The sequence below is a fragment of the Eptesicus fuscus genome, chromosome 10 (genome assembly GCF_027574615.1).
Source record: "Eptesicus fuscus isolate TK198812 chromosome 10, DD_ASM_mEF_20220401, whole genome shotgun sequence".
In the NCBI taxonomy this organism is placed as follows: domain Eukaryota; kingdom Metazoa; phylum Chordata; class Mammalia; order Chiroptera; family Vespertilionidae; genus Eptesicus; species Eptesicus fuscus.
The window spans coordinates 53622035-53686214 of NC_072482.1; the positions used below are offsets into that span (position 1 = coordinate 53622035).

The 64180-nt window shown below is 37.7% G+C and overlaps 1 protein-coding gene across 1 annotated transcript; it reads right to left on the reverse strand.

The window, feature by feature from the left end:
• Positions 1-731: 731 nt before the first annotated feature.
• On the reverse strand, positions 732-59949 carry USP45 (ubiquitin specific peptidase 45). The gene is made up of 18 exons (XM_008152604.3): positions 59885-59949; positions 55296-55405; positions 51286-51458; positions 50815-50918; positions 46600-46700; positions 33081-33223; positions 32593-32688; positions 30058-30188; positions 25167-25254; positions 21707-21788; positions 19509-19600; positions 18193-18249; positions 17724-17867; positions 16290-16959; positions 13254-13351; positions 8955-9041; positions 5943-6096; positions 732-4777 (listed from the first exon to the last, which is right to left on the reverse strand). The coding sequence occupies exons 2-18, from the start codon at positions 55393-55395 to the stop codon at positions 4647-4649; spliced, it is 2451 nt and encodes an 816-aa protein (XP_008150826.2). The 5' UTR covers positions 55396-55405; positions 59885-59949; the 3' UTR covers positions 732-4646.
• Between the last annotated feature and the right edge of the window lie 4231 nt (positions 59950-64180).

Genomic DNA, 64180 nt, shown 5'->3' on the forward strand with positions numbered 1-64180 from the left:
GGTGCAACTTTAAAAATGTATGAAAATACATTTTTCAGGGAATTCATGAACCTCTAAAATTACATACGAAAATCTGCTGCATATATTTTTCTGAGAATTTTCCTTCCCATCTTCTATAGGAGAGGGCTCCCAAATTAAAACCCTCCTCTTCCCCCAACACTCATAGTTTTCCTTTGGGATTAGCAGGACCTTAATTGCTATATGGCTCTATGGGTAATATTGCTTGAATTTTCTCCATGTCATTTGCTATTTGATATATCTTTTCCTTATTCTTCATTTCTTAGGATGTCTACTTCCTCCCTTATTGGGATTTCTATTTCCTGTGTTTAGTGCTGTATCCCCAATGCCTACTACACAGCAGGTATTCAATAAATACTTACAAAATTATTAAACAAATGAAAGATGGACTATAACTTTCCTCATAATCTCAAAGAGCTATATGACCCAAAAAAGGTTAAACACAGTTAAACAAAATATTACCTAATGAATTATCCTGCCTAAATAACACAAACATTTCCAGAAATATCTGAAAGGATGAAGACTCACCTTTGGTAGATAATGAAATCTGAGTAAGGGTGGCCCATTTAAGATACTTTATTCTGAAACCATGAATTTCTAAAATATGAAGAATATTTTGAATTTAGCTAAGTAAGTAAATATAATGTTGATAGATAAGATATTCTACTCAGTAATGTGCACTGCAAAAAAAACTCCAGGACCAATCTTGAAGTATAAAGTAAATAAGAATTTAATATTTATTATGCAGGTTTATACAGTAACATCAAAGTAATACTCAATAAGTTAGTTATTTTCTAAAAACACTGCAAAAAAAAAAAAAAAGTAAAGATAAAACCGTAGGAATGATATATTACCCAAGGCTACTCAAAATTAAAAATATAGTTATCCATCTTTAAATAGATTTGAATTGATGAATTTTCACATTAACCAAAACATTTTAAATATCTAAAAATAGTCTTTCTTTATACACTATATATAGATGCTCAATTTTATTGCATATAACATATTTGGTTTAGGCTTATATATCAGGTAATATGCAGATAAATAAATTATGAATATGAATTTAAGAAAAGTAGGCAGGATGTTATTTTATACTACAAAAATTAGATGAAAGTGATACATTACACAGCTTAGTCCTCAGGAAATTTTATTTAGCTATTGTATAAAATCACTGAGTAAAATCACATGCAAGCTAAGAGCTATTAAATATTATATTGCAAAATAGCTCTGTTGGCACATTTAAAATAAAACAGGTATCAGTTTACTACCCTTAGAACTGACACCAACTACCACTCCCTTTGGTCACCCAAAAGGTGGTCTTCACATCAGGTTTAAAAATTCACTGCTCTGCTACTGATTTCTTCAATGTTAATGGATTACAATTAAACAGAAATACTAATTTAAACACTGTTTAAACTACCTTTTATAAGACAAAAAGCCCAAGTTTGCAGATTAACGTATAATATAAAGATATATTTTTCCATCATTTTACTGGGTAATGACAAAATCTTAAATATAGACACATACATGGTTATGTCAAAAATATTCACGTAATTGGCACAATCGAAATTTTATTTTAAATATGGAAAAAATAGGGGAAACTGGGATTAGACATACCTTCTAAACCAGTTTCTAAATAAAGCTAGTAAAATTTCTGTTTAACTTTTTAAATTCATTTGGCCAAGCACTTATGGTTGGTATTTTGAAGATCTGTAAACATTCTCACTTATTTGTACTGTTTCCTGAGTCATCTGGAAACTATCGTTATTATAGTAGCTTCATAGTTTTGTACCCCTACAAATGTGCTTTGGAAATATTCAAAATAAAAACAAAAATGTTAATGCAGACCCATGTATAACTTAAAATACTTTCTCTTTTTACAAGAGCTATAATTAGAAAACTCTTAGGTTTCAAAATTAAATTTATTCCATTATCAATAGACCTGAAAAAGCATTCATAAATTCTAGACCATAAAAAGTAGATTTTAGAATTAGCTCATTTAACAATATGGAAATGGAAATAAAAGTATTCTATTTGTATGTTACTTACGGGATAATGTCTAAAACCTATATAGGTCTCTCCATTTTAAAACATGTTAAAATAGTGTCAGCAAGGTGCCTGACCCATAGTGGATGTTCAATAAATATATACATAATGAATAAATGTGAAGTTAAGCATAAAAACTACTGCAGTACTTCAGTACGGAAGTAATGTTCTGAAGCTACAATGTCTCACTCACTCAATGAAAAATCTGTTGTCACTGGTACTCAGAATAAAGCTTAAAATATCCATTTGATAAATACAGCACTGATGCATTTCTTGGTATCCTATCAATGAAAGGAGGAAGTAGGCACTTTCCTTGATTCTGGGCCTTAACTATCACTCACCATCTCTGACTTTAGCTGTGTAAGGGATAAGCCAAAGGGCAACAGAAAAGAATGCTCTCTCCTTCCTTCCTTTCCCTTCCCTTCCTTCTCTCCCTTCCTTCGTGCTTCCCTTTCTCTCTTTCTTCTATCAATGATACAAGAAGCATGTGATCAACCAATGAAAAGTGCATGCCTCTTAGTATCTTTTCTAGGAGCAAAATGAGGTGACAATATTTACATTTGGGGGAGTGGATGGTAATTGTCATTACTAAGTTGGCTGACATGGATAGAGATTTAACTAGTATTTCTCAAAAAAATTCACTGCTCTGCTACTGATTTCTTCAATGTTAATGGATTACAATTAAACAGAAATACTAATTTAAACACTGTTTAAACTACCTTTTATAAGACAAACAACCCAAGTTTGCAGATCAACGTATAAAGATATATTTTTCCATCATTTTACTGTTAAAAATCAAGAAAAATACTATTAAAATTGCAACAGCTTAAAAATAGAATTTGTGCCATGACAATTTTTTGAGTTCTGCATTTTGTATATTATCACAATTCCATTCATCCATGAATCAAAAGGCAGCACTGGTAACCCTGATAATGTTACATACTCACACGTTAAAAAGAACCAAAGTCTTGGTTAAATAGTTCCACAATGATCTCCAGCCACTATTCTTTTCCTTACTTCCCAAAAGGAGAACTAACTGGGAGTAGGCACTTATCCAGCACCTTCCTGTACTATCATTTGTTGGCACTAATGATTAGGATGCTTGAACCATGCAATTATGTATTTTGACTCAATCAAGTGACACCAAAATTGTGATTATTTTTTAAAATTTAAGCCCAAGCAGTAGTAATATTTTCATGCCAAGTTTTGACAGCTTAATTTGTATTCTAGGGGAAAAATTATCATTTCTTTACTATTAATTAATTATTTAAAAAGAAAATCAGAAATGCCAACTTCATGCCCCATTAAAAGCTATAATCACTTGAACTTATTAATGGTGTTTGCTGAATACAAAGTGATCACAAAACCCTAACACCATGATTTATATTTACTGATCTACAGAATTATAAATGTATCATACTACCCTGTTAAATATAATAAGAATATAATTATTTACAAATTTAATTAGGTAATTTATATTTCAAAGATATCCTATGATCTCATATGGATTAACAACTTCTATTTATCAATTCTGAATGTAACAATTATCTATAATTATACTTTGACCTTGGCTAATCACTTGCAACTCCACTAATAGGTTACAAATAATATGTTGATGAAATATTTCAATATTTTTCTAGTTCTCAAAACAGCAAAGCTATAAGCTAATCAATATATTGATTGTAAATCCATATTACTGAAGTTACAGTGAAACCTTTTTATATGTCTGAAATCATACAAAATATGACAAGATCATTATGCCAACTGTGTAAATGTATCTGATAGCAATGTTTCCCATACAGCAGCATACATATACCACTGGATAGTCCTGAGATGATTTTGAGTGAATTGCTACATGAATGAACAATTTTTATTTTATAGTTATATATTTATTTTAAGTTTATTAGAGAAAATAAAACTAGCACATAAATGGGGCTACAGTTAAAAACTAAGGTTAAAATTATAAGTAAATAATGGCACAAGAGATACATATATATCAGAAAGGTGGTATGTGATTCACATTTGGGTAATACTTTTGTTTTTTATTGATTTTAGAGAGAGAGGGAGAAAAAAAAGAAATAAACATTCATCGGCTGCCTCTGGTACCACCCCAAACGGGGATCGAACCCACAACCTAGGTATGTGCCTGACCAGGAATCGAACTCTCAGTCGTTTGGTGTATGGGATGATGCTCCAGCCCACTGAGCACCCGGCCAGGGCTGGATAACAGTTTTAAGGAAGGATCTGATTTGGCCAGCATCATTTCTGAATGTTTGTAATAATAGGCCACATCATAAAGGAGTTTCCTCTACTACTGTAAATTCTAGTTTTGTTCCAGGACAAACATTTTAAAACATGTGTTTACATTTATTTTAAAAATATAAATTTGAAAGCACTGACTAAATTTAAGTTACTTTAAAAGAATTCACCCAAATAGTAAAAATGTTCAGGAGCATTTGAGGGACATGCTATTCCTATAGAAGAGAATAAACTACAAAGGCACATTGCATATTACAACTATCATTGCAGCATTTAAATAAAAGTGATCTAAATAATCATTAACCTTAATAATTAACAACTAGTTAAAATATTCTTTCATAAAAAAGCAGGTACGCTTGTGCACTAAGTGCTCTTGATTCTGGAACCTCCTGCACATAAGTGTCACTGACATGGAACCACTGGCCTGCCGATTCACTATCCGGTTCTTTCAAACCTAACAAAACAAAAAGAAGTATAATTTTACAATAAGTGTGTTTTTTCTTTACATTATAAGCAATAACATATCACAAACTAGATTTATTTAGTGCTAGATCTTATTGCATACGTCTGTTTCTTCCTAAATGAACTCACTCTTTAAAGCATTAATAATAGTATCATTTTTCTTGAAAAAATCTAGTGAAATATTAGATAGCCTTGTAAATATTTATTGTTTCAGGAAAACCATTTTCACTAAAAGAGAAAAAAACACAAAGTTAGTTTGCTGATCCATAAGCAAAGTTAGCAAAATTTCAACTCCAACTATATCCTGAGACTTGGTGTCTTCAGAAATTTTGTTATCCTATATAATATGCAAATTGACCATCACATCCTCACAAGAATGCTGCCTACGACCAGGCTGGCAGGGGGGTTAGTGAAGGACGACCAAACGACTGAACAAGCAGGCTGCGTGGGGCGACCAGGCCGGCAGGGGGGTTAGTGAGGGATGACCAAACGACTGAACAAGTAGGCTGCGTGGGGCAACCAGGCCGGCAGGGAGGCCGTGAGGAGCAACCAGGCCAGCGGGGGAGGGGGCAGTTGGGGGTGACCAGGCCAGCAGGGGGGGGGCAGTTGGGGGTGACAAGGCCAGCAGGGGGAGCAGTTGGGGGTGAGCAGGCTGGCAGGAAGAGTGGTTAGGGGCGATCAGGCAGGTAGGCAGGTGAGTGGTTAGGAGCCAGCGGTCCCGGATTGTGAGAGGGATGTCTGACTGCCGGTTTAGGTCCAATCCTTCAGGGATCCCTGCAGGATCGGGCCTAAACCGGCAGTCAGACATCTCCTGAGGGGTCCCAGACTGGAGAGGGTGCAGGCCAGGCTGAGGGACACCCCACCCCACCATGCACAAATTTTGTGCACCGGGCCACTAGTTATTAAATAAAATGCCACCTCACTGCAGTACATGACATAACACCTTGAAAAACTGTGCCACTTTACATCACCTAGAAGGGCACAGTCTTAGGATATTTAAGATTCTTTAAGATTATCTAGTACTCTTAAATGTATTTCTCACGAAACACTAATAAAGTGAATCCACATGAGTCATCCATGAAATAACTTGTCTCTTCCAGAAAAGGAAGAATAAATTCATTTGTTTTTAAGAATAAAGTAAACTTAGGATAACATACCAGGTACACTTTTCTTTCCAGTGATCTGTTCCAATAACTTCCTAGAGGGGGTTCTCACTTTCACATACGCAGTGTAGTGGCCTCCTCGCATTGAGCCGCTGTGTTCCACTATGCCGTACAGGCCGTAGAGAACTTTCTCTCCCGCACTTACATTCTTCAGACAAAAATAAGTTAGTAATGTTTAGTGAAACGCTATTGTAAGGAAAATTAAGTCAATTGTACATCCTGCTTAACATAAGAAAATAACATATTAAAAATACACTGAGATACTTTTCTGCACATATTAGACTGACAAAACACAAATGCTTCACAACATCCTCTGCTGGGTGGGCTGTGGGAAGAGAACCACACACCCTGCTGGTGGGAATGCAGAGGGGTCCAGCCCCCATGCTGGCCTACTTAATGTTATCAAGCTAAATTACACATGTGTTACTCTTGGCTTTATCAATCCTGTTTCTAGGATTCTCTCTCACACGTACATAAGCAAAATATAAAGAGATATGCACCACATGACTAATTGCATAATTATTTATATTATCAAAAAATTGGAATAGGCCTAAATGTCCATTAAGTGGGGACAGGTTGAATAAACTATGATGCACCCATACAACAGAGTATTATGCTGCTTAAAAAGTGGAATGCAGACTATCTCTAAATACTGCTTTGAAATAATCTCCAGAATATAATGGGAAGAATAGGTAAAAAAAAAAAAAGGATATATATTATAAGTTATGATTACTTAAGAGGAGAAATCCATACATACATACCTATCTACTTACATTAAAAAAAAAACTAGAAGAATAAACTATAATTTTTAACAATGGTTATCTAGAAAGGGAGGGAAGAAACAGATGGAACAGATGGAGAAAAGCTACACTTGTTTAAATTTACTTTGTATATTTGATACATTTGACTTCAGAACTGTGTAAATATTTTATGTAATTATGAAACAAAATTTGAAAATTTTAAATTTAAAAAACAGTCACTAAAAATCAAAATAAAAAAATTAAGCAAGTGAAGAATTTATCCAGTTGGTGGCATAGTCACTCAGAGAGGAACCACTAGGGTCAGGTCAGAAAAACCCAGAAGCCAATTTGAAGTGGCTTTCAGTAGCCAACAATTAGACAAATATATTAGAGCATGAATAAAAGACAAGAATAGTAAATTAAAACTTATCTGATGTGTTTAAAACCATAAACTCATAATGATAAGTTAATTGATCACAGTTTGAGAATGCTATTGAATTCATTATTCTGAAAACTAGTTTAAAAGGGAGGCAGGAAAAGAATTGGGCATTTACCCTGTCTTTTCTATAAGAACTATACCATAAGATGACTAAATAGATAAAAGGAATACCTCTTTATATAGAGGTTATCTAGTTAATAAATGAAGAAGGAATAAGAAAATTAGAATATCACCATTCTGTAATTCTTAATGAACTCATGAATCTAACATTGAGCATCATTGGCCACTATCACAAAAAGATAATTGTCATTCTGGGACACTTGAATAAACACTCCCCATGAAATAGACTTGCCAGAAAAAAAATAAGGAATATCAAACCTGAATCTGTTCAAGCTTCTCCAGATCCAACTATCCAACTGCCTACTTGTAGTAAAAAAAGAGGATAGCCCTAGCCAGTTTGGTTCAGTGGATAGAGCATCAGCCTGCGGACTATAGGGTCTCTGGTTCGATCCCAGTCAACGGCACATGCCCGGGACGCAGGCTTGATCCCCAGTAGGCGGCATGCAGGAGGCAGGCAATCAATGCTTCTCTCTCATCATTGATGTTTCTATCTCTCTCATCCTCCCTTCCTCTCTGAAATCAATAAAAAATATATATTTTAAAAAATAAATAAAGAGGATAGAGGAATAATCATTAAAATCTAAATTATGGGAAACTACATAAAAGATGGTCTAGTTTCGCCCTAACTGTTTTGGCTCAGTGGATAGAGCATCGGCCTGCGGACTGAAAGGTCCCGGGTTCGATTTCGGTCAAGGGCATGTACCTTGGTTGTGGGCACATCCCCAGTAGGAGGTGAGCAAGAAGCAGCTGATTGATGTTTTTCTCCCATCAATGTTTCTAACTAACTCTCTATCCCTCTCCCTCACTGTAAAAAATCAATAAAATATGTTTAAAAAAAAAAAAAAAGATGGTCTAGTTTCTTCAACAAATAAATTACGAAGAGGGAAGAGAAGGGGAGAGAGATGGGAGAGAGGAACTGTATATTAAAAGAGACTGAAAGACATTATCCAATTATAATGTGTAGTCCTTAGTTGGATATGAAGTCATTTAAGATTTTTCATTTACGATATAATTAGAAATACAGACTCTAGATGATATGAAGAAATTGTTTACTTGGTTTAGTGTGAAAGTGGTATTGTGGTTATGTTAAAAAGGAGGAGTGATTCTTATCTTTTAGAAATATATAGTGAAATATATATGAATGAAATGATGCTTCAAACTAATATAGGGGTGGTAGATGAGTTTGTGGATGGGGCAGGACTGGCCATGTATCTGAGGTTTTAAAGCTAGGTGATAGGTGCGAGAGGTTCATTGTACTGTCTTGTCTGTTTCTGTATATGTTGGAAATTCTCCATAATAGGTACTTTCAAAAATATGTTTTTCATAAATTTGATACAGAGCTTGTTAAGTCTCATTTTTTGGGGGGCATTATCAAATTCTAATACTGAGTGTTAATAACTGACAGATAGTGCTGATATTCCACAGATGAACTGGATTCACCAAAAAATTGCATTTAAGATATTTTTGTTTGATTTACCTAATCATAAAATCTTGTTGTCAAAAAATGTTTTGATTGATCAATATATTAAAAATATTAAGTTTAATAAGTATTCTCTTATATACCACAAAACCTAGACTGCTAACCAGAAATCATGAACAGGAGCTTAGTTTTTAAGAAAAGAAAGAAAAGTATGGCACAACAAACAATCATAGGATACTTTAAGCATATTATTTGCAAGTCAATTAAATATTAATAATATACTGCACCTTACAAGTAGCAGAACAGAATGGTGCTAAATCAAGTATAAGCGGAAAATCTACATGTCTGTTTACTTTGCGAAGACTTGATCCAGCCTAAAAAGACCAAAAAGAAAAATTAATGTGACAAACTCAATCTAAATCACTGTTTGTTAATTAAAACTAAAAGAGGAATCCTAGAAGTTTTTTCATAGCTATAAAAACATGATTAATGAATAGTCCAAAATTGATATATGACTAAATTTTTAATTAGGTTTCATGAACTGTTATTGCAAATATATATTTTTATGCATATTTTTACTATAAACAATATTGGAATAATTACTTTCACTGTGGCTTTTCAACACTTAGAGAAAAATAAATTGTGGCTTTTCAACATTAAAATAAATTCAATGTGATAAAAACTAAGCTATTTTATAAGATATTTCAAAAGATATTCAGCCGAAACCGATTTGGCTCAGTGGATAGAGCGTCAGCCTGCAGATGAAAGGTCCCAGGTTCGATTCCGGTCAAGGGCATGTACCTTGGTTGCGGGCACATCCCCAGTAGGGGGTGTGCAGGAGGCAGCTGATCGGTGTTTCTCTCTCATCGATGTTTCTAACTCTCTATCCCTCTCCCTTCCTCTCTGTAAAAAATCAATACAATACATTTAAAAAAAAAAAAAAAAAAGATATTCAACTGAAGAGTCAGAGGCCTGGTGTCCTAGCCCTGACTTAACACCTAATTTGACTCTAGGCTACATCATCTACATCAAGGCAGAAAATGGGTATAAATGGTTTAGATTAGATCCTTTTCAGTTTTAAAATTCAGTGATATTCAATCATTAAAACAAAAAGCCCTGCCCTGACCGGTTTGGCTCAGTGGATAGAGCGTCGGCCTGCAGACTGAAGGGTCCCAGGTTCGATTCTGGTCAAGGGCATGTACCTTGGTTGCGGGCATATCCCAGTGGGGGGGGTGTGCTGGAGGCAGCTGATTGATGTTTCTCTCTCATCAATGTTTCTAACTGTCCTTCTCCCTTCCTCTCTGTGGAGAATCAATAAAATATATTTTTTTAAAAAGCCTGAATTTCAATACTTAAATCATTTTATCAATAAAAATGTTATATATTATATAAATCAAAGTGAACCTTCATGTTGTCAAATAAGCTCTACTCCTTTCTCTATTTTTAATTGCTAAAGGCAGTACTTGAAAAAATGTACACTTTGCATTATTTAATGGTAGTTAAAAACTAGCTGATAGTTTTTAGACATTGTCTAGAGGCTGCTCCCTAAAATTCCCAGTCCTGGGAATGAGAATGTGGCTTTGCTAACATTGGATAGGAAACCCACAAATAGAAACTATTGGAATCAGAAAATGCGGAAATCTGAATTGTATGAGTAGACAAAAACTAACCGATGCAACCTTTCATGCAAGGCCTTCATGACTTACTCCAAGGGCATAATTTTAAAGGAAAAAAAGCTTATTTTTTGACCAAAATATACCCACTTACTGATTTGTATCTTCAAGTGATGTTTAGAAGACTTAACCTGATATGTGATGTGAAATTATGAGGTCATGCCCCAGGAATAATTATTTAATCTGTTTTCAATTTTTTTGCCTTGTTTTTTCTCATCAGATGACCTCCATAAGCATTCAATACCAGCACTGCCAGAGACCATTTCAGGCTAATGTGTCCTCCCCAGATAGTATGTTGCTGTTGAGAAACTACCCCATAATAGGAAAGACTCTATAAAGGGCTTTAATATAAGATGAATATCTTTTTCTTCTTTAAACATATTTTTAACTTACAGTGGACATACAATATTATATTAGTTTGAGGTATACAATATAGTTATTGGAATATTTATGTGGTATCTACCCCAATAAATCTAGTAACTATCTTTAATCTTCTTTTCTAGGGGATGAGTTTTGGAAAATACCTTGGCTTATATTTGGGCATATGCAGCCTCCTGCCTTTTTAAAATTTTTCTTTTAACTGAATATGATAAGTATTTTCCATGTCATTAAGATATAAATATGATATCCTGCATATTGAACAACTGTGCCAGGCCTCACAGCTGGCATGATCTATAATGACCAAGATACAAATTTTTATATAATCTCTATTTCCTTGGAATAGGTTCTTAGAAATGGAATTACTTAGTCAAAAGTAATACTTTTGTTCAAAATGTTTTATTCAAAACATTCCTTAATATCCTTGAACTATATTATTAAATTACTTTCTAAGGTGTGTCCAACTTACACCCCCCACTGTGGGAACAAAAAAAAAAAGCCTATATCTCGCTTCATCCTTAACACGACCATATCTGGGCCAATTTGAACAGGTTAAAAAAAGAATCCTGCTGTCATTTTATTTTGCATTTGTTTTGCTGGAAAGGATGGGCCTTTTTCTTTATATTTTCTTGAAATCTTTACTTTTTCTATGAACTGTCAATTTGTGTTCTTTACCGTTTTTCTATTAGGGTCTTGATATTTTTATTATTGATTTTTAAGAGTTATTTACATATTTGCAATGCTAATCGTTTGCCATATTTATGACAAAGCTCTCTCCTTTCAGTGTGGTGGATGTTTCAGATACAGCTCTGAAGTTACTACAGAGAAATGGGCTTTCAGAGACAATAAAATACCAGAAACAGAGACATTGTCTAGAGTCTGCTCCCTAAATTCCCAGTCCTGGGAATGAGAATGTGGCTTTGCTAACATTACATTTAGCCTGAGAGCAAGAAGCGACCAAGACGTCCGTAAATATTTCCCTTTAAAGCATGAATTCTTTCTGTAAGTTGTTCCTAAGTAGGGATACAATGACCATATATTAAACAACTGGCACATCATGCAATTAGCTTCTCAGATCTGGCATGACCCTCTCTTGCTCACACAGAGTCACTGCAGACACACACCTTCCATCAGGCATTCTGATGTAGGGAGACAGGATACATCAGCTCTCCACCGCCATTTCATTTCTGTTAAGTTTCTAGAATCCTGGCTACAGAAAATCAAGAGCTTAACCTAATCTTTCTTTGGATAGGATGAAAGTGTAGAGGAAAATCTCTTCCTGCCCATCTGTGGGCCACCTGAAATGTTGCAGATATACTAGTATTATGATCAAAGCTTCCAATCTTTTCCCTTGAGATTTCTTTCCTGGGTTTTATACTTAGAAAATCTTCCCAATCAGAGGTCAGGTTGGTATTTTAGTTTTCTTTTAGTCTTTTGATAACTTGTTTCATGCAATTAAAAAAAAGTAATCTGAAAATAGTATTGATATATGGTATGGAGGGTAGCTATAAACTTTTATTTCCCTCAACAGCTACTTTTCTTTCCTAAGTCCTTTACTGAACAATACAGCCCCCTTCCCAACTGATTTCAGGTTACTTTATTATCATAACAAAAGAACTTTAAATTATACTCATGTTTTATTTGACAATTCTGACCATACTGTTTTTACTTATTATAGTTTTATTTTAAAAACTCCTTCTAACTTTTGCAAAAATGTTTTAGTATTTTCACTTATTCATTCTTCCAGAGAAATGTTAAAATCGTTTTATCAAATGCAAAAAAAAAAAAAAAAAAAGAGTCAAAGCATTGAATTAAAAATACACACACAGACTGGCCGGTGTGGTTCAGTGGATTGAGCATCATCCCATGCACCAAGAGGTCATTCCAGGTCAGGGCACATGCCTGAGCTGTGGGCTTGATTCCCAATAGGGGGCATGTAGGAGGCAGCAGATCAATGTTTCTCTCTCATGGAGGTCTCTTTCTCTTCCTCTCCCTTCCTCTTTGTCTAAAATAAATAAAAACATATTTAAAAAAATACACACACCAAAAAAGGAGAAAAATCTGCTACATTGAAAATATTTAGGTTCTCTCTCACTGTAGAGTCCTATAGTAAAGGAAACTGCATTGTACTAGCCCTTTTTGTACTCAGGCCTAGTTAGCCATGGCCAGACCTCACAGCCTTCTCACTGGGATCAAGAGAACTCAGAAAGGTATGTGCACTTTGCTATTTCTTTACTTCTAAGTGTTCCTTTTTTTTTTTTCCCCCAAGCGTTCTTAAAAATTCTTATTTTCCATCGACACACACAAACACACACATGCCATTTGGGTTCCTACCACCTAAATCTTCAAACATTGTGAATTAAAAATTTTTAATTAGTAAAGTCTGGTAAACTATTATGGCTGAAAAAGCAGTACATCCCATATGACAAATTTTTAAATTCAGTAAATTAGTGCCTAATCCTTGACAGTACTTTATAAGACTTAGGGCTCTATAAAACATCTGATGGAAATTAGTGCTACTAAAGGAACTTTTACCTGATGGAATCTTTTAAGGTGAAGTATTAGGATAACTGGAACAGCAGAAATAAGCAACTGCTTCCTGGCATTAGTATAAATCCCTCCTGCTTTCTTTTCTGTATAAAATATAATAAATTTATTTGTAAGATTCCATTTCATACTAATGGAATCTACCACATAACATAGTCAACATTTATATAGAAGCATCATATCACATTTTTTAAAATATTAAAAAAGAAAATAGAATTAACTATTAATATGTGTAGCTATATGGATGAATCTCAAAGCATTATCCTAAGTGGCAAAGAGGCCAGAGACAGAAGGCTATATATTATATGATCCCATTTTTTATGATATCTTGGAGAAGGCAAAACTATTGGGAGAAGAATCAGATTAGTGAGTGCAGGGATTAGGGAATGGGAGAGGAAATTAACTGCAAAGGAGCACAAGAAAACATTTTGGGGCAATGAAAATGTTTTAGACCTTGATGATAGTTACAGGACTGAATATGTTAGCAAAACTCATTAAACTGTACTAGTACACTTAAAAATAAATTTTATTGTGTGCAAATTATATACTATGTGCAAATTCAGTAAACCAGATTTTTAAAAAGGAAATAAGAGAAATTAGACTTCTGGTTGCAGGGTACCTCTATTCTTTCCAAAAACACTAAAATGAAAGATTTTTTTTTAAAGGCACTCCCTTATATGAACAAAGAATAGGTGAGGTGACACTTGCAACACAATTTTAGAAGCTGGAAAAAAGATGAACTAGTAGTGACTTAGGACAATGCCCTCCAGCCAAAGACCACCACAAACACACCTGCAGATGATAAAATTGGCTCAACATGTATTGCTGTGAAAGGAGAGCTCATATCATGGGAACCACTGGGGCATTTCAATAAGAGGTTATTAAAGGACTTGTGATAGGATTTGAATATGACCAATTGCATATTTAACTTAATATAAAGTTAATATAAATTGGTTAATAGAAACTGGTATTTCTTCCTTCTCCCATTTAGATGTCTTCTTAATTACTAGTGTATTAAACACATCTTTGTTCTGATGTTTTGACAACTGGGGCCTTGCTGACACTGGACGGAGGGCCTATCCCAGAACTGATTGCTAGAGATAGTAAATATTAACCTTTTGCACTCGGATGTCGAGTGTGACTCGACACGGTTAGCATCGAGATTAAAATTACTCTTTGAATGTATCAATAATTTGAAATATAAAAAAATCCAAATAAATAAGTTTGTATGAAAAGAAACTCCAGTTTTTTATTCTACTGCCGCGCTTTGTAAAATCTGGGGTATTTAAAAAATTAAATCCCGAGTAGAATAAAGGAATCGAGAAAAAAGCAAGCGAGTGCAAAGGGTTAAGTGTGCCTTTCATGTGCAAACCAACCAATCCAAAACACACACCCCAACTACCTCCTTTACCTAGCCTGCAATCCACTTGCCCTAATCATATCATGACCAAGTTCTAGACAACTAGCAACAGTCCCTATAACCCAGAGCCCACTAAATTATTCAAAACTAGTCCATCTTAAACCTGTTTATCATGCCTTGCCCATTCCTTCCCTTGGAAAGCACAATAAAGTCTCTTGCCCTAGTTTCCCCCTGGCTGTCCCTGCCTCCTACCCAACCCTGGTGCTTCCCCATGTGCCCTCTCTTCTTGGGAACTGTAAGAAACAAAGTATCCTCAGTGACAACCATTTCCTGATCTGTTGGCCTCACAATTCCTGAATAAAAATAAAATCTATATTTTGAATGAAACTAGTCACTAGGAATGAATATTCTCTCTCCATTTAGTCAAGGCTAGAGGTACACTGAAAATTTATTGACAAGTCCCCCTTTTTCCCAGTCAACTAAATATAGATATTATGTTGCTAGTTTTATAATATACAATTATTTAAAATCTTCAAATTTATATCTTACTAGAGGCCTGGTGCACAAAATTCGTGCACAGGGGTTCCCTCAGCCCGGCCTGCACCCTCTCCAATCCGGGACCCCTTGAGGGATGTCTGACTGCCGGTTTAGGCCCGATCCCTGTGGGCCTAAACCGGCAGTCTGACATCACTCTCGCAATCTGGGACCACTGGCTCCTAACTGCTCTCCTGCCTGCCTGATCACCCCTAACCCCTCTGCCTGCCTGATCGCCCCTAACTTCTCCCCTGCCGACCTGATGCCCCTAACTGCTCCCCTGCCAGCCTGGTGCCCCTAACTGCTCTCCCCTAACTGCGTCTGCCTTTGCCCCCGCTACTGTGGCTTTGTCCAGAAGATGCCCAGTCTATCTGGTCTAATTAGCATATTACCCTTTTATTAGTATAGATTATGACTTCACTAGAAGCCAGGTGCACGGATTCGTGCACCAGTGGGGTCCCTTGGCCTGGCTTGCGCCCTCTCACAATCTGGGACCGCTTGAGGGAATGTCAGACTGCTGGTTTTGGCCCGATTCCTGCAGGCCAGGCCAAGGGATCCCACCGATGCACGAATTCGTGCACCTCTAGTATGCATATAAGATCTTTGGTTAATCTGTTCCTGCCCGTCCCCCCCTTCCCTCTGAGATTCACCAGTCTGTTCCATGTTTCCATGCCTGTGCGTGGAGTGTCTGCCCCCTGGTGGTCAATGCGCATCATAGCTACTGGTCGAAGAGTCGCTTAGGCTTTTATATATATAGATATTAGATTAATGGGATTTGGGAAGCATATTAACCTCATCATAAAATTTTAAGTTTTAGGGAAATTTCTTCTGGAAAGATTTCAGATAGCTAGTCCACTAAAGTAAGATTATGTGGATTTGCATTTTCAGGGCAAAGATGGATACTTCCTGTTCTTTAATTTATTTCAACAAAAATCTATTGAACATTCATTTTGCCCAGTCAGTGTCTGCAGTGCTAAAGTACAAATATACAAATACGGAAAAGACAATCCTTACCCTCAAGCAGCTCAAGTGTAGAGACAGGTTCTTAGGTTCTTCTCTTTGGGATCTAATGCCAACTAGTCACTGACTATCAGATAATTCGTGAATAAAAAATAAAGCTAAATATTTACCTGCAGAACTGGTTTCCCTTTGGTACTTCTGTTTCTTTTCAGTACAATTCTCACAGAGAAGCTTGTTATTCCCCATTAATAACTCCATAGATGTAAACTGGTAGAGACAAGACTGAATTGAACATTCTTTAGAAGTAGTTATATAGCTCTGAGAAAGGGTCTGAAAAGCATTTTGGGGACTGTGAGACATCGTATGCTTCTCCTCTGAAAAATATAAATTATTTGGAAGACTTAGTGGCTGGTTTTCTCCATCAAAATCTCTATCTCCAGGTACACTGCTGCTTAAATGAAGTTCAGAAATAGCTTCAGCCATTCCTTCATCACCACTATCAGTCTTCTTGGTGGGCAGTTCTCTTGCTGATGGATGGTGACGTCCATTTGTGTGCACATAGCATCCACTACGGGATCTCGGCAACAGAGTTTGCTTAGAAGCACTTTCAGATTCTGAGGCCTCACTGTCAGCATCAACACCACTTTCACAACGGCTGGCTTCCTTCTCACTACCATCAGTAGGGTTTTCAGCCAGATTCGATTCAGTATTCATGATGCTTGCAAACGCTGAAGAATCCCCATTCACTTCCATGTTTCCATTTTTCCGGTACATGTCAACAGTTTTATCTTCTCCAGATGAAAATTTCCTTGCACGTTTTCTGCCATGAATTAGCTGATTCTGTAAGTTGACAGTGTTTTTAGAGAAAAGAATCTTGTGACCTTACTGAAAATAAATGCCAGTAATTAAATGTCCCACAATTATTAAATAATTACTCTAGTATTTCTAGTATATCTAAAACCCTTCCTAAATCTACATAAACTATAACCAATAGAAGATATACTAACAAATAGTTCTAATTTAAAAATAAACTTTTACACAAGAGACCAACAACAGAAACCTATTTGTGGAGAACAGAAGAGGACTTGTGCGAACAGAGCAGAGATTGAAGAGGCATGACAATCATATGCACTCCATAGCTCTTTTTTAGATCTTGAATTCAAATAGGCTTTAAAAAGCAAAACCAAAAAACAAGTATTTATGAGACAGTTGCAGAAATTTAAATAATGACTAGATATTGGTGCTGTTACAAAGTTATTAATATTTTAGGTATGATAATGGTACTGTGGTTACGTATTTTAACGAACTATAGAAATGATCCCTGAAAGTATAGTCTTTGGTTACGTATTTTAAAAGAGTATCTATTTGATCTACATACTGAAATATATGATATATTTGGGATTTATTCCAAAATAATCTGGGGGAGGTGGGGAGAATATAAGATATAGATAAAACCTGATTAGCCATGAGCTGATAACTATATAAAGTTGAGAACTACTTACATGGAAGTTTATCATACTATTTTCTCTACTTCTGTATATTTTTGAAATTTTTCATAATAATAAGTTTAAAAAAGCAGATGCCTCACAAATACACAGTCTTACCTTATCTTTAGATGGAGACTGCTTCCTGGTGGCTCTAGGTTGGTGATTATTTTCTATAGTAACAGGGCCACTATATTGGCCATTCTGTGTCTCCTGTAAACTTCTATATTTACTGATTCTTCCCCAAAGTACAGGCTTTGAAACCTATATAGATGACATGTACATAACACAAAACTTCTTTAGGAAATAAATTCTGGATGTAATCTACTTTTTAAAATTTCTAACTCATTTGAAATATAATTTCCTTAACTTTAACTCTCAAAATATAAAGCATAAGGATTTAAATTCCTTGAGAATTAAGAATGATCTCATACTTTATGCATGCATACACAAACCCCAATATTAACTGTACAAACTCAACTATTGTATATAAAAAATAATGATTCTCAGATCTGATAACATATTCAACAAATGTCTAAATAAAATGAATGTCCTTCACAAAAGACTTAAGGTTTTTTTTTCTCCTTACCCTTTCTTCTATTATAGGAAGTGAAATATCAATGAAAGGATCTTTCACCGTGGAGATCTTAAAAAAACAAACATATTAAGAACTTCAGGTAGAATTCTAATATAGACAATGTAGTTTTGTAAAGGCTTAGAGGAATCAGACTTCTCAGGCAACTTAAAATTTTAAGTTAAAAAACATTCCTGGAACAAATAGCAATTTAATTGGGTAGAGCAGCATGTACTGTTAATCAAAACAAGATAACTCAAAACTTTAATAAATGCAACCCTGTTGAATTTTATGTTGTCACTATCACAATATCAGTAATGTTTAAAGTAACTTTTAAATAAAATATGTTTAATAATAATAATTAAAAATATAAACATATATATTATATGAGCTATTTGGTGAAATGAGTGCCATAACATAAAATATGAAAAAGGCAGAAAGTTTGTGTTTTGTAGATTCTTTAGGGTAATTCTAAAAGATACTCTATAGCTTGTGAGAGAGAAATCAACTTTTATGTAGAATATACTACAGAAGTAAGTAATACTCTGACACAGTCTGTGCTTCAATGTGACAGATTAGGAGATATAATATATAATTCTAATTGAATAAAACTAGATTAGATAGAAAAATACTCCATAATCTGGAACAAGAAAATATACATAAAGACTCTCTCTTTTACAAGAAAATCTGACAAAAGTGTAAACCCATCATAGTCCAAGTTATCCGTTTTCAGAAGTACTCCTTATCAAGCAACCGAAAGCCTATAAAAATTTATATGCCTTTAAATTGTTGTCAAAGGACAGATGGCATTCCATTCCACCAAATAAAAAGTATCACTAGTTCAAAGATGAGTCAAGTCTACTTAATAAAATAAAATGAAATAAACTTCAACAAGTCATATAAAAATAAACTTTAAATCAAATGTGCTAGATCACCCTGGGTTATGTTAATACATTAAATTATTTCCATTGGAATTACATTTTACGGCAATGCATACATAGTTACATAACACAGTTATTCTCTTCACAGAACTTTATTTTATTTCCATCTAAACAAGTAGCTTACACATTCAAACATATTAAAATGACCTAACAGAACTTCACAGGTTTCTTGGGAGGAAAAATAAAATAACACATTTATTTTTAAAATTATAGATTATGTTTACTTTCTAAGAGTGAAGGATATATTTTAAGAAGATTTTCAAAAACTATTATGTAGTCATCTGTCACAAATAAAAGTAAATGACTACTGAAGATTATATGTGAAAGAAAATAATCAAAACGCTGGGATTATAATCTAGTCCATGCTGAAGTGAATTTCAAAGTACCTACGTTTGCACATTCTTCACACATGAGGGTGCTAGTTAATTCACCAATAAATATCCGATCTATGAAGTTCATTTTCACACCTTCGCTTCCATATGCTGTAAAAAATATACTTTTTAATGCAAAAACATGTCAACCATCAACCTTACATTGTAACATGGTTTTTCTGTTGATTCAAAAGAAATCTAAGGCAGATGTCCAGTGCCACATTTAATAATGTATTCTCCTATACGACATTATAATGTCTCTCTCCTTTACAGTTCTGTAGAGAAAATGTGACTAGCAATGATAGTATTTCCAGAAATAACAAACTTCGTAAGAGGTAAAATAAAAGGAGCAGTAACTACAACTCATACTACATCTCAACTGCTCCCATTAAATTCTTCAAAGCCTCTGTGCCTGACCCAGAGGTAGAGGGATGGGAAAGGAGATTATGCTTTTAGGGCTACAGATGCCAGGACCCCAACTATGGAAATGACAGAGTATAAAAGACAAGTAAACACAGCATAGTGCAAAGAATTAATATGGCAGGTGAGGGCATGTGCCAGGGGTTAGGGGAGGCCGGGAGAAGGTCAATGGGGAAAAAAAGGAGACATATGTACTACTATTTGTAATACTTTAAACAATAAAATAAAATTTAAAAAAATAAAATAAAGAATTAATATGGCAATAAATAACTCAGTTAGATGCATAACTGCTCAGTTATATTAAAATTGTCAGAATTATTCTCTTTGAAAAAGCTATAATAATAAAAGCATAATATGCTAATTAGACCCGATGACCTTCCGGATGAAGCCAGGGCTGCGAGGGCACCGGTGCTGGCAGCCGGAGGAAGAAGGCCTACTTGTGCACGAATTTCATGCATCAGGCCTCTAGTATTTATATATCAAGGGAAATTATGCCTATAATTTGCTTCAAAATAATCTGGGGTTGGGAGAAAATAGATGAAACATAATACTCCAGGAACTGAATGTAATAAGTGGGGTGATGAGTACATGGATACATGGAGCTTCATATACTATTCCCTCCACTTAATAGAAGTTTGACATTTTTCCACAGTAAACACTGGGGGAGAAATATATTAACAAATCTATTCACTTCTATATTTTTTTAGGTCTCTACCTTCTAAAACAATGTATTTTCTGCAATGAATGACAGAGCAGACATATTGGGCTATATAAATAAACATTTATTAATTATAATTGAGACATTATAGTAAACTAAGATGTTTCATTAAGAAAAATTGTACAAGGGGTTAATAGAAAAGATTACAAAACTGGAAAGAGATGAAAGAAAAACTGGGCAGTTATTCTAAACATGCTCTAGATGGCACTATCTCAAAACAAAAGAGCATGCTTGAAAATCTACATTTAAAAAAACCTGAACCCTTAAAACTGCATATAAAATTTGGCATATATAATCGCAACGTATATTTGTTTATATAGATATATAGGATGTACATATAATACTTCAAAAAATAAAAGTTAGAAAAGAGAATAAATAAAATTTAATACAAAATTTAATAATATTTAAAATACAAATAATATTTTAAGTGTCTACTAAAAATAATGCCTTTATACTACCATTAGTTAACATCTCAAGACAGAATATACATTTAGGACATGGTAAATCACTAATAACATAGACTATAAATCCACACTTAAATACTTATGAGTGACCACTTTGATTAGATAATCATTGTTTTTGCCTCACATTTTGGCTGAGGAAGAGATAACACTAGGAGTAAAGTAGACATGTGCACTTGACCTGTCAGTACTCCTTCAATAAATGTTTCCTTACAGGAATCTTTGCAGCACTTAAGCACTGTCAAGTTAGTGTTAGATAATATCCATGAGTTCACTCATCCAAGCACACCTCAACTGCAAAATAGTCCAATATGATAAAAGTGAACTTCCAAATAAGGATGCTACCTTCAACCACCTTTCCAGTCTCCCTTAGAACCTCCTATTAAGAGCAATAGTGTCAATCTGTGTATGTGATATTACTTTTATTTTTTTAAATTCACATGGATAAATTCTAACGTTTTCTTTCTATGACTGAGCCACTAGAATAAGTATACCTTCATTTTAAAGCAACTATTTTACAGCATTCATTCACATAATGCTCAGTTCTTTTTCCCCTGTAAAGAAACTTTAAATATTTTCCTGTAGAATAAAATTTTAACAGTGAGAGAGTCAACATACCTTTGACTTTTTTCCTAGTTTCGTCATCAGCAGTTTTAGTTGTTGGGTTGTTAAATGCTTTTAGAATGCTAGCTTGTATTCTCTATAAAACAAAGTTAATAAGAATGTATTAAAATCTATTATTTTAAAGCAGTATTCTGTGTTCTTTTAAATAACATCTGTTTTAGTAACAGTTAACTCCAGCCTCATCTTAATAAGAGAAGGATTTTCAAACAGCAAGGTACACTGGATCTCAGTTACTTAGTCTATAAAATAAAATGACTGAATTTTTAAAAATTAAATCTGGTCCTAAAATTCCACGAATGAACAATTTTCCTATTTGGGGGAGAATATGGAATTACAGAAAAGTTCCTATGTTTAGGTTCTCTCTTGGGTTCAAATGTGTTTTTTCAGTCTACAAAAAGCAAGCAGCCTAGTCTCATCATACTTACAGGTTTAGAGTAACTTGTCCCACTTTTCCCTTCTCTCCCCTTTTCTCTCCATTTGTCTCCCTCCCCTCCCTCTGTCCCACTCTGTTCCTAAAAATGATGTAGTCCTTAATCAGGACAAAATGTCACAAATAAATCATATGAAATTTCTTGTCTATGAAGAAAACCTTAATATATAAGAAGCTCTTAAACTGGTCACATTGGCTTCCATACAGGTTATTTTATTTATATAAATATATGACTCAAGTCCAGAATATCAATTAATGTCCTCAAAGTTTATGTTTCCACATCTCTTCCGTATGTTTTAGGAAAGAGCCAACCTCACAGAAAATTTTTTTAGAATAAATTAAAACTATATATTCTAAAAATAAAAGTGTATCTAAGCTAATGAATCATCTTTTATACTAATTATGCCCCTAATTAATGGATAAATTTAATCTTCTCCAATTCACATTTTAAGAATGGGGTGAAAAAAATGTTTGTTCATTATCCTTCAAAATATATATTTTTTAAATATATATTTTATTGATTTTTTACAGAGAGGAAGAGAGAGGGACAGAGAGCTAGAAACATCGATGAGAGAAACATCGATCAGCTGCCTCCCGCACACCCCCCACCGGGGACGTGCCTGCAACCAAGGTACATGCCCTTGACCGGAATCGAACCTGGGACCCTTGAGTCCGCAAGCCGACGCTCTATCCACTGAGCCAAACCGGTCTCGGCTCCTTCAAAATATTTTTTTAAGTAATGTCTTAATCACAGGTTTTCATATGTGAAACTACTGTTTGATCTGGTCTTCCTGGTGTAAAATGATATAATTCAGATACTGTCTAAGCTAAAGTTGACTTACCTATGAGAAAAATAATTTTTTTAACTAAAATAAATTAGAATGGTGTGAAGTCCATGCAGGAGAAATATTTAATGGCTATAAATGAAAGATTCCAATAAATACCAATGTTCACCTGTAATTATTTAATATAACTGTAAAAAGGCTCTCGAGTTACTAGAAATAGACCTCTAACACAATTAGAAGTCTGTATGTTTGTTTTCCAATTTGAACATTTTATTAATTTAGACATGAATTGCAATATGATTTAATGAGCTTTTACTATATTTTAAAATGTAAGCTATATTACTCTTTAAAAATATAAAAAAGTAAAAAATATATATATAAAAAAGTAAAAGATACAATGAAGCTGATTAAATTATTAACTTTTAAACTATTAGACTTGTTTTGTTTTTATTGTATCCTAGCCATAAATGTATATTCTCTGCTCTATACTGTTAAGGAGTTAATTAATAGGTAATTCATCAAGTTGAATAAAATAAATGAGTTTAGGTCCATCTACAACCTCTCATTGTTAAAAGTCATGCTTTGAACCACTTAGGTTAAAAAGAGTTGGGTCAGGGAGCTACTAACAATTGCAGCACATTAATCAACTAGCACTACCCAAGTTCAACTATCTAAGTCTCCATCTTAAATTTCTTTTAAAAATAAGAATGCAAAAAAACTCAGTTTAAGTTAGCTGAAGTATTGTGCCTTTAAAAAATCCTCTCCAATAATGTATTAAAATGATGTCTTTGAGAAGATAATAAAAAGGTAACATTTCTTTAGTGATAGCTCAAATTAAAAGGGAAAAAGTGAAGCATATATATTTGTAAGTTGAAAAGAATGATTATAAAAGAAGTTCTTATAGTAAATTTGATTTTATTTGCACATAAAAAATTTACGAGTTTTTGCACAAATGATCCCTTTAGTGCTCCATTCAATAAGAGCATATTATAGTCCTGAACTTGATAGTTGTAAGAAAAAGACTTTGATGAAACAATATGGAAGGAGATCGTAGTTTGTAATCATTACTAAAAGATTCTGGTGGCAGACCTAACGGGGCAGCCTTTCTTCAATTAAAGGACACATGGCAGTGGCAAGCGACAACAGCAACACAACTAACAGCTGTGGGTTCCCAGGCCAGACAATGCAGCTCCTGCCTGCGTACCACTGTAAGAGACTGGCCTTGCTCACAGGACTGAGCAGATCCACACACTTGACATTTTAATTTTGCCACGCCGTCTAAAACCCTCACAGAGAGGAAGAAAGATAAGAGCTTTCAAAAACCAATGCTTCTTGCTATACTGCCTGAGTTTTTAGATACTGTGAATCCCAGTGTACCATTTTGACAAAACAGTAATTTAATTTGAAACAAAGAAGGCCATCCTATATAATAAAAGCCTAATATGCAAATTGTCCCCTCGGGCGGTCATTTGACCGCTCGCTATGACATGCGCTGACCACCACAGGGTGGCGCAGAAAATGGTGGGTGTCGGCGATGCGGCACTGGCAGTGGGTGGCAGTGGGGGCACTGCCGGCCCCGACAGGCCCTGGTGAGAGCAGGACTGCAGTGGGATGGTGGAGCAAGTGAGTGGGCAGCACCAGGCTAAGGTGGGTGCGAGCAGGGGCCCAGGTGCTGCCCAGGGCCCAGAGGTCAGGTGGGACCTGCCCTTCCACACCAGACGCTCACGCTTCGATTGCCGGCCAGGCCTAGGGACCGCACCCATGCACGAATTTTGTGCACTGGGCCTCTAGTCAAGTAATAGAAGGGAAATAGAATAAATGATAGGGATAGATTTTGTTGTTTTATTTGTGATAATGACAGAGAAAAACAATGTAAAGACATAAATTTTAATTCCATTTATAATAACCATCATGTAGTAAACAATCCCAGGTATTTCCCCCTTCACCTGGATTCTTAGATCCATTTTCTTTATTTAAGCTAGTTTTAATTGATTTCTGTTCATTATAGCCAAAGAACATTAACTAATTAAGAATAGGGGTTGTGACAGAGTGAAAGAAAATAACCTTATAGAACAGTAAAAAAAAAAAAAAAAAAAAAACGAGAAGAAGAAATAGAATAGTGAGAAAAAAAATCAAGTTAACCTCCTAACTGCACATAAAAATTATAGTAGAAATGAAATCCTTCAGTTCTGTACCCTCTTCTTAAAGAGTATATGTGATAAACATAAAGAAACCTGACCTTTGTCTCTTCAGTCCTCACTGAATCCAGCAAATAATGCAGGAGCTCCTGACTGTCCTGTTGCTGAAAATCTTTAAATCGAGGGGCCCTATGATTTAAAAACAGCAGGAAAGAAAAAAAGATCATTTCATCAACAATATATTACTAATATTTAAATCACTTTATAATAACATATAGCCAAAGATTCAATTTACTTCTTTTTGTACTAAGTCAAAATGTGATTACTGTTCCAATTAGGAAGAGACCTTAAGTGTACTGAGAACAATATGGCTACCATTTATTGGGCAACTACTATATGCCAACCACATATGTGTTTCACATACTCACAACTATAAACCTACTTTTATCCCATCCTGTATACACATATGTAAAATCAAATCAGTTATATCCACATGTACTATATAGAGAGATATACAAAACACAGTAAGCAAAACAAGCAACTTGCAGACAATTTTTATGTCTGTATGTGCATAATGACTTTTAAAATAAAAAAAATATACTACCAATTTGAATTTTTATCTATGAGCATCTATTACTTTAATAATAATTTATTAACAATTTATAAATCTTTATAAAAGTAGAAACACAGTTATTTTGGATAGAGTCTAAAACTAATTTCTAAAGTACATATATCCTAAAAATTTCTTAATTTTATGAGGCACCTATGTTTCTGAGGCTTTGCAGGGATCTTTTTGTTCCTCAGGCTTTAAAAAAAAAACAGCATTTGCCAAGCAAATGAAATAAACAATACACCCTCTATATTTTAGACTACATCCTATATAATAAAGAGGTAATATGCAAATTGACTGTCACTCCAACACACAAGATGGCCGCCCCATATGGTCAAAGATGGCCACCACAAGATGGCCAGCAGAGGAGGGCAGTTGGGGGCAACCAGGCCTACAGGGGAGGACAGTTAGGGGGGACACAGCCCTGCAGGGGAGAGCAGTTGGGGAGGACCAGGCCTGCAGGGGAGGACAGTTGGAAGAGACCCAGGCCTGCAGGGGAGAGCAGTTGGGGGGGACCAGGCCTGCAGAGGAGGGCAGTTGGGGGCAATTGGGCTGGCAGGGGAGTGGTTAGGGGGTGATCAGGCTGGCAGGCAGAAGTGATTAGGGGCAATCAAGCAGACAGGCAGGTGAGCGGTTGGGAGCCAGCAGTCCTGGATTGTGAGAAGGATGTCCGACTGCCCGTTTAGGCCTGATCCTGGTGAAACAGGTAGTCGGACATCCCTCAAGGGGTTCCAGATTGGAGAGGGTACAGGCTGGGCTGAGGGACACCGCCCACCCCCCCAACCCCGTGCACGAATTTCATGCACCGGGCCTCTAGTTTAATATGATGGCACATTAGACTAAGTGAAATAAGCCAGTCACAGAAAGGCAGATACTGCATGACTCCATTTATATGAGGAATCTGAAATACTCAAATGCATAGAATCAAAGGATGGAATGATAGTTGTGAGGGGCTGGAGTGAGGTGCAAAGGTGGAGTTGCTAATCAATAGGCATAAAGTTTCAGTCGAGCAAGATGAATAAGCCCTAGAGATCGCTGTACAACATTGTACCTATAGTCAACAATAATATATTATACACAAAAAAATTTTAACAGGGCAGAGTTTGTGTTGTGTTCTTTACACAATACATTTTTTAGAAACAAATTAACATTGGTACACTACTATGAGACAAAATATAAAGATGAGTGGATTAGAAAACTGTGGTACATCTACACAATGGAATACTACGCTGCTATAAAAAAGAAGGAATTCTTACCATTTGCAACAGCATGGATGGAACTGGAGAGCATTATGCTAAGTGAAATAAGCCAGTCAGTGAAAGAAAAATACCACATGATCTCACTCATTTATGGATAATAAAAAACATTATAAACTGATGAACAAAAATAGATACAGAGGCAGAGAAGCATCAAACAGATTGTCAAACTACAGCAGGAAGGCTGGGGAGGGTTAGGGTGGGGTAGGTAAGAGATCAACCAAAGGACTTGTATGCATGCATATAAGCATAACCAATGGATGCAAGACACTGGGAGGGGGGTGAGGGCATATGCCAGGGGTTAGAGGAGGCTGGGGGAAGGTCAATTGGGGAAAAAAAGGAGACATATGTACTACTACTTGTAATACTTTAAACAATTAAAAAAAAAACAACCCTGAAAAAAAAAAATAACATGACACAAATAATGAGCTTAAATTAAAATGAAACTTTAAAGAGTGTAGATATTAAAAAAAAAAAAAAAAAGCAAGTTCATGTTTAAAGAATTTTGTTTCTACATATTTTAGTTCATTGTGGACTAAACTAGTTTATGAGCTCCATGACAAGGCCCTTTTTAAACATATGACATGTTGTGTACCTGGATTCTGACAACAGAGTAAGTTCTCAATTTTTTAGATGTAGGAATAAGTACATACATTAAAGTTAAGTCACGACGTTTATGGTATGTGTTTATTTCCACGCACTCAAATATTTTGTTTTTTTATATATATATATATATTACAGGCCCGGTGCACAAATTCATGCAATGGTGGGGTCCCTTGGCCTGGCCTGTGCTCTCTCGCAATCCAGGAACCCTCGGGGAATGTTGGACTGCTGGTTTCAGCCGGATCCCCACAGGCCAGGCCGAGGGACCCCACAGGTGCACGAATCCGGGCACTGGGCCTCTACTATGCATACAAGATCTTTGGTTAATCTCTTCCCGCCCTCCCCCTTTCCCCCTTCCCTCTGAGATTCATCAGTCTGTTCCATGTTTCCATGCCTGTGCATTGAGCGTCTGCCCCCTGGTGGTCAGTGTGCATCATAGCTTCATAGCTACTGGTCGAATGGTCAAATAGTGGTTCAGTCGCTTAGGCTTTTATATTATATATATATATATATATATATATACATACATATATATATATATATATATATATATTTTATTGTTTCAGAGAGGGTGTGAGAGGGAGAGAAAGATAGAAACATCAATAATGAGAGAGAATCATTGATCGGCTGTCTCCTACATGCTCCCTACTGGGGATCAAGCTAGCAACCCTGGCATGTGCCCTTCAGTCCACAGACCGACACTCTACCCACTGAGCCAAACCAGCTAGGGCCTAAATATATTTTAATTGATTTCAGAGAGGAAGGGAGAATGAGAAACATCAAGGATGAGAGAGAATCATTGATCAGCTGCCTCCTGCAGGATCGAGCCCCCAACCCGGGCATGTGCCCTGATGGGGAATCGAGCCATGACCTTCTAGTTCATAGATTGAGGCTCAGCCACAGAGCCACACCAGCCAGGCAAACATTTTGTTTTCAAACAATTTGTAACATCTTGAGAAATTCACTTAAACTCTATTTGCCTCAAAGCTCATCTTTTAAAATAAAGAAACTAGGATAGATGATCTATTATAGCACCTTTTAAGATCTTACAATTCTATAATTTTCATATTTTATTGTGTTACATGATGGGCTTCTTTTTATTTTAAAAAAAAATCTTTATTGTTGCGAGTATTACAGATGTCCCCTTTTTCCCCTCCATTGCCCTTCTACCTGATTCCCACCCTGTTCAAGGCCTTCACCATCCTATTGTCTGTGTCCATAGGTAATGCATAATCATGGGCTTCTGAGTTAGAACAGATGTCTATGTGAATCCTGGCTTTGTCACTATGAAATGGGGTAAAGTACTCAACTGCTATGAGTCTCAGTTTCCTTATATATAAAATGGGGATAAATAATCGCTTCTTCAGAGTTTTATAAGATATAATTTCCCAGCCCCGCTGGCTGGCTTAGTGGTTGAGCATCAACCTATGAACCAGGAGGTCATGGTTCGATTCTGGGTCAGGGCACATGCCCAGGTTGCAGGCTCAATCCCCAGTGTGGGGTGTGCAGAAGGCGGTCCATCAATTATTTCTATTTCACTCTCCTTCTCCCTTCCTCTCTGAAATCAATTTAAAAATATATATTTTAAAAACGATATAATTTTCATAGACCACAGAGCTGCAACTAAACAATGTTAATTCTTCCTCTTGGTATCTAGGCAATAATAGCAATCCTATATAATAAAGAGATAATATGCAAATTGACCGCCATACCCTTGCACAAGATGGCCGCCCCCATGTGGTCACAAAATGGCCACCCCCATGTGGTCATAAGATGGTCGCCACAAGATGGCCGGCAGGGGAGGGCAGTTAGGGGTGACCAGGCCAGCAGGGGAGGGCAGTTGGGGGTGACCAGGTCAGCAGGGGAGGGCAGTTAGGGGTGACCAGACTGGCAGGGGAGGGCAGTTAGGAGCGACCAGGCCAGCAGGGGAGGGCAGTTAGGGATGACCAGGCCAGCAGGGGAGGGCAGTTAGGGACGACCAGGCCAGCAGGGGAGGGCAGTTGGGGATGACCAGGTTGGCAGGGGAGGGCAGTTAGGGGTGACCGGGATGGCAGGGGAGGGCAGTTGGGGGCGATTGGGCTGGCAGGGGAGGGCAGTTGGGGGCGATTGGGCTGGCAGGGGAGGGCAGTTGGGGGCAATCAGGCCAGTAGGGGAGCAGTTAGGCATTGATCAGGCTGGCAGAGGAGTGGTTAGGGTGTGGATCAGGCTGGCAGGCAGAATCGGTTAGGGGCAATCAGGCAGGCAGGCAGGCAAGCAGTTGGGAGCCAGCAGTCCCGGATTGTGAGAGGGATGTCTGACTGCTGGTTTAGGGATCGGGCCTAAACCAGTAGTCGGACATCCCCCGAGGGGTCCCAGATTAGAGAGGGTGCAGTCTGGGCTGAGGGACACCCCCACCCCAGTGCACAAATTTCATGCACTGGGCCTCTAGTGTTACAGTAAGACTGAAAGTACTCATATTAAGTATAAACACAATAGCATTTTGTAACTCATGATTACTTATATTAACAATGTAGGTGCACCCACTTCTGACAAAGCTGATTGAAGAGAGCTTTAGGAGACAGCGATCCTTTGTCAGTTTCCTTCATGCTGTGAAGAAACAGGACCAAGGCTGAGGTCAGTGGTCCAGGGCTTGAAAGTTCCACCATTAATGGATCCTTTAAAAACATGATCAACTCTATGTCAGAAATATATATTATTTTAAATCAAACAGTTCTATTTTGTTTCAGTGATGACAACTAAATTCCCTCAACTCAATTAAAAAACTTTAGTCCCTCATATATAAAAATATAAAAATGAAAATTAAGGGGAGGGCAGTTATCTTGAAAAACACAGGTATTCTTGAAAAACACAGGTATTTTCAGTGGTTGAAAAACACAGGTATTCTCATATCATCTGCCCTTTACTAGTACTTAATAAAACTATTAGCTTAAGAATGACATCACCAATTTTTAGTTGCTTATAACTGTCCCTTAATGTGCTCTTCTAAAAGTAAAATTCTTCATCTACTTGATATTTGTACATTTTCACAAATAATCATAAATTATATTTATATTAGCAAAACTCCACACCCTTCTTTCCCCCAAATATTTTACTGTTAAATAAGGAATGGGGGGAAATTGGTATACCATCTCCCTCTCTTTTAAAGGAGAGAGACAGCCCTAACCCGTTTGGCTCAGTGGATAGAGCGTCGGCCTGCGGACTCAAGGGTCCCAGGTTCGATTCCGGTCAAGGGCATGTACCTTGGTTGCGGGCACATCCCCAGTAGAAGGTGTGCAGGAGTCAGCTGATTGATGTTTCTCTCTTCTTTAATATATTTTATTGGTTTTTTACAGAGAGGAAGAGAGAGGGATAGAGAGTTAGAAACATTGATGAGAGAGAAACATCGATCAGCTGCCTCCTGCACACCCCCTACTGAGGATGTGCCCGCAACCAAGGTACATGCCCTTGCCTGGAATCGAACCTGGGACCCTTGAGTCCGCAGGCCGACGCTCTATCCACTGAGCCAAACCGGTTTCGGCAAAATATATATATTTTTAAAAATAAAAAATAAATAAAGGAGAGAGACAAAAAGCTGGGCAAAAGTAGCTTAAATTGGTGAAGGATCAATGCACTTTATTCTAGAATTTCTATCCCATCACGTTTTGTTTTCTAAAATGTTTTTTTCCCCAGTAACACCCCTCTCCTTATGCATAATGAGTAAAAAAGCAGATCCCAAATATAATCCTCGAACATTATAGTATGTTATCTTCTAGGATAACTGCAACCTGGGTATGTGCCCTGACCTGGAATTGAACCCACCCCCTTTTGGTGCATGGGGAAAGGGATGACACTCCAACCAACTGAGCCATACTGGCCAGGGCTCACCTCACTTTAGAAGAGGGCATTGGGATCTACCATAAAAATATTAAGGAGCTGAACTGGCAATGAATTTATAGTCTGATTTTTCAATAATATTGTCTTTCAAAACTGTCTCCTTGGAAGAAAAAAATCTAAGATTACTACAATGGGCTAAGAAATTTTAGAAGAACTCTTAAGTATTTTTGAAAACCATATCATGAGCTATTCATACACTCTTTCTTCTTCTAAAACACACACCCCCCCCCACACACACACACATCAATTTCTAATCATTACTACTAATGTTAATGCCCTCCAGCCAAAGACCACCAGGAACACACGTGCAGTTGAACAAAGTGGGTTTACTACTTGATGCACTGAGGGAGAACACGAACCATGGGGAACCATGGGGTGTCTTAATAAGAGCGTATTTGAAAGAACCAATATAGGATTGGGGCTCTAGTTGGGTAATTCAGCAGGGACGCTAAGCAAGCAGAGGTCTGCTCTTGATTGGATAATGTCAGAAAGTGGGGGTAATTCTATGATTAAGTATCTCAATAAATCTTATATGTGGGTGTGTCGGAGGGAGATGAGAATGAAGATAAAGCTATAACCAACAAAGAAATAGCACTCAGAAGGCCTGGGGGATGCAGGGTGGAGGGGGTCAATGGGGAAAAAAACAAAGGGGACATCTGTAATACTTTTAGCAATAAAGATAAATTTAAAAAGGAAAAGAAAGAGCACTCATTTTGGCCAACAGACAGGTTGTTTATAATTTTCTAAGTGATAGAGCAACCTGGTTATTTGAAATCATGAAGTGACCTTGCTTTGCCTCATTTATTGGATTGAAAGTAGCCTAGCCTGGGGCTGGTATTCTGTGAAATTGTTTGAATAATGTGGCCTACCTGTGGGTGCCAGGCCAGCTTCTGAATGTCAGAGGTTGCTTTTTTCCCTCCTCATTAGCTTAAAAACCTATGATCAGATTAGGCTTCAAAAAAACCTTTAGATGTTCACTATTAAAAGTAATCTATCTTTAAAGAACAAAAATGCTATAGTTAAGCAAATGGCACCAGTAACTACAAATCAGGAGCCCTAGACATTTTACTCAACAAAAGTCAAACTCCCTGCCCGGGCTGGTGTGGCTCAGTTGGTTGAGGGTCACTCCGAAAGGACGCTGGTTCATCTCACAAGAGCTCTTATCCAGATAGTTACATTTCTTACCATCTGAGAGTCTGACGAAGGGAAAATCTTGAGTATTGTACCATTTTCTTTGATCTCATTCATCAGTTCAATTAGAATGTAAGACTGTGCCAAGTTCTAAAAGAAAACAAAAGTAAAGTCTTCTGATTCAGGTATACTATGCCTCTGATTTTATGGAATAAATTACTCTTTCTAAGTTTCAAATTTCATCTTGCATAGAAAACACTTTTAACTTAAAAAAATTTACTGAGTACAGTTTACATTTAATAAATGTCATGGTTACTGATAGAGCCATGGTAAAATACAGAGAAGACATTTAGAAGCACGATGGAAATGGAAGGTTTATGTATGTGTATGACGATGGCTAAAGATAGCCTAAAACAAACAAAAAGAAAACAAATTTCTAGATGAATATTTAGTAGTCATTTGACAGGTTACAGGTGTGCAAACAAATATAAATTAATTAAAATGATCTTTGACATTTTACAAAGCTTTCGGATGCCTCTTACCTGCATAACCGCATTAAAAAAGCAAGTATTTCCTAAATTCGTAATTCCTTTAACAGATGTTACACTGTTGCCTTTTTTTCCCTTCTTTTTTTCATCTGTTTCATGTTTTTCTTCACAAAGTTTTATAATTCTAGAAAATGCATCTAAGTTAGAGAAAACATAACTGACATGAAATGTAAAATTAAGTATATATCATTTGACATCATTTAAATACATTATTTGACATTAAATAAGCTGTTTCCCCTGAATCAGTACTCCTGAAGGACAGGAACACAAACAAATAACTGTCTTGAGTTTTGTATCTTACTACTAACGCACTTCATTTTAATTCATGTTAATTTACACATCTGTACCTCACACCACATTGCAGAGTAAGCTCCAGATTAATTGAAAAATTAAATATAAAAGAGTAAAGTTAAAACATGAGTACAAAAGATCCAGATCTTGGTTTCTAAATACCATCCCTTACTAAAAAAATGTAGACTCCTTGAAGAAAAGGCTGATTCTTAACCTGGGGTAGCAAAGAGACCAAATGAGCCTACCACATTATTGTGCCAAAAAATAAGGAAGTACTCCCAAAAAAGTGATAAATATGTCAAAATACACAGGTGCCATTTCTAATAGGTTCCCACGGGTCCAATGTGGGACAGTTTGAATATAAAACTAAAAAAGGGCACTAGCAGATTATTATTCACTGGATAAAATGAAAGTGATTCTGAATTGATAATAAATTTTAAAGTGGGAATGAAAGGGAGAAAATTTCCTTACAAGAGAATGCCAACTAATAAACAAAAGAAATTATGAAATTAGAAAGTCACTATACAATGGCAATTTTTTTGGTATTCTTGCAACTTTTCTATATTTGAAAATGTCAAATAAAAAGTTAAAAATTAACATAATTATAATATAAAAGCTAAAATACCTAAGTGTATAGTACATTAAGTCCATGTTTTGGGTTTACTAACTTGTATAATTAATGCAAATTTGAAAATTATAGTGTAATGTTTAATAACAATATGAAAATGAAGAACAATTCCTAACACTCATGAACTAACACAATTATACCTATTTAACAGCAGAATAATTTTTGATTAATTTTCTGAATCATTATTTGAAGTTTGACAGGAAAGTCCCAAGTTCTCAAATCTTTTGATTTCAACTGAATGTTCTTTTAAATCCCTTTCAGTCCTCAGATTGTGTAGTTCTTTACAATTATATACAGTACTTTACTCATCTAATACTGACATGCTGCCTTGCATTGCCAATTAACTGCTAAATGCTTGGCTGTTTGACCCTATAATCAGATGAATGCTCCTTCTTCCACAGAGGTATGATGTTGGGGAGAACGTACATAATAAAAAGTTGCCCTAGCCGGTTTGGCTTAGTGGATAGAGCGTCGGCCTGCGGACTGAAGGGTCCCAGGTTCGATTCTGACCAAGGGCATATGCCTGGGTTGCAGGCTCAATCCCCAATAGGGGGCGTGCAGGAGGCAGCTGATCAATGACTCTCTCTCATCATTGATGTTTCTATCTCTATCCCTCTCTAAAATCAATAAAAATATAAAAAAGTCAATATAAATGAAAACCTACAAGATTACACAGCAAATAGAGTAGACTTGTAGCCTTCCATGTGTCTGATGAGCTCCCCATCCTGCCCTCTGTACAGAAGCATTACGGGAGATGAACAGAGGTGGAGGTGGCCCTGTTCTCAGGACAGGAGCAAGAAACCACCATAAAGAGAAACTTTAGTCTTGGATGCTGGCAGACTGATGTCACGCACATGCTATTGGTTCAATCAAAGCTTGACTTGGCACCTTTGACTTTTGGCCCCCACCCCCCAAAAAATAAGGCCTCAATAGACGGGGCTCCAGTATCAATCAAGTGAGGTTTTTAACACATTTTCTCATGGACTTGTCATAAGGATTAAATGAACTGCTATTTGCAAAGTAGTTGGCATGGTAAGCACTGTGTGTGTGAAAAACAGTCCAGAACGCCCAAGAAAAATTATTTGTGACAGAATTCGTATCTTATCATGAGCTATTCTTCATGTCTACTGCTTGTCTGCTTTCACTTTTTTTCTTCTCTTTAATCATTCCCTGTACTTTCTGGTTTTTCCCCCTCAAGTTTATCTCTTATTTCTAACTGGATTTTCTGAATTGCTAATACAAGTTTTGCCTTTTATATTGACTTTGTGGTTTTCATTAATTTTTTTTTAACTTGGTTACTTTTTTTTTATTAAGGTATTATATGTGTACATATCTTACCATTGCCCCCCCCCACTCGAACCCCACTACCATACATGCCCTCACCCCCCAGAGTTTTGTGTTCATTGGTTATGCTTATACTTGCATACAAGTCCTTCGGTTGATCTCTTATCTCCCCCAGTTTTCATAATTTCTTGGTTTTTCTTTTGAACATGTGAAAATATCTCATTGAGAAAAAATGTATTGGTGGCTTCTAAGATGTTTCTATCATTAAGCAAATTGATTGCATGGAAAAGATTTTTCTTTCAATTTAATTCTTATTACTTATTGTAGTATCTGGAGGACAGGAGGAGAGATTTTTCTTGTTCTTCACTGTGTTAAGAACACAGAGCTTAGCTGCAAGGGCTGGTACAATTAGTGGAGGTCACTGAAATGCGGAGGCCAGGCATGGAGGAAAGAGGAAGCAAGAGAAAGCCAGACAGTATTCAAACTTGCAAGTGAAAAATGCCAGTCAGTGCTTAGGAAGCATTACACAAACAAGAAGCTGGCTGGGTTGGTAAACAAGAGCAGCCCACCTCTTCATTATTGTATCTGAGATTCCAACTGGAGGCTGAAATCGGCAGGTTTCAGGCTCTCACTAGAGCTACTGCCACTAAATGGTTTCATAGTGATATGTAAGAGATTTAAGATGAAAGAGTAATTAAATCCAAGCATTACTCCATTCTTTTTTGGCATGAGGCTGTTCTCTGATTTTACATTTACAAAACTCAGTCTCCAACAGGTTAAGTGATTTGTCCACAATCATAAAGTACCCTTTTCATTATAAATTCATTATCATTTACCACCTAATTTCTCTTTAGTGATTTATGTACAATGAGAAGAATTATAAAATATAGTAGGGCAACATTCTTACAAATTTGGGTATATGCAATCCTGAACAAATATGGCTCTTCAAAAGTATTTCCTTTAGTTAACATTCTTAATAAATGTTGCCATTTTTTTTAGCTTATTAACATAAAAACAGAGTGATTAGGGGAACTAAACTATATAGATTATATTAACTATATATAAATAGATTACATATTTAACACACATTTCTTATTCACTTGGGAAAATACTTGCAGAAACTATATTTTAATCTTATAAAAACATACTGCATTTTTAAACCATAACATGCAAATTACTTATGTATCTGTGTACTACATTTACCCATTAGATTTCAAAACATCTGGGATAACATCCTAAAGTAAACAATGTTCATAAGACCATCTGGACAAAACTGCAGGCAAAAAAAAAGCATAAACATATGGAAAAACAGATTTTACCCTTCCCTTCAGCAGTAAGGGATGACAAATGTCGAACCTAGATATATCCACGCTTCACTGTGTGATGCTTTTCAGCACCACCTGGCTCTCCATGCAGGGCCACCAAATATGGACAGCACTGCCAGAGAGAACATATCCACAGGGCAGTGGCAATAAAAATAGTTTACTTCATGGTTAAATAGCTACTTTACACAAGTGGCAAGGATCTATTTGTTGACTTTTACATATAAGTCTGTGAGAACATATTCAAAATTAATTATGCTATTGAACTTGAATATTAAATAGATCAGATAATTTAATGAGAAAATAAAATATTTTCTAATAACTATTTACATTTGTTTGATCTAAAGTGCAAGTTTTATGAACAAAAACAGATCCAGAGACAGAGAAGCATCGATCAGACCATCAAACCTCAGAGGGAAGGTAGGGGAGGGTGGGGAAAGGGGGAGAGATCAACCAAAGGGCTTGTATGCATGCATATAAGCCTAACCAATGGACACAGACAACAGGGGGGTGAGGGCATGAATGGGAGGTGAAGGGGGAATGGGGGATTAAGGACACATATGTAATACCTTAATCAATAAAGAAATTAAAAAAATAAAGTGCAAGTTTTTCATTTTACTAAATAGCACATTTATAAAATGTAACCATTCAAATTCAATTGATTTAACAAATGTCCATTGAACCACTACCTATAAATACTCAACTGCTTAGGATTTATGGCTACAGTATAAGATAGTGAACAACATAGAGATAGTAAGCCTTAAACACATGAGAATATCTTAGTAAAACTTTAGAAACTAAGCATACATGTACATTTACTCACTAAGAAACTGTCAACTTTAAAGTTTAAGATTCTAGATTAAAACTAGGGTGTCTGAGAATCAGTTTCTCAATTATCTGACATGCAAACAGGTATGTTTTAATAAAAAGCAATTTATTACTTCTACTAAAGAATGATTACTGATCATTTTGTTTTGAGAGACAACAAAGCTTTCTCAATCTAGCAGTGATTCTAAATCTTACTCACTTAAGGACTCTTTCTTCATAAACACAGAACCAAATGCACCAAAGACTGAACTTCAAAATGTTTTAAAGTATAGCATAATTAATAAGACAAAGCTGCAACAGCAATAGCAAAAAAAGACTAATTATACAAAATTCTGATTATCATTTGTTTTGTTCTCAAGTTTTACCTGAACGCACGACATAGCTATGATTAGAAAGAATTTCAGGGTTAGAAGATTATTTTATTAAAAGGGATTTACTCTATCTCACCTCTATATTACCAACACTGTCATTAGATACTGCACGTGTGTAATCAAGTAACATAGACACCAGAATGTAAAGAACATTGAGAGAAAACTTCAGGCATTCTAGGTAAAAGTTTTAAAGCTCTTTTATGTCTCTGAAGTTTACCTTTAAGCCTATAATCTGAGTACTCAGAGCTGCTAGTTAATTGATTAACCTGCTAAGGTTTTATACATACTCAGGTCTTGCAAGAAAACTGGATGAAGCACCAGCAAAGTACAACACCCCTCCCCACCCCCAAAAAAAGAAAGATTGATGGACCTGGCAACAATGACATTAAGAACTTCATTAATATGCCGAAACCGGTTTGGCTCAGTGGATAGAGCGTCCGCCTGCGGACTCAAGGGTCCCAGGTTCGATTCCGGTCAAGGGCATGTACCTTGGTTGCGGGCACATCCCCAGTAGGGGGTGTGCAAGAGGCAGCTGATCGATGTTTCTCTCTCATCGATGTTTCTAACTCTCTATCCCTCTCTCTTCCTCTCTGTAAAAAATCAATAAAATATATTTAAAAAAAAAAAAGAACTTCATTAATATCCAAAACCCTCTAAAAACTGTCAACAAATTAAATAGGGAAAAAGGGTGCTCTTGCCAACTGAACCTTTTGTATTATCTTTCTGGAAGGTAGTTTAGCAACAGTAATCAAAATTTAAGATATGTTTATAAATTGGCCAGAAATCCCCCAAAATTTAACCTACAGAAATAAAAGAGCAAGTACATAGAGATGCAGTTTTTTCTTATCATGGGAGAAAATTGAAAACAACCAATAGTGGATTTGTAGCCAAGTAATATTAAATGTCTCTTTTCTCAAAGGTATAAATATTTGTACATTACTTTGGTTAAACCAGAAGGGGAACACTGATGCTTCCCAAGTTTCCCAGAGGCATGGGAAAAGTAAACTTATTTGGTTGCTTGCTTATTTAAAAAAAAAAAAAAAAGTTTGGGAGCATTATCTCCTCTGATAATTGTCCCCAATGCAGAGAGATACGAAATCAGATAGTAGTAATAGAGAGTAGATTCAAACCCCAGCAGGCTGGCTTCAGAATCTGTACACTTAAACATTATGATCTACTATTTTTCTGTATAATAATGGTTAAGGTTAATATGTGTGATCATTTAAGACACTACTGAAATTCTAGTGATGATATATGAAAGAAAAAGCCAATATTCTTAAGGAAAGCAGGATATACTGGGTATTTTTGGTGTGTGAATTTATAGCTATATTAAAGTTTATGGCAGCCCTTTTCAAATGGGCCTCAAAAGAATTAAGCCCTAATGCCCTAGGCACCCAATGTAGGCAATTAACTTCTCCTTATGTATCCAGAAGAGTACTAGTAAGGGGACATCTTGGGGAGAACTGAGAAAACAGTCACTCAAATAATTCTCTATGCTCTGTAGTTCAAATAAGGAACCCCAGATTTAAATCCCTACAGGTAACAATAAGTTGTTTTTGAAAGTCCGATATCTTTTTGTTCCTAACCCCTTTTACAAAGGGGAATAATACTTTTAGTATTTATTTTTTAAATGCATATTTCTTAGTCTTACAACTGTCACTTTTAAGCGAAACAAAATATATTACTTTTTTTAAAAAAAGGGTAGTTATTACATTCAAATTGTCTGTGAAATGACATTATTTATCTTCAGATATACTGTTTCAGATCCCAAATATACCATTTACTTATTAAAAAAAAAAAAAAAAAAGCCTGACCGGTTTGGCTCAGTGGATAGAGCATTGGCCTGCGGACTGAAGGGTCCCGGGTTCGATTCTGGTCAGGGGCATGTGGCTGAGTTGCGGGCACATCCCCAGTGGGAGGTGTGCAGGAGGCAGCTGATCTATGTTTCTAACTCTCTCTCCCTCTCCCTTCCTCTCTGTAAAAAATCAATAAAATATATTTTTTAAAAAAAAGATACAGCAAACTTAATAAAACCAAAAGAACCAACATAAGTCATTATTTTTATACCAAAAGCATAAGTTTAATGAATTTAACGGAATATTTAATTCTCTCTTAAAGCTCTTTGAAAATGGCATCCCACCAGTATTTAAATTATGGGCCAAATTCATTGCTTTAGAAAAAAAAAAAGTGAGATTGTCAATTACCTGTCTAGTTCACAAACAGCAAACCAATATTAAACAATATTATTTCATCAGAAATTCCTGTTTTTGGTAAGTATTTGTAGAATACTTACATGACATTTACAAGACTATCGAAGTGACAAACGAGCCTTTCAGAGATATCGATCCACTTTTTAATAATATGTATTTCTGGGTGGGTCTCACAAGAAAGTTTTCTTGCTCTTTTTCAATTTTGTGTTATATATGAGGATTTTATTGGTTGTTTTTAGTTTTCTGGTATGTGTTTGAAGGGGAGGGTGTGGAGGGATTTTTTTTTTTTTTTTTAAGCAAATCCTAGCATCAGATGTGAAATCCACACAGCTGTAAGCATTCTTCTGGGAACCTGCACTGGGATTCCCTCAACTGTTTAATGCAATTACCTAAACCAGTCATGTAGTATTAATGTAATTTGCTCATTTCTACAGCTGAAGAGCAGTTTAATCTTTAAAAAGGAAAAACTTGCTGCCCCACAACTCCTCTACCTTGGAACCAAACAATAATTACCCCACCTGTTTATTCTCAAAATTCCATTAACCATTAGAAATCTTTATTTGATCATGTCTTAAACTGATATTGCCATATGAATGGGCAGGTATACATACAAAGACATTCCTATCTATCTCCACACTGTAGACAAAAATTTTTTCTAAAATACAAAACTAATCATCCATATATCCACTTAAAATTAGTGGTTCCTCACTGCCTACAGGATAAACTACACTTACAAGGCCCTTTAATATCTTCCTACTTACCTTTAGAGTCTCACCTCTCACCATTCCCTAATACACAAAACTCAACCTTGCAGCTCTATAAAATTCCCTGAACCTATCAAGCCCCCTCATCAAAAAGCTATTCCTCTCCCTCAAACACATAACCCCGTGCCTCTTTGCCTAGCTGATTTCTAGATATCTTTCAGGTCTTGGCTTAGAAAGGTCTTCCTCTAAATAAAATGTTCCTCCAGTCTAGGTTAGAGACTACTCCCAAGTGTTCTCACAGCCCCCTGTACTTATTCCTTCACAGCACTATTTAAACAGGTGTATCAATATCCCTTACTGGACCAAAAGATCAATAATGGCAGGAACTGAGAAATAAATCTGTCTCGTTCACTACTGTATCTCCAATATCTAGCACAATGATTGGCTAGAAGTGCAAATGTATATTAAAAAAAACTGAAGGAATAAATAATTTGATATTAATATTCAGCAGTTATTTTGAACAAAAATGCAAAGCTTATATACTTCCCCAGTATAAACTGATTACATGCTAGTTTAGTTCAATTCAGCAAGTATTTACTGCTTAGCCACATCAAAAAGAATATAAGCCAGGGTACAATCCTCAAGGAACTTACAGTTTTATAAATAAGATACACAAACACACGAAAGCTACTAGTCAACACCACAAAACCCTATATTATTTCATTCTAAGGTACACTGCATAGAAGAAAGGAGAGAAGACAAAGGATTGGGCACGTGTACTTGGAGTTGGATTTGAGTGAGCCTTAGGGCAAGTAAGGCTGAAGACAGAAAATAGAAATGTGCTAAGTCAGCAGTTCTGAAAGTGAATCTGAAAACAACCTCCTGAAGACACACCATCCACCTTTTGGGGTCCTTAAGGTCAAAAGTACCTTATAAGACTATGATGTTAGTTGCTTTTTTAAATTTTTACTTCCATTCATTCTCAATTATATCAATAATACAATGCCCTAGCTGGTTTGGCTCAGTGGATAGAGCGTCGGCCTGAGGACTAAAGGGTCCCAGGTTTGATTCCGGCCAAGGGCATGTGCCCAGGTTGCAGGCTCTATCCCTCACAGTAGGGGATGTGCAGGAGGCAGCCAATCAATGATTCTCTCTCACCACTGATGTTTCTATCTCTCTCCTTTCCTCTCTGAAATTTATTTAAAATTTTTTTAAAAAAATTAATAATACAATGCAGTATTCTGGAGGCTACACGCCATGTGATAGCACTTTGAATGCAGAAGCAGGTATGAGAATCCAGCTGTTTTCTATTAAGCCAACCATTAAAGAGATTTGTAAAAATGTAAAACAATGCCACTTATTACATTTGTATTATTTTGAAAAAATAGTTCTTTCTTAAAAATGTTATTTTTATGTTCAAATGTCATGAAATTATTGCTAATTTTCAGTGAATTAATATTTTTGTTTTCTTAGTTTTAATTTCTATTACGATAAGTATTGATTTATAACCTCTCTAACCAAAGCTCTTTTAAGTCCTCAATAATATTTTAAGAGACTAATGAGCCCAACTCAAAAGCTAAGGTCCACTGAGCTAGTTGTTTTTAAGAGAAGGATGGGATACCAGCCTAGATTCTCTGTGTAGAGAAGCTGACTGCATAACTTTAAAACATGTTTAAAGTACAAGTATGGACTTTCCTCTCAGTAGAGTTATTTTTACTTAGTGAAAAATATTTTTAAAAATATTTAAATATAATTTTTATTCTTCCACCTAAATACAATATATAGATTCATATTTTTTAAATTACATATATATAGACATTTTTACATTTCTAGTCTTCACAATGATAATTTAAAATTGCTGCATAATCATATCCAGCATTCTTACAAACCTCAATAGCAACTTTCACATTTGGTTTTTAAAGTATTTTATAAAAATTACTAAAGCTTCCTGCAAGAAAAAATATGGAAAATTACTATCCAAAAAAACTTACTTCTAGAATACCAAGGGATCTTATGTTATATCAAACTTGCCTGAGACATCCTCCTGTAGCTTGGAAAACCAAGATAACCACATTTTGCCCGAGAACTTCTGGAAACCTTGAATTCAGAACTACATCTCTCTCCAGCTTTGAAAGCTCTACACGCTCTCAAATTCCCTCAAGAACCTGTTTCCCATCATTTCAGGTGCTACCCATGGTTCCATAAACACAATTAAAGCTTGCATGGGTCCTTTCCACACCTGAAATAACTTTTTATCTAATCTGGACCCATCCAAAGTTCATCCTTTAAAGGTCAACGTGAAAGCCAACTCATCCCAGATTTCTGAATTTCTTTCAACTGAATGTTACATCCCTCTTTGAATATCTAAAGGACTTTGTTTAAACATCTCTCAAAATACAAATTATACTCTGCTTTCATTATCATCACTTTTTAAAAAAAATATATTTTTATTGATTTTTTTTACAGAGAGGAAGGGAGAGGGATAGAGAGCTAGAAACATCGATGAGAGAGAAACACCGATCAGCTGCCTCCTGCACACCCCCCACTGGGGATGTGCCCGCAACCAAGGAACATGCCCTTGACCGGAATCGAACCTGGGACCTTTGAGTCCGCAGACCGACGCTCTATCCACTGAGCCAAACCGGTTTCGGCTCATTATCATCACTTTTTAGAAAAAGACTTTTTATTTTTATTTTGAGAGAGGAAGGGAAGGGAATGAGAGAAACATGGATCAGCTGCCTCCTGCACACCACATTATCAATATTTTTTATCTCACCACCTCTTTTAGATCTTAAACTTCTTTAGGGCAGGAACTGTTTTATCAATCTCTATTTCTTGAAGCCCATGGGAAAGAGGGAAAAAGTGCTAAGGAAAATTAGGCTCAAACTATAATCTACCCCACATCACATAGCCAGTGACTGAAAGAGTCCAATTTGAATGCCAGACTTCTTGACTAAAAGCCCATGTGCTTTCTACCATATTATCTCAATCTCCTTTCCTTACATCCCTTACAACAATAAATATTCAAGAAATGTATAAAATTAAATGGAATCAGACTGACTTTGTTCTTAATCTCAAGGAATCTCTTAGGTGAAAAATACAGAAAAAATAATTTCTACAATCATACTTTTGCCACCCTTAGCATCATACCCCCATATATTGTATTATGGCCAACAGAACACATTTCATGTGCAGTTTTCAGGAGACAGCACTGAGACCCACATCTGTTCCTGAAGTATTAAATGTCTACCAACACCATATTTTTCCTGATTCTTGCTTTGAGCATAATTGGAAATGACAGAGTAAGATTTCAATAAATGTTTGTTGGATAAATGTGATAAAATTAATCATTTCTTCTATTGTCCAGGAACCTGAATTTACTTTCTCTAGTTCCTCCTCTAATGTATATCCTATATAATAAAAGACTAATATGCAAATTGTCCCCTCCATCAGGAGTTCGACCAGCAAGCAGGCTGGCCAACTGCCCATGTCCCCCTCCCCCTGGCTAGGCTGGCTGGACCCCACCCATGCACAAATTAATGCACCAGGCCTCTAATACACACACACACACACACACACACACACACACACACACACACACACGGCTAACAACTATATGTTTATACTAGAGGCCCGGTGATCGAAAATTTGTGCACTCGGCGGGGGGGGGGGGGCAGGCGGGCGGTCCCTCAGTCTGGCCTGCACCCTCTTGCAGTCCGGGACCCCTTGGGGGATGTCCAGCTTAGGCCCGCTCCCCCAGGGTATTGAGCCTAAGCTGGCAGTCAGACATCCCTCTGGCAGCCCAGGAGCCCTCGGGGGATGTCCGACTGTTGTCTTAGGCCCGCTCCCCACGGGCATCAGCCACAGCGGGATGGTGGAACAGGTGAGCAGTGGCGCTAGACCAAGGCAGGGCGCTGGTTGCTGTCATCGGGGTGAGCCTCTGGTGGTTACTGAAAATTCTTTGCTCCTGCGTGCTCACACCTCCTGCCCGCACCGGTCCCGAACGCTCAGCACCATCAGTGGGTGTGAGCGGTGGCTGCAGGCCCTGATCGCCCCTGAAGGCTTCTCCACCTCCCCTGCTCCTGAGGAGCGATTGGGACAGTAGCTGCCACTTGCACCTGCTGACAGCGCCGGCCCTGCTCGCTGCTGGTGCTGGCCCCAATTGCTCTGTGCTATCAGCGGGTGCAAGCAGGGCTGGCGCTGTCAGTGCATGGGAGCGGTGGAGGCGGTGGAAACGGGGCTGCCAGTAGACAGGGGACTGGGGACTGCAGCAGGAGGGGCCAGGCAGAGGTGGGGAGGATGGGCCAAGACCCACCCCTCAGTTCCTTTCAAGGTGCACAAATTCGTGCACTGGACCCCTAGTACCAAATAAAGTATAAAACCTAGCATGTGGCAGGGACTTAATATTTCTGAATGAAGAAACTGTTTCCCTATTACTCTTCATTTATAGTAACATGTATTATATATTGCTCATGTTAGATAACAAAGTATATAATATATAATACATCGCCCAGCTGGTGTTGCTCAGTGGTTGAGTGTCAACCCATGAACCAGGAGGTCACGGTTCAATTCCCAATCAGGGAACATGCCCAGGTTACGGGCTCCATCTCCAGAAGGGGGTGTGCAGGAGGCAGTCAACTGATGATTCTCTCTCATCATTGATATTTCTATCTCTCTCTCCCTCCCCTTTCCTCTCTCTGAAATCAATAAAAACATATATGTAATACATTATATAATAAAGAACTTGCCTGCCTTTGCCCCAGGTTCCTGAGAAGTACCCACTAAATCCTTGGATATCTAGAGTAATTGATAGTTTATGTTAACAAATTAACAAGGTGTCTTTTATACTCATTGTGGGTGCCCAGACAGTTTATGCTAATGAAATGACTCAGGATGGGAGCCAGTCAAGCCAGAAAGGCCAACCTTGTGATTAGAGAAGGTTGGTGTCCTGGAGACTGAGTTAAATCATGTAGCAAAAGCTTATTCAATGAAATTCTAATAAAAACTCTGGACATCAAAGCTCTGGTGAGCTTCCATGGTTAACAATACTGTGTCCTTACACATCAGTGCGTCAAGAAGATGATGCATCCTGACTCCACAGGAAGAAGATACAGAAGCTGCATGTTTGGGACCTTCCCAGACCCACTCTATGTGTCTTTTTTTGTGTGTGGCTAGTCCTCATTTGTAGCTTTTTTTTTTTTTTCTATAATAAAACTGTAATTGTAAGGTTAGCACTTTCCTGAGTTCTCTGAGTCATTGTAGTAAATTATTGAACCTAAGAGGGTAGTAGAAACCCCTGAATTTGTAGCCAGTTGTTCAGAAATATGGGTGGCTTGATAACTCCTGAGCTTGAGAATGGTGTGTGAAGTGAGGGTGTCTTGTGGGGGCACTGAGCCCTTAATCTGTCTAACTCCAGGTAGTTAGTGTCAGGACTGCACTATAATTACATCACAAGTAACAGATATCATTTCGTAAACATGCATCAGGCATTAAACCAGTATTTTTACATACACGATTTCTAAATCTTTAGAAAACATCTCTACGTCTCACAACAACTGCACATGATAGAATTATTATCCTAACTTTTTAAGTAAGAAAACTAAAGAGTAAAAGCTACAGAGACAGTGGAACCAAAACTCAAGACTCAGCACTGTCTAACTCAAAAGCCCAGAATCTAGTCACTATACTCACCAGCTTCTCATTAATGGTTACATACTGTAAATATGACACAAGGTAGCTATGGAAGAATGCATGGCACCTGAACTGAGAGGTAACTGTAAAATCTAAGGTACTCTGTATGAATTTACAAACTCTTTATATGAAATATGAAATAGTGTAATTTAATACAAATTTCTTTAGCAATTGCTTAACTTACTTGTTTGCGTTTTGGAAACATGTTTCTGGAGAAAATCAACTATCTGAGCCAAAACCTTCTTATGACAATGTGTTGATAATTTTTCATCACACTCGTAACACCTGAAAACATATAACATTTAAGCAAATTCTGCAAGTATCTTCAATAATTTTGCACATGAGGTAATAAAGTTGGCACTTACCTGCTTTTGTCTTTCAATTATGAGAGTAAGGGAGGTAGGTACAAAGGGTGAGGCACCAGGAAAATCAAGAGAAATAAGCAGTGGACAGTTAATACAGAGCCTTATTATTCAATTAAAGTTTTGGTAGTTTATCCTAAGTGCAGTGGAACGCCATGAGGTGTTTTCAAGCAGGAAAGTGATGGTATCCACTTTAAATTTAAAAACATCACTCTGACTAATATCAGATTAGAGGGTATCAGGAATAGAAGCTGATCAGTGGATCTTGAACACAATGAACAGATTTATCTTATATATTTTCAGGTATAGACATGAGAAGGGAGAAGTGGATAAGGGTACATCAGTGATTCTCAAACGGGAGCAATTTTGTCCTCAGAGGACATTTGGCAATATTTTGAGACCATTTTGGTTGTTACACTGGGGAAGCTGCTACTGACATCCGTGGGTAGAGAGGCCAGGGATGTTGCTAAACATCCTATATCTCCAGGACAGTCCTGGACAGTACAGGACAGTCCCCTTACAACCAAGAATTATCAGCCCAAATGACACTTGTACGGAGATTGAGAAATCCTGGTTTAAATAAAATAAGACTAAAGCTGGGTGATGGATGTAGAGGAAAAATTCATTTTACTATTTGTCTACTATTGTTAAAAGGTTAAAAAATAAAACAAGATAAAAAAGGGACGAGAACAAAAACTGCCAGGCTTCTGGCTTGAATACTTAGTTCCACTTATAGAGATGGGGAAGACTGGATGAGATTAGTGTTTTATTTTGTTTGAGGTTTATTTGGGAATGTGGGTTAGGAAATGATTTCCAAAAATGCATACCTTTTCAGAAAACCAACCTCCACTAAGTTTACTCATTAATGCATACAGTATTAATAAAGGTTTCTTCTATATATTATTATTACCTATTCCCTTTATCTTCATGAGATCAAATAAAAACATGTGTTTGAAAGCAATGAAAATTTGATAAATCTAATGTGTTGTACCAACACTAACTTATATATTCACAATCTTCTTACTTATAATTATTAGTGATCCTGGGATCAATGGCTATAAACTAGATTTAAGTTCCTTTCCTAAATAGTACTTATAGTCAAATATTTACTGAGTGTCCCCTCTCTCACTTATACACAAAAATAGATACATAGATAAATCCATGAAGGAAATGAGTCACAGAAAACATCCCCAAATGTCTTTTTGATAAAGAATTTATTTATAGTTACCAGGCTTACATGATAGATGCTCTATGTTTACGAATGTAACTATTGTCAAAAATAATAAAATACAGGGGCGGGATAAAAAAATATATATAATTGCTCATTTTAAAGATGTTGAAATGTCAAGAAATTTTTACTGACATTGCAATTTAATGTTTACTTGTTATAAAATATACTGTAACTTTAAGAGTACAAAAAGAAAATGTAAATAAAAGCTGCAAAATGGCAGTGGAGTTGGAGAAAAGAAGACAGCTCAAAATAAGTTAATTCTACTTGTTTCCATTAGAAGTAAAAAAAATTTTTTAATTGAGTAAATACTATGAGTCAGGCACTGTTCTAAGTGCTTTACATGTATTTTATGGTTTAATTCCTCACAACAATCAAAAAAGTATTATCATTTTAAAAATAAATAGCTTTACAGAAGTATAAGATTTTATTTTTACATATGACAAACTGAGACACTTTATTATTTATTTATTTATTTATTTTTAAATATATTTTTATTGATTTTTTACAGAGAGGAAGGGAGAGGGATAGAGAGTTAGAAACATTGATGAGAGAGAAACATCAATCAGCTGCCTCCTGCACACCTCCCACTGGAGATGTGCCCACAACCAAGGTACATGCCCTTGACCGGAATCGAACCTGGGACCTTTCAGTCTGCAGGCTGACGCTCTATCCACCGAGCCAAACCGGTTTCGGCCTGAGACACTTTAAAAAGCAGTCATTCATACATTAACTTTTAAAGTGTTAAATCAGATTCTTGCTTAAGCATAAGAATCACCTATGAAACTTAAAGATACAAAAGCCCTGATTTCAGAGGGGACCACTGGCACCCCTGGGCTTTTAAAATTCTACTTATGTGCGTGACTCTGACATGAAATCAAAGATAAGAAACTACTGTGCTAATTATTATTATTGATTAAAGCAATACCAAATCCACTATCTAGCAACACTTTGTTAGCCATAATTAAATGATCAAATCTACAATATTCCTTTCTTTTTTCAGTTTCTTAGGTTTTTCCCTAGTTCAGGCTGGCCTCTCTTTAATCCAAATTAGTGAACTTTTCTATTGAAATTGTTAATCTTTTTAACGTTTAAGAATTAGATGGAAGCCTGACCAGCGTAGCTCAGTGGTTGAGCATTGATCTATATGATCCAGGAGGTCACCGTTCGATTCCTGGTCAAGGCACATACCAGGTTGTGGGCTTGATCCCCAGTGGGGGTGTGCAGGAGGCAGCCAATCAATGATTCTCTCTCATCACTGATGTTTCTATCTCTCTCCCTCTCCCTTCCTCTGTAATCAATAAAAATATATTATAAAAAATAATTAGATGAGAAAAGAAAACAGTCACAACCTTTAAATTTCTATAGCTGTATGTGACAAACTTGAATTTCTTCCTTTAAATGGGAAATAATTCCCTTAGGACCAAAATTGTGACCCTAAGAGCTACAATGGAAGTTTTGACACAGACTGACTTGAGATGAGACTATTCTACCAGGTGCCACTCAATTCTCCCATCACCTTTTCCCATTTCAATGATCCTCAAATGTGGTCCCAGACCAGCAGCACTGGCAGCACCTGGGGACATAGAAAGGCAAATTCTCAGGCCCTACCCTAAAACTACGAAATCAGGATCTATAGGCCTGGGACCCAGCAATCTATTTTAACAAGCCCAACCCATAGTTTGAGACCATTGCTTCTTTTAAGACTACCGAGAAATGTTTATTGAGCTGCCACACTAGACATCATCCCTGCCTTCCTCTAGCTCCAATGCACTATTTACATATTAAATTCCCTCTATTTTTTCCTTCTTTTATTTTAATATGTTTTTATTGATTTTGGAGAGAGAGGAAAGGAGAGGGAGAGATAGAAACATGGATGAGAGAGAAACATTGATCGGCTGCCTCCTGTACACCCCCTACTGGGGATAGAGCCCGCAACTCAGGCATGTACCCAGACCGGGAATCGAACCAGTGACCTCGTGGTACATGGGTTGATGCTCAACCACTGAGCCACAAGCAGGCAATTTTTTTCCCTCGTTCTCCCCAATACTATTGCTTGGAACCAACAACAACAACACAAATGCTGCAACCACCTGACCCTGTGGATGAATTAAATTATAAGATGGTGATCTCTCCTACCAGTCAAAATATTTGAATATTAATTTTAGAACCCTGACATAAAAACACAAAGTTAAAATATGTTTGTCTTAAAGAAAACTCCTGAAAATTCATTCAAGGAACCCTAGGAGTCTATAAATTCTAGTTAGAACATTTTTGTTGTAAAATACAAGGAAAGCATTTCAATAGTGTTCACTTATACCACTGAAGCTGTGTGGTATGCTGAGAAGAGACTAGGGACTAAAAAAAAAGACTTGTTTTAGTGCCTGGATTTTTATTGTGTCACCACAGAAAGGTAAATGATATTCAGTGTCCTTATGCATAAAGTGAGGGAACTGAACTTGATTTCCAAGTAAAGTTTCACAGTAGATTCCCTAAGAAGGTCCCTTTTACCCACAGAGCATCATCATACACTTGACTGTTTCAAGCTCCTTCCTCCTCTAGAACTCGGGATTCTGTATTAGCACGTTCATTACGAAAAAGTGACTGGAAAGAATTTTTCTAATTTCTTTATTATTTAAATTTTATATTCATGAGTAATTATTTTCTTAAATTATTCCATAGGTTGTATTCAGGCTAAAAAGCATAAGCTGGTATAACATCTTTAATTATTTTACCCATAAAGCTAAAAAGAAATAAATAAAGAGGATATTTTTGTAATGGACGTAAATACTAACAAAATCTAACTTACCATATAATCCATGAGCTCAGACTAATTATAATACAGTGCAGCTCTGTTCTCCAACTCTTGAAGTGCTTCAGTGAATGCTGGCTTTCTGAGTTTTTACCACATCCCTAAAGGGGAACAGATTGCTGTTTTGATTTACATACATATTTGTTTCTAAATAAACCAAAACTTAAATCATACTCAAACTCAAAAATCATAAAATACAAATAAGTAAAAGAAGGTCTAGGTATGAGAACTATTTCGAGTGGACTGGATTCCTTTTCAAGTTCTTATAAACGACACATGATTACTTTCTGAACAAAACACCTTTTACTTTACCTTAAACATTTCTAAGACATTTCTTGGAGAGTTCTATCAAAACATGGAATAAATTTATCTTAAGTTCTAAGCATTACTGACAATCCAACTCAAAATAATCATTAAGGAAAATATTTAAGACAAACTCCCACATAAAAAAAAAAAAACCTTTCTCACCTGAAAACCACACTTGAGGCACAACCAAATCTCAGAAGAAAGTACTGGCTGTCCATCATGGAATCTTCTTTCTTTTAAACATTCTGAGCAAACTGACCACAGATTCTCAGCTATTGCTTTTTTCACATGATTCACACTGACAGCATTACTTACATGTCGGCAAGTAAAACCTACTGAATAAGACAAAACAAAATTTGAGCATTTTCTTTGCTAAACCAAAGTGCAATCATCAGTAAGCAAATTCACTAATATTAAAATGCTGTAAAAAGCACTGAGATTGAAAAAAAGAACAAAATAACTCATAAAGAATACATATTGCATGATTCCATTTATAAAACATTTGTGAAATAACATAATTATAGAGTTGGAGAACAGATTAGTGTTTGCCAAAGGCTGCAGATGGGGAGAAACTCACAGTTGTGGCTGTAGACAGGTATCAACTTCGGGTGGTGATTTAACAGTCAAGTATCTTGATTGTGGTGGTTATAGAAAGCTATACATGTAATAAAATTGCATAAAACTACTAATGCATGTACACACACACACACACACACACACACACACACACACACACACGAATGCATGTATATCTGGTGAAATCTGAATAACCTCTAAGCATTGCACCTATGTCAGGTTCCTGGTTTTGATGTACTATAGAAATACAGTATGTTAAACCAGGAGAGGTTAAGTGAAGGATGAGTGGGACTTCCTTGTATATTTCTTTGTACCTTCCTGTGAATCTAAAATTAGTTCAAAAATAAAAATTTAATAAATAAAATAAAGGAGATTATTTACTGAGCAGCTACAATGTGTCTAGCATTTTGAATATATTTTCTTTCCATTAAGATACACACCTAAAATCGTTTTTTATTCTTTATTAATTAATATATTACATATGTGTCCTTAACCCCCATTGTCCCCCGACTCCCTCACTCATGCCCTCATCCCCCTGGTGTCTGTGTCCATTGGTTAGGCTTATATGCATGCATACAAGTCCTTTGGTTGATCTCTCCCCCTTCCTCTCACCCTCCCCTGCCTTCCCTCTGAGGTTTGATGCTCTGATCAATGGTTCTCTGTCTCTGGATCTTTTTGTTCATCAGTTTATGTTGTTCATTATATTCCACAAATGAGTGATATTTATCTTTCTCTGACTGACTTATTTCGCTTAGCATAATGCTCTCCAGGTCCATCCATGCAGTTGCAAATAGTAGGGGTTCCTTCCTTTTTACAGCAATGTAGTATTCCATTGTGTAGATGTACCACAATTTTTTTAATCCACTCCTCTGCTGATGGGCACTTAGGCTGTTTCCAAATCTTAGCTATTGTAAATTGTGCTGCTATGAACATAGGGGTGCATATATCCTTTCTGGTTGGTGTTTCTGGGTTCTTGGAATATATTCCTAGAAGTACACACCTAAAATCCTTTTGCATAGACGTTATTTTCATCATTGTTGGGAGAAAGGAGAGAGAGGAACAATGGCATAATTTACAGGAATAAGAATTCTCAGAATTCTCCTTAATGAATATTCCCAAATACCAAATGATTTTGCATGGTCCTTAATTACCCCTTAAAACATATTCCCGCTGTGTGCATTGTGTGGAGACAAATGATCAAAATGAGCAAGTATGTTTTTAATTCTTCAAATAACCATCTTCTTCTCCCAAGGGTACAAAGATGCTTCCATTTCTCCCAAATACCTGAGCACTTTAATTTCTTCACCTCAAATATTCCAAACACCAAGCTACAACTACCTGCCAAAATCTTGAGTAACTTGAAGAAGGAAACAGAGTATGTACATTTCAACTCTCTCCACTTCCCTTTCCAAATGCGAGGCATTCCTTTTCACCTATTATTTAACTAGAGACAGGCTAAACATTACTTCCATTTCATCCTGAAGACAAAGAATGTGATTCCTGGCAAGTTACTTTTTTTTTTTTTAATATATTTTTATTGATTTCAAAGAGGGAAAGAGAGCTAGAAACAACAACGATGAGAGAAAATCACTGATTGGCTACCTCCTGCAAGCCCCCCACTGGGGAATGAGCCCGCAACCCAGGCATTGCCCTTGACCAGAATCAAACCTGGGACCCTTCAGTCCGCAGGCCGACACTCTATCCACTGAGCCAAACCAGCTAGGGCCTGACAAGTTACTTATAATAAAATATAATTTTAACAGAAATAATATGTAAATCTGGTAAAAGATTAAAACTTCTCATTTTATACCAAGAGCAAATTATAAGAATAGACATAAAGGAATATGTTTAAACTATATCTGAAGTATGTCTTAAGTCCTATGTTTGAAAAACAAGGATGCATGCCATTAAAAAAGGGCTGTTCGGTGGGGGGTGAGGCGGGGCGACAAATAATCACTCAAGTTCAAAACCTGCAAGTGGGCTAGAAATGGGGCAAAGGAAACTAAGAAGAAAATAAACAAATGGGTCTACATCAAAATAAAAAGCTTCTGCACAGCAAAAGAAACGACCAGCAAAATGAAAAGAGATCCCACTGCATGGGAGAACATATTTGCCAATGATACATCCGTTAAGGGGTTAATTTCCAAAATATATAGGGAACTCATATAACTTAACAAAAGGAAGACAAACAATCCAATTAAAATCTGGGCAAAGGACCTACATAGGCACTTCTTCAAAGAGAACATACAAATGAGGCACACGCTCCCGACTGGGAATCAAACCCACAACCCATGGGCTGATGCGCCAACCACTGAACCAAACCAGCCAGGGCTGCAGTTCAGTCCTTTTGAAAAATTCTCTAAATATTGTTTTGGTTGAAAACCAATTTGGTTCTGTTTCTATTTTTATTTTTTTAATATATTTCTTTATTGATTTCAGAGAGGAAGGGGGAAGGAGAGATAGAAACATCAATGATGAGAGAGAATCATTGACTGGCTGCCTCCCGCACACCCCGCACTGGGTTTTGAGCTGCAACCCAGGCATGTGCCCTTGAACAGAATCGAACCCAGACACTTCAGTCCACAGGCTGAAACTCTATCCACTGAGCCAAACCAGCTAGGGCTTAAAAACATATTTTTAAACGAAGAGCTGAACTAACTGGTAAGAAAGTGAAAATCCTCCAAGGCCAAAACCAAAGGCATGAGGCTAACGCAAGTCCTAAAGCCAGCAGCTCCCCAGGGTTGTCTGCCCACCTCAGTGACACTGATGAGGAAAATAAGTCATTTTTTCGGGGGAGACCAGCAGCCTGACTCTGTACCTAGTTAATTAGTATCTCTAATGCACATTCCTGTTAACCTATAGTCTAATCACTGCCCCTTCCTTAATTATCTGGTCTTGCAAGACCTGTTTACCTAAATACTCCCGTTTTACAGAGGCCATAAACCATGAACAGTACACAACCCCCGGAGGGGGTGATCAGTGCTGGCACCAGGCCAGGCCTTTAGGTGTGGTCACACGGCCCCCATCCCAACACACAGGGCTTTTTGCAAAGCCCGAGAAAGGTCCGGAAGTCCATCCATATTTGGGGGACAAAGAAACCAAAGGGTATAAAGAGAAAGCTTCTTCCATATTGGTTTGCTCAGGATTTGGAAACAGGCTCCCATGAGTCACGATACTAGTACATCTGGAAATAAGTGGGTTTTTCCTGTATCTCTGGGTACTCCTGGGTGAGCATTTTCCGGTCGCCTGGTAAATTCTGTAACAACGTGAAGGCTGGTTTTAACAGAGCATGAGAAACAGGGCAATGACAAAAACAAGCCACTTCTGATTACTTTATAAACTAAACAAAATATCAATAAAAACACCAACAGCAGTTTTTGAAACTAGACAAGCTGATTTTTATGTTCACACTGAAAATGGTAAAAACAAAGAGAAAATATTTCATTAATTAAAAGTATATGTTTAACCACTATGCTGTACATTTGAAACTAACACAAAATAATATTGAATGTAAACTGTAATTTAAAAATAAAATAAAAAACATATGTTGTTATTACTTTTCTGCAACACTATTTAGGAGGCCAGTCTCAACGTACCAGCAATGTCATCTGAAGAGTCTTCATCATGAGGTATAGTCGGCCTTTTACTCCTTTTGGCTTTCTCAGATAAAACTTTGGATGGCTCTTTCACCCGCATCTGTTATTTACTGAAAAGGTTGGGGGGGGGAGAATGAATACAATTTAATCCTCAAAAATAAAATTGTATGTATTATACTTAATGCATATTAAAATTGAAATTACTTCCATTTTAATTGTTCTACTAAATCAACAGAGGAAGAGGGGAGAGTCAGCTGGAACCAAAAAGTCTTTATTAAACCAACATAAAATGGCACTTTATATTGACTTTTACCCACTACTCCCTAGATATATGCTATCTAGGTGAATGAAAAACTAAAGTTTTGATCAATGGAGCAAGTGCTGCTTCTAAGTCAGGTGCCCCCCTTGCCCTTTCTCCTGTCTCACTAGCGAGGAGATAGTAGGAGTTGGCAGAGCTACAATGGCCCAGGGATGGAAGCCATGTGCCAAGCACAGTAGAGCCACCCCACCTTTCTGTATGGCCTAGGGCTAGGCTACTGAGAGAGAAATAAATTTCTACCTTTCCCCCACTTTCTTATTTTATTTTTTAAATTATTTTTAAAAATATATTTTTTATTGATTTCACAGAGGAAAGGAGAGGAAGGGACAGAAACATCAATGATGAAAGAGAATCATTGATCAGCTGCCTCCTGCAGCCTCACCAGGGATCGAGCTCACAACCCAGGCATGTGCCCTGATCAGGAATCAAAACATGACTTCCTGATTCATGTGTCAATGCTCAACCACTGAGCCACACTAGCCTGGATCCCACTTTTTTATTATGAAGTCTTAAACTTCCACAAAAATTAGAAGAACAATATAATGAATACCCATATACTATCTATAGTCCACCTAAAACATTTTGCCATACTTATTTTATCTAAATACCAATGTACATATAGACATATATACCTGTATGTTTGTTTTTGTTTTTATAAAATATATTTTTATTGATTTCAGAGAAGGAGAGGGAGAGAGAAACATCAATGATGAGAGATTGATTGGCTGCCTCCTGCACGCCCCCTTCTGGGGATCGAGCCCACAGCCCAGACAGGAATCAAACCTGGTACCCTTTAGTCCGCAGGCTGGAGCTCTATCCACTGAGCCAAACCAGCCAGGGCTGTATGTTTGTTTTTGCTGAACTATCTGAATGTTGCAGACAGCATGTATCTCTTAAGAATAACAATATCCTCCTATATAATCACATCATTATCACACCTCAGAAAATTAACATATTTAATTTCTTCCGCTGACCCAAAAGTGTCTTCTATACTGGTTTTTTGAATAAGAATTCAATCAAGGCTTTTGTATTGGTTATGTCGCTTTAGTACTTTTTAATTGACAACTGTTTTTCCCATAAAAGATGGAAAGTTAACAGTGCCCTACTTTCCTAAGACACTGGCTTTTTAAAGAGATCAGGGCAGTGCATGAGTCATCTTGGAGGTTTTGCTAAAATGTAGATTTTGATTAAACAAGACTGTCACAGGACCTGAGACTCTGCCTGCTTTGCAAGCTCCCAATGGGAAGCCAGTGCTGGTGGTCCAGTTTCAATAGCAAGACTACAATACCCCACACTGAATTTGACTCTTTCCTCGTGGTGTAATTTAACTTTATCTCTTATATTTCTTTAAAACTCGGTTAATTCTAAAGATTTTAGATACAAGTTATGCAATTTTTTTAAACCAATATATTTTGGAGTCTTTATTAAAGTAGCTTAGCCGAAGTCCTACCTAGTATCTATCACCCCACTCCATGGCTAAGCTACTGTAATATTCATGATTATTTGTTTATTTGCTTTTATTGATCAAGGTGAAAGAATCTTTCAACTCAGTAATAAGTTCTGAATCATGATTTAGTTATATTATGTCCCACATTAGGGAGCTTTTGTGAGTCATTTTACAAGTAATTTCTTTAAGTCCAAGGGTCACCATATTGAACTGAGCTGCAAAAAATTAAGGCCTCCAAGTCACAGACATGCACACGGCCTCTGAGTTCCTTGACCACTTCATTTCTGACTGCCTTTTACCTCCAACTTCCTCATTGGCTTAGCCCCACAGTCCCGCCTTGCAAAATCACTAATTCAAGTATCCCATTCTCTGGTCACAACTTCAAGTTCTTCCAGCTTCCTTGCCCAGCCACTCCTGCTCTCCTTGAGTGACCAGGCTCACAGGAGGCTGCATCTCAACAAGAGCTTCCAGGATCACTTCAGCAGGGCACAAAAAAGGAGACACGGCAAATGGGAGTGCCGGTTCTTCAAGCGTCACTTGGAAGTGACACATGTCATGTCTGCTCGTATTTTACTGGGCAAAACAAGTCAGATGGCAACTCATTTCAAGCAGACATGAGGGGGGGGGATGTTAGTGTATACAAAGAATGAAGCCTTATCATGTTCCCAGGAGGAACAGAATATGTGTGCATAGCCTGAAGGAGTACATCACCGCTCTAACAAAACCCCAATCCTAAATGAACACAATTAACCACTTTCTCAATGTCTGCATCCAAATAGGCAGGAGAGTCTCGTAAGAAAGCAGAGTGGGTCCACTAAATTCACACACAATTTCAAATGGATGAAGACATGCCATTATCTGCTATACTTTCTGGTCAACTTATCTATCCTCACACAGCCATTTGAAACCTTTTTCACTCTCCCAAACCTCCAACTCTTCCATCTACCTACTCCTCAAAATAGAATCTAGTTTTCTACTTTACTGAAAGAGATATAATCAGATGGCAAATCTGATCTTTCCACCCCAAACATACAAATTTACCCCCAACTATGCTAAGTTGATGTCCCAAAAAAAGAGATAAACATAACTAAAAGAATCCAGGAAAAGTGGCCCATAAATACACAGATAAACTCTCAATAAAGAAGAACATTAACACATATGCTGGCAGAATTAAAAAAAAAAAAAAAAAAAAAGAACCGGGTATTTTATCTAAAATCTGTAAAAGACAGACTTTTTTGTTTTTCCCAAAAACATTGACTCAAACTTAAGTTGGCAATGTCAATTTCCAGTGATTTTCCTGACATATACAATATGCCTACACATACTAGTACAGAATCATTTTGGACAGTAACTCACTGTTCAGCAATCACTTATCTGTATACGTTTCTTTTTTCAATTTCCCTTTAGAGCAAAAATACTTTCTATCATCAATTACTAGAGCTTCAAATACTTTCTATCATCAATATTGTGTCTGGGGTGTCCCAAGACCACCCTCACATTTGGAGATTCACTAGAGGGACTCACAAAACTCAGCATATACAGCAGTTAGTTGTACTCAAGGCTAACGTTTACTAGGGCAATGTAGTATGAAAATACCGCCTGATCATAATGGAAAAAGATACAGCCGAAGGCTGGAGGAATCCATGTGTAGGCTTCCCTATGTTCTCTCCCTCCCAGAAGGAATCAAATCCAACAAAACGTCTGTGCAATGTTTTTGCCCAGGGAAGCCCATTACACACTCGCAGGCCCAGGATTTTTATGGGAGCTGGTAACTTCAGCACAACCACATTGTAAAGCATAAACCATATTGTTGCCAGATGCCAAACAAGCGCTCATCTTGCAGGAGGAGCCTTTCTAAAAAGACAGCAAGCTCAGGCCTACTATGCTCTTTTCAGCACAGATGCTTTGGGACCATTTTTCTCAGGTGGTTTCCCAACCAAAGTTTTTAGTCTTCAACGTCAGCATTACTCTAACATCTGTTCTTTTCTTTAATGTAGGATGTACAACTAAGTTCTTTAGGAATGTTTAATTTTTTAAAAGCAGGTTATGCAAAAAAAAAAAAAAAGCCGTATTCTTTTAAAAACTCTTTTTTTTTTTTTTTTCTTACTCTTGGGCAATTATTTTCAGCGGCGGGAGGCGAGGTTGGGGGAGGGAGGGGAAACTGGGACACAACTCTCCTTTTAGATTCCAGGCTCCAAAGATGAACAGCACTTAGGTGGTTTTACTGAGCATCGCACTCGGTTCCAAGCACGTCTAAGCCCACTGAATCCTCACTACCACCCAATGAGTTGGTTACTATTATTTCGCCCAGTTTACACTTGAAGAAACTGGGGTACACAGAGATTAAGTGACGGGCAGGGTTCCCGGAGCCAGGAAGTGGCGGGTGGGGATCTGGACCCAGGCAATCCGCCTCCAGGGCTCCCAACACCGCGCGGTGCAGCCAGAGACCCCTGTAGACACGCGGCCCCCGGTCACGACTACAAGCACCCCAAGTTTCTTTAGAGGAAATGCGTCGTAGAGGAGAGAATGCCGGAGGGAGGCCGGGCCAGATGGGTGCCGGGCCGCCGCGCGCCCGGTCAAGGTGAGGCGGGGACTCGGCCCCTCTCCCGCCGGGACGCCCCAGCCGCTCTCCGGCTGCCGCCTGGACACCGGGCCCGCTCAGCCGCGATCACGGGGCCCTGGATGACGCCCGGCGCCCCCCGAGATCAGCAGGACGGGAGGGCGCAGGGGGCCTCTCTCCCAGGCCCATCACTCCCCTGGGGGTCAGGGTCGCGGAAACCAAGACCGAGCAGCTGCGACCCCAGCGCCGCAGCCCCAACTCACCTGCCGAGCCGGGCCTCCGGGTCCACACCAGAAGGGACTGCGCCTGCGCGGCCGTCCTGCCGGCGGCGGGGGCGGAGCCGGGGGGCGGTCCGGAGGTCTGGGTGGGCGGAGCCGGGGGCCGTCCAGAGGTCTGGGTGGGCGGGGCCGGGGGCCGTCCGGAGGTCTGGGTGGGCGGAGCCGGGGGGCGGTCCGGAGGTCTGGGTGGGCGGGGCCGGGGTCCGTCCGGAGGTCTGGGTGGGCGGGGCCGGGGGCGGTCCGGAGGTCTGGATGGGCGGGGCCGGGGGCCGTCCGGAGGTCTGGGTGGGCGGAGCCGGGGGCGGTCCGGAGGTCTGGGTGGGCGGGGCCGGGGGCCGTCCGGAGGTCTGGGTGGGCGGGGCCGGGGGCGGTCCGGAGGTCTGGGTGGGCGGGGCCGGGGTCCGTCCGGAGGTCTGGGTGGGCGGAGCCGGGGGCCGTCCGGAGGTCTGGGTGGGCGGGGTCCGCCGCTGGGGAGCCGCGCACCGGAGTGGGGCGGGGACAGGGCGGGCCGGGCTCTGCAAGGCCTGCGTTCTCTCTGCGGGCCGACCCGGGTAGGCGCCCACTGATCTTAAAATAATAGCGCTGGACTCCCATTTGGATTCGAATAGCAGCCTGGAGTGCGCAGCTCGGTCTTCCCAGGCTCGGGATTAAATCTCCCTGGTTGCTGCGCACCTGCTGGGACAGCCTCTTCCTTTCCTCCGGCGCACACTGCACAATCAAGCCACATCTGACACCCATCATAGGTCACCTTGCTTTTTTTTTTTTTCCATTATGATTGTCTTATCTTTCTTATTTCCTTACTGGACAGGAAACTTCTTGATCTACTCCTATACCTCTTGGAATTTAGATTGCCCGTTAAAGTGGTCTGCATATTGCTTATGCTTAGTAAAAGTAGTTGGTTTGAAAATATTTCGATTGAACTGAAGCAAGGGAGCTGAAGCCCCAGGTTCTAGCCCTCCCCTCCCCTTCTAGGTTAGGGCGCTACGGGTTGACTTGTGGCTAGACACCTGTCCCCTTACTGACCCCCCCCCCCCCCAGCCCCCATTTCTTTGGGTAAGAAATAGTTGAGATAGCCCTAGTGGGTTTGGCTCAGTAGATAGACTGTAGGGTCCCAGGTACCGTTCTGGTCAAGGGCACATGTCCAGGTTTCGGGCTCAATCCCCAATAGGGAGCGTGCAGGAGGCAGCGGATCAGTGATCCTCTCACATCACTCATGTTTCTCTCTCTCCCTCTCCCTTCCTCTCTGAAATAAATAAAAATATATATATTTTTTAAATGGTTGAGACAAACGAAAACTAGTCTCAGCCAGGGTTAGCAGTCACCTTGACCTACATCTTAGTTTTGGGGCCTAGTTTTGAGGCCGCTCTGCCCTCCAGAGACCCCCCCATCCAGAGAAGAGGGACTGAGATGAGCTGCACAAGGAACACCCCGACCCCCAGCGTCAGAGACTACTAGCCACCTCCAATCCCTCCCCTTGCTATGGTGGAAACCTCCACCCAGACTCCATGGGTGCGACTCACTTCCTGAGTTGGCCCGCACTCTACTCCTTCTTGAGAGTGTACTGTCACCTTAATAAATCTTATGTGCTTTGTTTAATCTCTCTGTCTCGCTCTTGGATTTTTTCCTGCCCAGTGACAAGAACCTGGACACTGTCACTGGGGTGAGGCCTCCGACATCAGAACAATATTGCAAACATTAATGCTAGTTATGGATAAGCTCTACAAGCCTTGTAATCTTTCCAAGTTCTTCAGCATGGGTCAGGTCTGGCCTTAGGCATAGAGCCTTGGATTAAGAGTTAAAAGATATTAGAGATAAACCAAAAAGTAACAACAACAAAACTCCAATTCATTTCCTATGAAATAAAAATTATTTCCATGTAGAGAATTTGGTTAAGGAGATTACTAAATGTTTACATTGTGTATGGAAACCATATTTTTATATAATTACCATTTGTTAAAAGAGAACACGGATTACATTAAAGTCTACACTCGATTTCACACTTGATTTTTTTTCACCTGACCGTATATCTTGGACATATTTCCACAGTAGCCTCATTCTTTTATCAGGACGCCAGTGAATGGGTGTATCACTTTTTTCCCCCTCTTCAATCATTCCCTTATTAATGTACATTTTTCCTTGCCTACTTGTGGAAATGTTTTCTGTAGATAGACTATTGACAGTGGAAATGCTGAGCCAACAGATTGATTTCAATTTTAATTTTTGATAGAAACTCTTTTGAAAAAGAGTTTGTATGAAAGGCAAAACATTTCCTAATTCTTCACTTGATTAAAAAAATACATATCCAGCCGAAACCGGTTTGGCTCAGTGGATAGAGCGTCGGTCTGCGGACTGAAAGGTCCCAGGTTCGATTCCCGTCAAGGGCATGTACATTGGTTTTGGGCACATCCCCAGTAGGGGGTGTGCAGGAGGCAGCTGGTCGATGTTCTCTCTCATCGATGTTTCTGGCTCTCTATCCCTCTCCCTTCCTCTCTGTAAAAAATCAATAAAATATATTTAAAATATATATATATATCCAGGGGCTTGAAGTGGATTTAGAAAGAAATGAGAAAAATCCCAACTCTTTTTAATAATCCCTTCCTTCCCACTTGTCTTATGCCCCCCTCCCAAAAAAGGAGCAAAGAAAGAGAAAAGAAAATGAGTTGTTTGAAAATTAATGGTTCATATCAACTTAGCATTAGTAGTGCTCTCCCAGAAAGTTAAATGCTTTCTTTTTCTTTCATCCCACTTTAAGCCTTGCTAACTCTCTCTGAAGGAAGAACTTTGACACTCATCTGAGGAGCAATCTCTTTTGACAAGAGCTTTATGCTCTAAGAACTCTTAAATAAACCAAGTTTGGCACTGTGCTAGATATGAAAGGACACATTCACCTTTTCTGAAAAAAAAAAAAATCTTACAGAAACATATTTCTCAAATAATTAGTCATAAACATTAGAAAAAAATTGTTTAGTAATGTGTGCCCTTGCCAAAGCATAAATCATTAAGTGTGATTCATGGTGGCATGTACATTGCTTTCATGTCTGTGTCCATACAACCCGTAGTTTATAATGCATATTCAAGACAGCGTGGGGATGCCATGGAGAGTACATGAATCTGCAATATATAATGACATTTTGGTTCAAAGTTAATCCACCAAATAGATTACACAGAGGCTATGGTTAAGATCCAAATGATTTGGGAAAACGTAATTGTAAGTGATGTTATTGGCATAGAAATCTGAAGTGGTTTTAATATTTATTAAATTATTGAACATGGAACAATTGAAAAGTACATGTTTAATGAAATTAATATGGGAAGGCATTTATAAAGATACTGGTGCTTGGACACTAATAAGTCCATTTAGACATTAATTTTTAAATTCCTACTGTGAATGAATTCACAGTTAAATATAGCTTTCATTATGCTTGGAACCCAAGTTAAGAATAAATTTTAAACAAGGGAATAAGAAACTTTATGTGATAGGCTGAATAATGCACCCCACCCCCACCCCCAAGGTGTTCTAATTCCTGACACCTGTGAGTTTATTACCTTACACGGCAAAAGGCCTTTGCAGATATGACTAAATTAAGAATCTTAAAATGGGAGGTTATCCCGGATTATCTGAGTGGTCCCAGTGTAAGGACAAAGGTCCTTGTAAAAGGCAGGCAAGCTCTATCAGAGGATAGAGCATTTGCCTGCTGACTGAAGGGTCCCGGGTTCAATTCCGGTCAAGATCACGTATCCCGACTGCAGGCTCGATCAGGCCCTGGTCAGGGTGTCTGCCAGAGGCAACCAATCTATGTGAGACACATGGGTGTTTCTCTCTATCTTTTCCTCTCCCCTCCACTCTCTCTAAAAATCAATAGAAAAATATCCTCTGGTGAGGATTAACAAAAATGAAAATAAAAACAAGAATAAAAGGGAGGCAAGAGGGGGGAGGGGGGAGAGATCAACCAAAGGACTTGTGTGCATGCATATGAGACTATCTAACGGTTAAGTTCAACAGGGGGTTGGGGCATCCGTGGGGAGGGGTGTGGGATGGGAATGGGGGGATGAGGACAAATATGTGACACCTTAATCAATAAAGAAATTAAAAAATAAAAATAAAAAAAGGGAGGCAAGAGGATCAGAGGAAAAGAAGGGGATGTACAACAGAAGCAGGTCAAACTTAGAGAGAAATTTGAAGATGCTAAACTGCTGGCTTTGAAAATGGAGAAGGGGACCACTAGCCAAGGAATGCGGGCAGCCTCTAGTACAAGCATGTCAAACTCAAAGGCTAGCACA

Coding starts and splice junctions, on each gene's coding strand:
- USP45 (XM_008152604.3), bottom strand. CDS start 55,395: ATGCGGGTGAAAGAGCCATCCAAAGTTTTATCTGAGAAAGCCAAAAGG. Junction 30,189..32,592: donor CTTCGTCAGACTCTCAGATG/GTAAGAAATGTA, acceptor ATGTTTTTAAAG/GATCCATTAATGGTGGAACT. Junction 18,250..19,508: donor TGTGTGAAGAATGTGCAAAC/GTAGGTACTTTG, acceptor TGTTTTTTTAAG/ATCTCCACGGTGAAAGATCC.